This window comes from Sphaeramia orbicularis, chromosome 10, assembly GCF_902148855.1.
Source record: "Sphaeramia orbicularis chromosome 10, fSphaOr1.1, whole genome shotgun sequence".
In the NCBI taxonomy this organism is placed as follows: Eukaryota; Metazoa; Chordata; class Actinopteri; order Kurtiformes; family Apogonidae; genus Sphaeramia; species Sphaeramia orbicularis.
Genome location: NC_043966.1, coordinates 37,112,425 through 37,173,616, shown reverse-complemented (window position 1 = coordinate 37,173,616; position 61,192 = coordinate 37,112,425). Strand labels below are relative to the sequence as shown.

Genomic DNA, 61,192 nt, shown 5'->3' with positions numbered 1-61,192 from the left:
TTTCTACTGCAGTCCTTTTGCGTTTGTGTGTTTTGTATTATCAGTTTTATTTCTATTTGGAGGCCTATGTCATCTTACAGAATTATGTCGCATTGACAGTCCTCAAAAAGTTATAGAAAGTCATAGTTATTGAAATAACCTGAAAATCCTGAATCATTAGATAACAGTATTTAGGGTCTGATGAAGATTCAGTGTAGCTGAAAGGTGATGTTCTGGTAGGTGAAAAAGCATTCTTATTCTTATTATCACTCAGGCTGGTTCAAAATGATTTTACATTGTGCATATTTATTGACAATTGACCACTCATTACTTGCTAGCGTTTTGCTTTTTTTTCTGTTTGCATGTTCAACTTACAGAATTATGTCACATTTACATCTCTGACAGCTCCCTTCCCCAAACAGTAATATAATAGTAATAGAAAACTAACTTGTCATTATGATAATGGAAACCTGAGCAGTTCCAACTCACCATTTATTTTATTTTTACTTACATATAAAAACAAATCTAAATCTGGAAATAGCTTAACAATGACACAATCGCACACATATGCACGCACACACACACGCACGCACACACACACACACACACACACACACACACACACACACACACTTAATAAGCAATATCAACAATGTTTTTAATATCTTTTTATTTTATTAGATAGAGCAGATATAAATATATGTAAACATTCAAACACTTACAGCATATCTAAAAGAAACAAAAGTCACAAGGTTATTGAAATAACAAATGGCAGTGTATGTTTTCCAGAGGGACCCTCACATGGTCAGTGTTAATGCCATGGTTCAGAAATGAGAAAAATTATTAAAGTATTGCATAATCTGTCTAATGCTTTGCATTTTGGGCTGCTGCTGCCTAATTCTGTACATCTGATGCTAACTTCTCTAACTGTTTCTCTGTAGTGTATACTATCAGCAATAGAAAAAATAAAAATAATGACATGGAAGTTTTTAAAACATGTAATCTGACTTTTTAAAGTAGTGATTTGTATGTAGTAGTAAAAGGGGTGAAACCAAATTACTATAGTGTTATTAAGGAGGATTTAGGAATTACACAACTGAGAGGTTTGGACCTTACTCTGTAAAGTGAACACTTTTCCTATGACTTGATGCACAAACAAAAGTGAACTGAAAGCAGCTGGTAATTCCAACAAGGAGATCATAGTGATTTCTACTAAATTAGGAAATAAAGACAAAGCCACAGACCACAAAACATTTCCTATTTTGAAAACAGACAGAGTTTTAGTTACACACCCAGATAAAGTCTTTGTATTGATCTGTTGACATGTTTGAGGATCATCAGACAAACCGTTGAACCATTTTCGGCTCTAAGTTTGTGTGCTTCCATGTCTGTGACCTCCCTCCTCCAGCTATCGACTGGACAAAGTCAACGGTGGGCGGGACCACGGTGTGTCACAGCGATGATCTTGAGTTCCCATTGGCTCCTGTCTGCACACACGTCACAATCATGATTAGAATTGATGATCGGACGTTCTGATTTCATTGTCTAGCAAAGGGGACTGGTGAAGAAATCTGCTGAATTTGAACGTTCGTCTGATTTTGACATCAAAAATGGTAAGTACGAAAGTGATTTCACTTTTCGCTTAGTAGTACTCCGTTACGTTTTTGTTCCTACCCGTGTGGAGCTCGGGTCAGCGGGAATGACCATGCCAGGGTCGGGAAATCACAGATTTGAAGGAAAAGTTTAGCAGCAGCTATCCATTGGGAAAGCTATGCTAATGCTAGCTAGCGTTCGGCTGGCTCGGATATGGCCGCTCGGGCCTACAGGCTAACGTAAGCTGTCTGTATAGCCATGTTGGTGGTGGAGGCGCTTACCCGGTTTGTTTACTGTCTGGCTCTCAGTTGTAAAGTTATGACATGTGCTTCCTGTGTAGTAATTGTATTTCTTAATCCTCAGACTGCTGCTTCGGTTGCGTACTTATCTGACGTGCCCACAATTTATTCGCTAATTCTCTCCGTAATATTTCCATGTTTACTGTAGCCATGCGCAGTCAGCCTTCCAAAATAAACCTGCTGAATGCTTATTGGTCGCACAGTATTCCCCTATGTGATATTTTCCGAGCTATTTAAACCACAGTTAGCCCCTTTTTTAAAACTCTGTGTTACTTAAGATTATTCCAAAAGTAGTTCTATTTATACTGTGTTGTACTTTTTTCCTGTCGCTCTGCCAGCACAAAGCAAAACGTAAACAAACATTTTGTATGATACTCATTATTTCATTCTTATTATCATTATTTACTGTGTTAGTGTTATTAGTTAGTGTTACGCATAAAATAACAGACCAAGAACAAGTTATAGTGGTGTTATTGCACAGAACTCCCTTTAATTACTTCCATGTCAAGTTATAGTAAAAATGTTCAGTTTTGAAGCCAGCTCCACGTCAGTCTTAGCAAATTTGCACATATATTTTCATTTTAACGCAAAATTACACAGTATTACACATATTTGCATTAGTGGTATTGGTTAACAAACATTGCTTCACATTATGTTGACAATTTTTAGATTTGTTTTCGGTGTAATTGTAAGTTTGATCTATAGTTGATCTATGGCTGTCAGTATGTTTTCAGTGGTTTCAACTGATGCCATTTATCAGAATGATACTGCAAAAAATATGCTTTTGCCAGTTGAGTACAGCATGATGATGACTGATGGATTTCAGTCTCACTTGCTTTAACACTTTTTTTCAAATTTTCATGTATCCTTTGTGATAAAGCATTTGGTTTATCTTCAGCTACATAACCTGTCAGCGTGCCATGGGGACTGAGACAGGATGAGTGCAAACAAAACTGTGCTTACCTAGAAGTATGGAGGTTTTGCTGTGATCTGCATGGCTGCCCCGTTCCCATCCAGCAACAGAATGGATGCATGGCCACAGAGGCGTGGCCTGCAGACTGTGAGTATATGAACTGTTACATTTGGGTTTTGGTAAAATAGTTATGAATTACTTTCTGAATTGATAACTTAATGTGTTTTGGTCCACAGTGAATGTTGTATATCTTTACTGATACCAAATGTTTACATAACATTAAGTTTTTGGCTTTTTTTAAAAATCTTGTAGATGAACCTGCGGTCAGTTTTTACAGCTGAACAGCAGAGGATCCTGGAACGTTACTATGAGAATGGGATGACCAATCAGAGCAAGGCTTGCTTCCAGCTAATACTGCAGTGTGCTCAGGAGGCCAAACTGGACTTCAGTGTGGTCCGGGTAGGCCTATACAATACGCTTGTGTTTGTGCGTATGACTGAGCAATGTATGGTCATGTACTGTAATTGTGCGGCGACTGGGGAGAGTAATTGAGACAGTGAATCTGTGTTTTTATTTTTTCTAGTGCAGACTCATGTATTCCAGTCTTGTTCTCACTGTGCAGAATCAGCCCTTCTAGTGTTAATGCTTAATGTTGTTTTTAGTGATGTTACTGAGCTTGTCGCTGCTCTCTCTGCAGACATGGGTTGGCAACAAAAGACGTAAGATCGCCTCCAAGGTAGATCAGAATGGAGGCATGTCTCATTCCTTATCCAGTCATGGCCTTGCTGGAGGACTACTCTCCAATCACACGTTAGCTGGAGGGGCATTGTCCAATCATGGTCTGGCGGCAGGAGTTCTGCTTCCTACCGATGTGGCTGCAGCACGGAACATCCAGAACCGTGTCCACCTTCTCCCTCCGTCTTCGTCCTTCCCGTCTTTATCCTCAACTTCTTCTTCTCCTTCCTCATCATCCTCACTCAGCAGTGGCAGCAGTAACAATAACAACAACAATAATGATGTCATACTAACCGGGATCTACTCTCTCAACTCCGTCCCTCGCCCCAGACCGAGAACCACAGCCCCCCCATCACAGTCAGACTCTGAGCTTTCCGGACACACGTCTTCGTCTCTGATTAACCAGGCCTTGCAAAGTAAGAACAGCTCCAGCTCCTCACCTCTTCAGTCCAAACTGGTGTCGCTCTCTCAGAATCTGCCGAGTCTCACATCTGCCTCAGGGCCTGTAGTCTACACTGCAGTCAGGAAGGGAGGTTTATCCCTTGGGGAGGCAGGGGTAAGTGCAGGAGCAGGGATCGTACCTCACAGCTGGACTAGGCAGTACGGTACAGCGCAGACTCACCCTTGGTCTTCCTCCTCGTCTTCATCCTCCCAGTCGCAGGCTCAGCTTCAGCCCAGACCTCACTCCAACCCCCAACCTCAACCAGCTGCTCCTCAGAAGCCTCGGGTCTCCCTTCCACCCCAAGCCTCCGGTCCTTCCTCTGATCACACGCCTCGTATCCAGCAGGTCTTCACCTTGTCTGAAAGAAGCGAGGGTGACAGATTTCGGCCTGGTCCAGCAACTGCTCAAAGAAGTCAGGAAAGTCAAAGGCCGGTGCTCCAACCTCTGGATGCCAGTCATAATTTCTCCATTGCCATGGAAACTGGGAATGAAGAAGATGAATGGCAGAGGGAAGAGGAATTGGCAAACATGGCTGCTCAGACACATATCCACAGAGAGCAGATACCAACCAGCCCAAGCAGGGCTGAGTTTTCTGGGGTGAGAGGAAGCCACACACCCCCTATGACTAACTCCAGACCCACAATGCTTCACAGTAACTCTACTCTTCAGGGCAGCTATTCCCTCACAGCACAGACCTCACTCACAGCGGAATCCAGCTCACAGGTGAGTTTCTAGTGTTTTTAACAATGTCCCTCAAGGTGAAATGAAACCTGACTGTGCATGTTTTTATGTTCAGACTTCAGTCAGTGTGTCTGCTGCCCCCTGGGTTATCAGCAACTCCAGAAAGAGAACAGTAAGTACTGCTTCGTCAAACTTAACACAAGATATTAAACTTCTAATCCTCTACCACATTCAAGCATACCAGATTTAGAAACATTCCCTGACATTTTCTAATAGGTTTTACAGGAAGAGGTGCAGCAAACTCAGTGTGAGCTAGCGTACACCCTTTGTACATGTTGTGTGTTTAGCCAGAGGTTTGTGTTTTCAGCTGCAGGATCGGACCCAGTTCAGTGATGGGGATCTCATCCAACTGAAGCGCTACTGGGACCGAGGCATGACGAGCTTGGGCTCAGTCTGCAAGGAAAAGATCACTGCTGCAGCAAACCAGCTCAATGTGGACACTGAAATAGTCAAGGTAAATAATGTTGGGGTTTGTTTCTTTATTTCAGCCGCATTTAACTTTGTCTGGCCACTTGACTACAGGCAGTGGTTCCCAGTCAGAGGTCAGTGTGCACCAGGAGCTACTTCTGCAGTTTCGTGGTGTACTAATAAAGTAGATTTTATAAAAATTTAGCAATGTAGAAGGAAAAACTACAGCCGGATTACAAACTGATCATGCTCATCTTTCGTGAATGCACAATTACTTATAAACTGACCATGAATTTTATCAGTTGAAATCCTTAACACCACACATTGAAGTTTACACTTGAGTGTATATAAAATCAACTTAGCTTAACCTGAGTAGTAGTAGTAGTAGTAGTGGTAGTAGTGGTAGTAGTGGTAGTTGTAGTATTAGGCAAGGCAAGGCAAATTTATTTGTATAGCACAATTCATACACAGAGCAATTCACAGTGCTTTACAAAAGTGGAAAAGAGACAGATTAAAAACACACAATTACAATTAAAACATAATCAGTAAAACATAAATAATTATCAATTAAAATAAAGTAAAAGAGAAGAGTGCAGATAGAACCCTTTCAGTTGTTATATGCACAGTTGAACAAAGCCGTTTTCAGCCTGGACTTAAACATTGTCAGAGTAGAGGCCTGTCTAGTAGTAGTAGTAGTACTGATAGTAGTGATAGTAGTGGGAGTAGGAGTAGTTGTTATCTAAATAAGGCATCTAAATGTTTCAACTTGCAAACTTAAAGGAACAGAATATTCATAACGAGTTAAAAGTGTAAGCTAACATCAACAAGAATGATCTAAATCTGTGTATAAACAACAAATGGTAGCCAATTATAATAAGTTATAGGCGTTTGGAAGATATAACAATAATAGACACTTGTCCATAATTATTAGTGTTAAACAGTTCCCTTATTCTTCATATTAGAAGAATTTATCAGATCAGGAAATGGTTGCTTGAGCTTATCTGACTGTTCTTGTGTTCAAGAAAGGCGGAAACCGCTGTGTGTAACATGTAGAGGAAGGAAACCTACTTGACTCTCACAAACTTACAAATGAGATTAACTTTTGTAGGTCAAATAACTTTTTTTACTTTGTTGCAAAAACTTGTGGAAAAGTCATGCAGTTATGTATCAGGGCCACGGTCGGTATGCTGATGGACTAAATATAGTCCCTCAGCCCTGACACACGAACGACCTACTGCCATCTCACTTACTATTTATTGCGAGAAACAAAATCTTAGCCTACAGAGAGATGCAGTGTGCAGCTGTGATTCTACAAATGATCCACTATGTAGACATTAGGACACATTGAATCCAGGTGTTTGGTTGTTAACAGAGGGCTGGCCTACAGGAAGGTAATAACAAAGGTCATAATATAATTTCATGTTGCCATAAATATCATTGCAATACATGTTTTCATTTTGTCATTAGGGTTTGCCTTTGTGTTTTTCATCATGAGAAGTGTTTTAAATGTTCTGCCTCTGGATTTCTGAAGTATTTGTCATGTTTTGACTGTAAATAATTAGCCTGGCCAGCCATCCATCTTTCTCAATGAGAAATCTGTCTGGAATCATGGGGCTTGAATCCAAATATGAAGGCGGGACTAACAGGCACCGAGTAAACCAATCACAGATAAGATGGAAGTTACACTTTTGTCAGAGAAACTTGAGAATATACGGTGTAATCTGTAATTCAGTCCTTATTTTTGAATCAAGTAAACAACCGACAATGGTTGTAAAGAGATTTGCGGACTTGGAACTGACTTTGACTCGTGACAAAAAGAAATTGGTGCGTATGACGCATTGCGAAACACCCGCCCCCCAAACTTGTGATTGGTTCGGTATAGAATAGATCGTGCATATTTCACAGTGACTGGCTCAATTCCAGACTGTTTTGTCAGTATTGAATACACTGAGAAAACCGGATGGCTGGTCAGGCTAGTAAATAATCACTTTAAACCACAAGTACCCATCTGGTTTCTTCAACTCTCACTCAGGAAGAAAATCAGCCTGTAAACTCAAATCAGGTATTGATCTGACATTTATTGTAATAATTTTTGATAACAATTGACATGAACATTTTTTTATCATGATAATATTTCAAATCAATATACAGTAGACCGTATAGAGTATGTTTATAAATGATACTGAAACCTGTGCTACAAACTAATTTAGATGAATATATATCAGTTTCATTATTTTTTTTTTAAATTAGAATGTGTCTCCACTTGATTTTTACCCTTGTGTATCGGGCTTTCTGTTTGGCAGACATGGATCAGTAATAGACGGAGGAAGTACCGTCTTATGGGTATTGAAATCCCTCCACCTAAAGGGGGACCTGCTGTATTCGCAACCTCATCCCCAGGAAATGTGTCTCCGGTGGCCTTTAGCCCAGACGAGGAGCGGCTCAGAACACCAGAACCCGGAGATGACTTGAACGACGGGGGGTCTCTCTGCCTGTCTGAAGGTGCTACAAACACACCAACATACATACAGTAATCAGTACTCACAAAAGAGTTGGACTCAAGTATTCATGCAGCACTCTGTCTTCTAGATGGCACCATTGACTCACAAAACAGAGAAGGGGAGGATGAAGCGGATGTGTCGGCTGCTGCGCTGGCTAATAATGTGGTAATTCATTATTTTTATGTTACAGTAGAAGCTCATTAAAGGTGTGCACTAAGGGTTAGTCACTAGAGAGGATGTGTTAATACTTAGACCTATTAAAAGACCTCCAGCAGCAAAACTATACTTCATCAATGACATAACACCATTACGTTTTTTTAATCATGTCTGCTCATTTCTCAGGTCTTGCATTTATTTGTAATGTATATGAACATATTATATGCAGTTGCAAGGAAAAAGTTCATGCAACCTTTCAGATGTCCTGTTTTTGCATAAATATGACTGAAAATGTGAAGAGATTAAGTACTAAGTCATTTAACTACTAAAACTATTTAAAGGGGTCATATTTTGCTAAACCTACTTTTATTAGTCTTTGCTACATTTATTCATGTTTTTGGGGGCCATAACAGTTCAAAAAGTTTGAATTTGAACCCTAAAGGTGCTGCAAAGCTATGTTTATATTCATTCCGGCAAAAATCGAGTGGATTTCTACAACACATTTTAATTCCTGCTTAATTTGTTACGTTTTATAACTAGTTATGTCACGACATTTGCACATATAAGGTCAAGACTTCCGACGAACATTTCTGAGAGTACGCCATAATTGTTTGTCAGCAGCAGCAGTTGTAGTAAAAACTGAAAATATGTCCAAACTTCGCGCCGATTACCTAAAATGTTCAGTTGTCGGTAGTATTAACGAACACAAGTGGTTGAACGGGACAGAAAGCATCATCAACAACCTGGAGGGGGGACATGAAGTGGCTGATTTTCATTTAAAGGGCCAGCACTCAAAATGACCTTTCTGTTGTCATTAGTCAGAAATAGGGTTAAAGATGGACCTGTGGAGTTGAATTAATGAAGAATTCAGACCCAAGCATAGCATTTACAGTTTATGTGGACCACAGGGAAATGTTTTGAAATGCATAATTCCATATAAAAAGCAAAATATCACTCCTTTAAAGAATGCATCAGTGTGAAAAATGCTAAAGAAAAATTATTCATTCTTTATCTGGGTGGCAAACGTGTAGACCTCTACATCCAGCAGGCCTTACCTTGGTTATAGATGACAAATCTTGGGACTGATCTTAGTAACACAGGCTAGTGGAAGTGTGTGGATGAGTCCAAAGTAGATCTTTGGCCTTAAACATCTTACATTAGAACCATGTCTGTCAGCGAAACATGGTGGAAGCAGTTGCAAGTTGGGACTTGTTGCATCGACACCAGATTGATTTGCTAGAATTGATCACACAATATGGTGTCCAGTGTATTCATCTGTTAAGTAAACCTCAACAGACAGTGGACAGTGCAACCGAACAAGAACCCTAAGCACCCAATGGTTAAAGTAGAAGAAATTTAATGTTTTTGGAGCAGCAGAACGAAAGTATTCACATTAATCCTACTGAAATTCTGTATTGGAACCTGTCAAGGATACGGTTGGAAATGTTCTGTAAGGTATGAACCAAAGTCCCTTCAACATAAAAACACTGAGGTGAAGTAATTGTCAAAAAAGTTATTGAAGGCATAGTTTGACACAGGACTGAATGGATTCTCACTATAAATATGTGCTTTAGAGATGTGTTTGTCTTTGGGATCCCTTTCTGTAATTTTAGGACTTGTGAAAATCTGATCATGTTTAAGGTCATATTTATTCAATAAAAGAGTCTAGAGAAGAGGTTTACACAGGTTATTGTATCTTCTGTGTGAGGTTGTTGCTTATTTAGATTTCCATACTGACCTAAAGCAGATAAAAATGACTGTAACAATAATATTTGCGCTCTATTCTCTTTTGAGCTCTACATCTGTTATGTAAGGATAATGTGATCTTACATTGTGTTCCTGACAGAAGATCGAAGTAATTGATGAGGACGAGGAAGACGATGACGATGGTGAAATGGTGGCGTCAGACCTAGAACAAATGCATAGCCTGCTGGAATTCAAGGTGAACACAGACACACTATGACTCTTAACCAACCATCAACTTTTGGCTGCAGTTTATCATTTTCTTAAACTGATTGGTTCATGCTAGTCTGTGTTTTGTGTACGAGTGCCAAGAATTCCTATCTGTGAAATGCTAAATGACATTCAAAGATGTCAAGCTCTGGATTAACTTGAGTGTTTTGCTCCTTTTTGGATTTTGAACTGTTTCAGCATGAAGAAGTGCAGTTCCTAGAGACGGAGCTAGAGAACCAAAAACAGAAATACCAGGAGCTCGCCAGCTTCACAAAGAACCTGCTCATAGCTCTGAGGAATAATGACCTGGGGAAACAGCAGGTACATGTGCGGTTACGTTTACGTTCTTTTGAATATGTTTACATGCACACAAAATTCCAGTATTATTTCATTCATGACAGTGTTGTGAAATGAACAGGTGTCATATAAAATGCATATTCAGTTCTAAATGAATTTTGATACAGTTTTCCAGACCTTGAAAAGTTTGGAATTTTGTGTGAAAGTCTTACTAAAGTATGGAAAGAAGTGTCTTTCATAGTGGAAATTTTGGAGTATTCTCAAAGGCACATAATCTTGAAAGATAAGAATTACATGAGGAAAGCATAAAAAAAATAGATAGGATTTCACTAACCAGTCAGTACTGGGCGAGTGAAACTTGTTTGTGTGGTATCCATGCAGTTTTGTGATTTTCATATGTTCTGAAAACATTTCTGGCAGTAAAACTGAATTAACAGCAAATTATGTATTCATTCATTTATTAATGTATCATAAACTTTTCTAATACACACAACAGGTATAATCTCTACAAAAAAGTAGGCACGCAAGTATAGAAGTACATAAAGTCAAGGTCTTGGGGGAAAAAAATAGCAGTTTTGAAAAAGTCTGGAATTTTTATTTGGATAAAGAGCAAGCACCCTGATTTAACCATTCCTAAAGGATTTTCAACAGGTATTTAATGCTATTCGTTGTATTTTGTGTTTTTCATTGAAAATCAGATATTTTCTTAATTTAATGACCATATAGATGTTCATGCAAGCTTAGAGTAATTCCAAAGGTTATTATATTAAAACAGAAAAACTAGAACAAAAGTAATGTTTTGAGTTAAATATATCCTCACCTGAACATAAAAAACAAGCTTCTACAACCACTGTCATTTGTTAAACTCCATGGGTTTTACTGGTGAGTCAGTCTTGTAGAGGATGACAGTATTTCCACGTTCACTACAGAGACTGATCATCCAAATGTGTCGTACCTGATGACGATGAAAAGCTGAGAAACTGTATTTTACCTGAAGGTAGTAAACATTTTAGATTAGTCGATGCTTTTGGTCAGTAGTGGATGTTTAAGTCTTTGAGAGTTAATGAATACAACATTTTCCGACCAAAATGTATTGGATACACTGACATTATTCCAGTTTTATGAAGATTATTTGGACATTTATACAGCTTTTGAAATATGTATCTCATTTACAGATTTTACTGCTGGTTGTGACACAGGGCGCCTGTTAAGCTTCAGCTGGTTCAGTAAAGATGGGGTCAGAAGGAAAAACATACCTACTTGTAAACATTATAAAAGTGGATATTAAATAGATGTGGGATAGGTGCAAATATTGAAAAGGTGACATTTTCAAGAAGGCATTTAAAGGAGTTGGAGAGGAAAACCACAAGTGCATATCAACAGGGATGAAAGAAGAAAATTCATGTTCATTCAGAATTCAGTTTTTTTCAGAACTGGTGCAAAAACTAGATGTTTTGTGCATGAAAACATAGGCAGTGACTTCTATTGAAATTGAATTGAAAATTAAATGCAACGCATTTTTAGAAGTTTCTGAGTCTATGTTCCATTGTGTGTATTGTATTAGGAACTCATGGCCAGTCTACCTCAGCCTTCAGACCAGGACTGGGACATGACCGTGGACAGAGGAGCCCAGCCCGCTGCCACGTCAGCAGACGCATCTTCCAACCACAGCAGATCCCCGACGGACGAGCTCCCGGCGGCCCCAGAAGACGACGACCAAGTCCCACTGGTCACCACAAACAAAGACGGTTCAACAACTGAAGTTACTGAACCCTCTGCATCAGAGGAGGAACTGCAAGAAGCAGACGCAGATCAAAACTGACTCATGTTCATCTGCTCACACACTCACTCATAAGGATGTCCTCACACTCCGCACAGAAACCGGTGAAAAGAACCCACATGTACACAAACACAGATTAACTCATTCTCCACGCCCAGTGCCTGTGGATTAATGCTTCACGATGACTGTTGGGCTGTCAATGCCTTTTTTACTGCATATCATTCGCCTTGCTCTGGTTCAGTCCAGGGAGAACAATAAACGACCTCTAAGTTACCTCCTGTTTGTGGCTGTGGGTGTTTTCTTTAATGAGTACAGGTGGGTTTGATGCAAGAAAGTGCACAAAGCAAGTTTACACCTATTTGTAACGCATTGTTTTGTCCAGAAAACAGTGTTTCCAATGGTGTGTACTGTATGTGTTTGGACTATTCTGTGCTTTTGTATGGGAGAGAGAGAGTCAGAGCTGGAGGGAAAGTGGATGAGCCTTAAGCCTCTTATTTCCCCTTGGATAGGGATGGACAGGCTTATGAAACAGTGGCTTTAAAACATTCAACTTACACACTTAAGATCAGAGGCTTAAAGTCATGGTGGGCTGTTGTTTTCCACCAGAGGAGTAAGTTTTGCTCAGTTTTTTTGTCTTGCGTCAAACAAAACCCCTCAGCTGTGTTAAAAAGCAGCGACTATTTCTGTCGCCAGCAAATGGCCCGTCACCCGGATGCATGTATGTCACAGACTATGACCTCCCCCTCCTTTCAGTCCCATTTCATCCCCTCCCCACGCCACCACCAACACCACTACCACGTCCTGTGCCTCCTCTCTATCTTCAGATCCGTTGCTTTGCTTTGGACGGGGGAAATCCTTAACTGAGTTGCGTCATAAATACGTCAATAAACTCTCATTCACTGACGATCAGGTACCACGGTAGCCGCCATATTCGCATCTATGGCAGGGTTGCGGTGCTGTCGGTGAGCGTATGGTCCAGTCATCAACATCTGCTATTCCGGCACCAGTCCCCCCGATCCCATCCCGGTAGCGATCCGCAGCGGAACAGCTTGCGACTGATCGTCAAAGCAGAAGAGCCGGACTTCTACATAGGGGAAGATATGCAACGTGGAGCGGGGGTCTAGGTGGACTACGATGCCTTAGACTTAGTGGAAACCTGGCACAAGATGGAGGTAAACAGCGTTAGTAGTGAGGTGAGTTGATAATTGCGTGTGTTGCGTGTTCATTTGCTTCAGATTGTTTTCGGTCGGTGGTGTCCCGCTAACTTAGCTTGGCCGGAGAGGCTGTGGAGAGCAGAAATTCACGTCACGACCTGCAGCGCACCGTGATGCATGCTAACACGCTAGCTAATGCTAACAGCTGGTTAGATGTTTATTTTTGTTGCACTACCAAGGTTTATTACTTAAATTGCCTGCCCGGACTTCTGCTGCAGCCCCTTAAACCGCATGGAGGTTAGGCTCTAAGTCTAATGTCACATGGCCTCTTCTCCTCCTTTGTTGTTATTTACACTTTTCAAGAGGAGTTTGCTTCATAGCTAGCATAGCGTATGTAGCATTAGCATTAGCTTGCTAGCTGACAGCTTGCTGACTTTAAACTTAGAGACAAGTTGTTGCTTAAACTGCAGTGTCTTATAAATGAAAAGCAGAAATGTTCCTATATGTAAATGCATTACATAAATCTCATATTCAGCCGTGTTGAATTTATTCTAGGTAGAATATTGGCTAGTTTCTTTTAGGTTAGGTATAGTCGGGGGCTTGCACATCAGCACTTTAAGAGCATTTACTGACAGTGTTATTAGCGCAAAGCTTCGTCTTATAAACTGCGTATTAACAAACGCGTTTTCCCGAATAACTGTCAGTATTTTGAGGTGAACTTGTTGTTAAAGTGACCGGTACAAGCCCTCTCCGTCAGGCTAAAAATAGCAAGCAAGGTAGCTAATCGTAGTCAAAGTAAACGCATATGTGTTAATTATAGATGAAGTTGGTGTCTTCACACACACCACATGAAGATACCTTGCCAAGACTTGAACCAGTGCTGCTTTGAGATCAGAAAGGTTGAGTTTGCTTGTGCATGGGCCCTTTTGGAGATTATTTTTTAATGTTTAGGTAAGTCAGGCTGATATCTTAAACCTCTATCTCTGGGATTCTTTCCACTCTTGCCTCCACACTATGTCTCTGAAGTGACAGCACATAAACTGTTTTAACTATGGTGAAGTCTGAGTTACAAGCTTTTTTGGAGTGATTGTTTTAGGTAATTGTGCTTTAGGAGTCTTCTGTTGAAAGACCTTGGTGTGTATTGATGGTATTGTGTGCTCTAGATATTACAATATTCATATAAGGTTTAATTTCTTGCCACGAATAAGAAATGTAACCTGCTGTTTACTGTTTACTGTTTCCTATCGCTGTTAAAGCTGCCAAGGGAACAGATGTAGAGAAGTAAACACAAAGCTTAGCTACTTAAAGTGGAGTAGTAGCCTTGGATGGCATTATGAGGAAACTGCAGAGCAGAATGGTTTAGTATATGACAGTCAGGCATCTTTTGAAATGGCTGAAAAAGACTGGTTGGTTGTGCTGCAAGTGTAGGTTGCACTCTGTTACAAACCGTGATGAGCCACAGTAAAGGTGGGAGTGAAAATGTATGTGTGAATAATGACACAAGCACTGCCCTGGCTTTGGGTAGCCTAGATGTTCTGCAGCACAGATGGATCAGGGCTTACATTTTGCTGCACCAGTAAATTGCTTTAAAGTTTTACATCTGAGGTCATTTGGATGTTATTGTTATTGTGTAGATCTGAGATATTTGGAGCATGGTTTGCTGGCCTCTGTTTTGTGGATGTACGTGAGTGTATGCTGGTGGCTCCACCCACTGAGTGGGCTTGCGTAGCGCTATGACTCATCCCCCCTCTTCAGAGGCTTGATGGAATTCAACACACACAAACACACTGGTCCGAATACATCATGCAGGCTAAGCTTTAGTACTGAGCTCAAACATGCAGAGCTGGATAATATTATAGTGCACTTTACTGTCTGCTATACTTGCAAATGCTTGCAGATATCTGCCAGATAATAAAATCAGTGTGTGAATGTTCAGATAAACATGAGAGGCATCAAACAGCCTCATAAATGTTACTCAGAGGTGTGTGTCTCTGTGGTAATTTAGAAAAGCATCCTGACATTAACATCAGCCAGAAGCACTAAAAGAACTGGGTCCTAGTTATTTCTCAAGAGGCTGAATGCTGGCTGCAGCCCCTGCAAACATCAGACTCTCGGAGCCAGTCAGACATGTTGTTTTTGCTCTGGCTGGGGATTAAGCTAGAATGCTAATAATGAGGGGCTTTATAGGGGCAGGATGAGAACTGGACAGCTGGATGGGCTTAGAGTATGGACTCCATACTGTTTGACAACAAATCGAGCTGAGTTGGAAAAGTGAGGGCGCACTGTTCTTGCATGTGACTCATCGGTTTCATCTGTTGAATCTTCCATCATACATGTGGGCGTGCAGCGGCTGCAGTCACAGTCCTGTTGATTAGATGCGCAAGCTTTGTTAAAGTGCTTAGTGGTGCTGACTCCTCTGATGAAAGTGTTGTTTTGATGCAGGTCAATGGACATCAGATCATGGATGAGCCCATGGAGGAGGGAGAGTCTTTCACGCACTGTGTAAGTACCAAAAACTGCCTTTGATTCTGAAGTGTTTGTGTACTCACTGTGACATAAATGCATCCTTGTGTGTGGTTGTTTCACACTCATACTCTGTGTGTAGGATGAGGGGACATATAAGGAGATTCCTATCACCCACCATGTGAAAGAGGGCTGCGAGAAAGCTGATCCATCTCAGTTTGAACTGCTCAAAGTCCTTGGCCAGGGCTCTTTTGGCAAGGTGAGAAAATGCATTACACCAAATCAAATGGTTTCATCTCTGTGTTCACAGGCATTTACATAATTCCAAAATCTCTCCTTGTACTCCCAGGTGTTCCTTGTCAGGAAGATTTTGGGTCCAGATGCTGGTCAGTTATATGCAATGAAAGTTCTAAAAAAGGCATCTTTGAAAGGTAACACAGTTTTGTTTTTACTCAACCTTTGCATGAAACATTGTTCAGTATGTTCTTTTTCATGATTAACATGATTCTCCCATCCTTTTTTGTGTTTTCAGTCAGGGACAGAGTTCGCACTAAGATGGAGAGAGACATTTTAGTGGAAGTCAATCATCCCTTCATAGTGAAATTGCACTACGGTAAGATAATGGGGAATAGAATGAAAGTGATGGGATATATGATCATAAGTATTTCTGCCCTGTTTAGGCCTTGCCCACACTAATGCGGGTATTTTGCTCAACAGACACTTTCCTCTTATTGACACTCAAATGTCGCTTAGGGCACTCAGAGTAAAGTGCCCTCCACAAAACTCTGATTTATGTTTATACTCAGTGACATATTGAAGTTTGCACAAAACATTGATTCACTCATGCCCATTATTTCATTGTATAATAAACACATGCCTGAAACAACAACAGTGGATATGTACAAGTTTACATTTGGTTTGTACTATAGCTGACATCGACACACAAAAGCTTCAGTGTCTACAGTTTTGCTTTATTGCAAAGAAAATCAGCTCACTATGCATGCGTATTATGTGCTTCTTTGGTCTTAAACATGTCATTGATTTAGACTTCACTGATGCCTGCTGGCCTGGAATGCTTATTACAGCATTTTTAATGGATTATACATACACACTTTATATCTAAATTTTTTAAAAATATATTACATTTTTACATTTATATTTAATGGAAGACGTAAATATCCATCTGTATTAGTGTGAAATAGATGCTTCAGGATGAATTTCAAATTAATTGGTAATGTTCTAAGTATTTTATTGGAAAATTTTGTATTATTCCATGCTTTAACAATTAACATGGTGTTGAGAAACCCAAAGACAAATGATTTATTCAAATCAAAATCAAATCAAAGTTTATTTATATAGCACTTTACAACAACATAGCGAAGCCCAAAGTGCTTTACATCAAAAAGCATAATTAAATTATAAGATAAAAAACAGTATTTAGTTACTTGCAGGTAATACACTGTTAGATAATATGAATTTAAAGGGATTATATGTAATATTTCTATTTTAAAATTAAAGCCTCATAACATTATCATTAGAGTGTTTAGAATACAGAGCTATAAAGTGATGTCAAAGATGCCAGTGGATTGGATTGCAGAGATATGAACTGAATTTATTTACGCTGATGGCCCGAGGGATTTATGTGACCACTAGAGGGAGTGGGGAGTCACTCTACCGGTCTCCCATGGTGACGAAAACTGAAGCCACAGGGTCTTTGAGCAATTCTTCTGACAGTGACAAGATGGATGAGAACTGCTAAGAAATAACTTTGGAAGAAAGTGATGAAGTGATAAAAGTGGAAGCACTGTTGTTGTTTTCTCCTCTGAACACAGATATAAATGAAAAGAATGGAGTTTGATGATGAAATCACCGCATTTCTTTTACACAAGAGTATGAAGCTTATGAAGGTATAAAGCTATGATGGGGTTTCTTTGCTAAATTGCCTGTTTGTTGATCCACGGTACAGACTAAACTGTGATAGTTCTGACCTTTTTTTGAGGATTCCAAACAGATCTTTAGTGCAGCTATTGACAAAACAAACTGTAAAGAAAACAGAGGTGATTTATAGTTTTACTGTGACTGTTTTCTGTGTAAAAACAGAGCTATAATGTAAACTATCAGCAGATGGAGCACTTGAAGATTATAAGGCACTGTTATTGGTAACAGTTTTTGGTTGTGGAGGGAAACTTGATGATATGAGTATCATAATACAATTCAGATTTTTGTAAAGAATGGACTATATTCAGTGAGTGATATAGTCTGTGGATGCATAGTATTGATCTGTTGGTGGTTTTGATAGTTTTAAGTGTGTTCTGGTTTGAGAATGTCCCTGACTGATAAGATTTTGGAATATGAACACTACATAAAGCCCCTAGAAACAGAAATTTTCAAAGTAGTGCAGGGCTTGTGACAGTTATTGTATTAAGGTTTTAAAACCGATGCAGCTGCATATGCCAACATTTAACCCAAACATTGAAGTTTTCCTGTTCTGTCTGAATACAATGACCTTGGTGGTAAATCTCTGACTTGTTCCCTTCCCTCCTCAGCCTTTCAGACAGAAGGGAAACTGTATTTAATACTGGACTTTCTCAGGGGAGGGGATGTATTCACTCGCTTATCCAAAGAGGTAAGATGACATTCTGTTTCCTTACATCTCATTACCCTTTTTCATTACTGTTTTAATTCCCAAGTGTTGTTAAAAAAATGTCAAAATCAGCTCCTCACATGCTGGGATGTTTGTTTTTTTTTTAATTTCTTTAATAAACCCTAAGGCATTGTTAAGATGACAGCTACAAATGCACAGGTGCAAATTGAGTATGCAAGCCTTGTGTGTGTGTGTGTGTGTGTGTGTGTGTGTGTGTATGTGTGTATGTGTGTGTGTGTGTGTGTGTTATTTTAAAGGAGAATAAGTACTGCCAAGTCATTAGTCACTTCTGCTTTTGCCTTTTTTTATTTCAAATTCAAATCATGACTTGAAATCCTCACGGAGCGCTTTTCTTAGCATCTTTATTCGCTTTTAGATCATCAGTAGCCTGTCAGTTACAGGCTCAGATCGGTTTCTTTCTTCTGCTTTCTGGGGGCTCAAACAATGTCTGATTGTTCTCTAGATAGACCTTGTGTTGAAGGCATGTCTGAGAACCAAAGCGATTGCTGCTGGCAATGTCAAATCAACAGCTTGCTGAATTGTGTAATCTATTTGAGATGTTGGTACTGTGACAATAATAATACTCTGTTTTCTCTGTTTGTGGTTACTGAAGGTTTTGGGTTTTTTTGTTTAAATTGTTTCTTTTGTTTTTTTTTTTTCTGCTGCTGAATTTCTCTTCTTCTTCGTCTGAGTTCAGAGAGTAAATTTGTCCAGTTCTTATCAGGTTATGTTTACAGAGGAAGATGTGAAATTCTACCTTGCAGAGCTGGCCCTGGCCCTCGACCATCTGCACAACCTGGGCATAGTTTACAGAGATCTCAAGCCAGAGAAGTATGAACCTTCTCCTTTTCACCTCTGACCTTTCACACTTTATCTCCAAATTATAACTACAGCACGCACATCATTCCCCATTGATGAAAAGACCAGCATGGCTCCAGTTTTCTTTTAGTTCCTGTGTAGACATCTGCTTAGATTTATAGTTTAATTGCCGTGTTGGATTGTTCACACTGTTTATTTCCATTATATTAATTTCTAATGAGAGATGAAAATTGTTTAAGGTTTTATCATAAGCTGTTCATAAGACTACAGACATTTTGTGGCTTAAATAATGTCACTTGCTGTGGCCAGAGACATGTCCATTGTGGTTATAAAATGCTTCAACAGTAACATTAGCAAGATATACTGACAGTCAATGAAAACGCATCACCAAATTTTATTTAAAATATTGCCATATTATACGGCATAGTATGATGTGTTTGCATTCATTAAGACTTAACACAATAGTCTCAGCGCTCCAACCAGTGGATTTCATGTTTCAATGATTTTGTTTTTATCAAAAGTCAAAGCATGCCATTGTTTAGATTTGTTATTGGGTTAGAAAGTAAGGATTGTTTTTGTCTTTACATGTTCTTTATGTAAAGCCAAACCCAAACACAGTGTATACCAGGGCTGTCAGACCAGAGGTTGCGTTAACTGGAAATATTCTGCCATTGACGGATTTTTTGTAAGGATGACAGAAAATTCTGAAGGCTGGCCGTCATTTTGACAGATTAAAGTACTGAGGGTAATCTACCAAAAAAAAAATTTCACACAGCACTGTGAACAGAACCTGCTCGCAGGATCATATGTCTGCCTCTTAACAAGACACCAAACAGTCCATAACCCTATCCTACCTGTATGTAACCTGTATATATGGAACCCTACAGTGCTACCATTCACAGCTACGCGGAATACAAGACTGTTACTTCTGTTAAATGACTCACTGTAAGTTCACCTGTAGTACACCCCGTCCAGTTGATGAGTGTGCATATTAATCATTCAGTCATTGTCAAGTTTTGTCTCGTTGTTTAGCTGACTTTAGCCAAAATTAGATGCTACTTTACTAGTGCAAACTGTCAAGACAACCAAATCTCCTCAGTTATTTTTAAAAAGCCCAGTAAATGTGATGGCATTGATAAATATGGTGAAAAAAGAGAGACTGATGCGGTGGAGGATGAAGGACAAGCAAGTAATTCGCCAGTTCTTATGCCATTTGGCGTGCTATTTGTACGCATTTTCTACCTTTCGTGTTCTTCAACACTGTTTGATGGTGTGTCAATTTACACCAAGATCTCCGATTCACACAACTATAACCATAACTGTAACCCTCAGTGCGTGGTGTTTGACGCGGTGTGAACATACACGTGGAAAGCTTATAATGCGTACAGATAACACACCAATTAAAAGTGGCGTGTATATTTATGCGATTCATGATATCATGTTGGTTTATCAGCCAGCAGTAACTATAGTTGCTGCGTCATTGAGATGTTTTTGAACTTTAAATACTCCTAAATATGTCTCATTATCATTAAAAAAATGAATTTGAAATGAGGAATAATAATGTGTTATGACGGAATTGTTACAATCCTTTCTGTCAAAATGATGGACAATAAAAATGTCTAGTGCAACCTCTGTGTCAGACATGCGGCCCACAGATCAAAACTGCCCCGCTAAAGGGTCCAATTCAGCCTGCGGGAGGAATTTACAAAGTGTAAAAATTATACTGAAGATATAAACAGTCAAGGATGTCAAACTCATTTTAAATCAGGTTCCACATACAAACCAATGGGATCTCAAGTAAAATAATAATATAATAACCTATAAATAATCACTGTAAATTTTCTTTTTGGTTTAATGTGGAAAAACTAATATTACATTATAATTATAGATAATGACAACTTATGTTTCTCTTTGTTTTAGTGCAAAAAACCCCAACCCATTAAATTATGAAAATATCTACATTAACAAACTGTCCTATAACAATAAAATGTGAATATCCTGAACAAATATGAACAATATGAAATGTCTTCAGAAAACTGAGTACACTTTTAACAATATTCTGCCTATTACTAAATGTTTTGTACCTTTTTGTAGATCCGATCCGTAATGCACATGTATAAATGATAAGTTGAGGCATAATATTCTTAAAATTTAACTTATTTTTCTTAGGATCTTTGGAAATGTCAGGGTTTTTTTTGGCTATTCACATCTTTTTTTATTTGGATAGTTTATAAATGTAAATATTTTCATAATTTAATGTAATTTTCTTGTGCTAAAACAAAGAGAAAAATTTGGAGTGGTCATTATTTATAGGTTATTATGTTATTATTTTACTGGTCCGGTCCATTTGAGATCAAATTGGGCTGAATGTCACTCCTGAAGTAAATGAGTTTGACATCCTTTGTGTAAAGTACGCTGAAAGTTATAACTGCTGTGCCTAATACATGAGCCGCTTTAGTTATAATCAACTCACAGTTGTCAGATTAGTCCATTGTCACCAGGCCACGACCTCTGTGGATGATGGGCAGCGTCTAAGGTCTTTCTATTTTTTCAGCGGGCATGTAGTAAAATATTGAATCTTCAAGGTGATGCGGTTTCATTGGCTGCCGGTGTATTTTGTATTGTGGACCTGATAAGATAACTGGCCTCCTGCTGTTTCTGCCTCATTGACACAAACCATTTGAAGCTCATCTCTGTGAAAACCCTGTCTTTCAGCATCTTACTTGATGAAGCTGGTCACATAAAGTTAACAGGTTTGTTTCTAACTCAATGCTAAGTCGATGCTGTCATGTAATGTGTGGATTTGACTGTTAACATTTGTTTCCCTTGACTCATTGTGTGCAGACTTTGGCTTGAGTAAAGAGTCAGTAGATGCTGATAAGAAGGCTTATTCGTTCTGTGGTACGGTGGAGTATATGGCCCCTGAGGTGGTCAACAGGAGAGGACACACACAGAGTGCAGACTGGTGGTCTTTGGGAGTACTCATGGTACACACTCTCTACTTGCAGTTGCTCATCTAATGTCTAAATTCGAAGAAAAGATCTCATACTTATGGTTTTTGTTTGTTTGGTTTTTTTTCTGATTGTGTGTTGGCAGTTTGAGATGCTAACGGGGACGTTACCATTCCAAGGGAAAGACCGCAATGAGACCATGAACATGATTTTAAAGTGAGTCTTTATTTGAATATGGATGTTATCGATGGTTAATTTGTGCTGTTCCCACTGTTTCTCTCGTCGTCTCTTCTCATCTGTTGCCTTCGGCTTCTCCTGCCATCTAGAGCTAAGTTGGGGATGCCCCAGTTCCTCAGTTTGGAGGCCCAGAGTTTGCTGAGAATGCTGTTTAAACGTAACCCAGCTAACAGACTAGGTAGGTGTGTCACAGCTGATTGTGTGTGCATGTGTGTATGTAGGACTGGGTATCAATGAAAAGCTTTAGTTTTCATCTGTTCACTTTAAACCAGAAAAATTAACCTTTTTTTTTTTTTTTTACCATGGTTTGAAGTATGTCTTTTGTTGTAAGATCAATCAATATAAGTAAGAAACAAAATTGAGGTCTGGACAGTGTATTATATATACATTGCTCTTTGGCTTCATGTCCAAACTTTCCTCTTCCACTAATACTGATTCTTGTTCATCGTTAATGTTCATTGATTCTCATGAAGCAAATTTCAGTTCAGCTTTTAGAGACATACTCTTGAAAAGTAAAAATAATTAATTTGGAGTACATTTATATGCCCTGTATGTGGCACAGGTTACTGTATGAAACCTAAGTAATATTTTTGGGCTGATTTTGAGTCATGAGTTCACTATTATAATGGTTTTCTGTCAGTTAAGCAGAAAAAATACTGAAGCAAGTTCATGAAAATGAATGTTTTTTAAAGCTGAATCATTAAACTGAGTATAATCAAACTTTTTGGCTTCTAACAATATATAAAAGTAATATTTTAGGAAAATTTCTGTGCATGCAGGATTCTGTGATTTGTTATTATATAGATATAGATGTTATCTATTAGATATAGATATTGTATAGATAAACCAGGAATTTTGTCTGTTTGTCTATCTGAGATTTTTGTCCATCCCATTTCTCGGGCACTATTCGAATTCTTTTCAAATTTCACACACCTGTTCCTTATCACTAGGAGACGTGTATTTAAATGAATTTCAATTTTGGGATTTTTTAAATACGCTTTTGCAAATTTCAACTCGTCCAACCAGTTTCTCGGATATTATTCACGCAATTCTTTTCAGATTTCACATACATGGTCTTTACATGTGCCCTTCTCTCAATTTTAACATTTTGTTTTTTACCAATTTTTGAAAAGTTTTTAAAAAGCCTTGGTAGCCAGGGTATCGGTGAGCAGGAAGGGCAAAGCGTTATATGACCGGGCAGGGGTATTAGTGAGCTCTACTTACTTTTTCACTTGTTTGAATTATTTTGCTTTACAAAAAACTCAACAGTGATTAAAAATAGTTTTTATTCATTTTACCAGTTTACCTGAGTCACGACACATTTGGCTGCGGTGTCTAGATAATTACATCGAAGTAATGTTTTCATCTAACAATAATGATGGAGAGCCATTAAATAGCAGTATTTTCTAGATCTCAGTACAGGCAGATGTAATAGTACTGAAATATAAAACCAAACAACCTGGCATTTTTAGAACCTCTATAGCCACCTTTACCAAACGTCTGTCATGTCACCAATTTGCAGAGTAAAATGCATAACTTTTCTTTTATAGTTATGTGTTTGGTATATGAGCATTAGGATTGTTTGTTTCTTTTGATTGTTAGTCGGTGATCAGTGTGTTAGTGGCTACAGCCAGTACTATCATTACTAATATTACATAATATTACCTACTAATATTAAACCAAAGTGCGGATAGTTACTGATGTTGGCTTCTAAGCCGGTCTGTACTGAAAGCTGACATTAGCAGATTTTACTGCTAGAAAAAAACAGTCTATCTAAATATTTTATTTCATATATTTTATTGACTTCCTGTAAATCCTTGAAAGTCACATAAATTACATTTCATATTGACACACGTGCCAAGAAGTAGCATTTTTGCACATGCATTAAACATATTCGGTTTCTAGTTTGGGTTTGGTCGTAACAGCAGCATTTACTGAACATTGTTTGGACGGTTAGAGTCATAATAAAATTGTTGATGCCATGGCAGTTAATTGAGACCCTGGTAAACCCCGAATTTCTCTTCGAGGTTTTGGGCTGTAAAAGTTTGGGAACTCCTGACTATATTATCTAAAAAATTCAGTTGTGTTATCGTAGTACTGATGCCCAGCCCTTTGTGTATGTGTGTACCATATGTCAACCTGTTGAATAAATGAACATGAGGCAGGTTTAACCTCGCATGCTGCCACTTGCTTGGCTTGAGTTGACATTTTTGGAGTCCACTTCAATCACATGCTGAAAACCACTGAGACATGGAGGAAAAAAGTGTGAATGTGTTGATCCTTTGAAAACAATGAAAGTGAACATGCCAGGTTAACTGAGCCAAAGGGATGTGTGTCTTTAGGGGCCGGGCCAGACGGAGTGGAGGAGATCAAACGGCACGCTTTTTTCTCGACCATCGACTGGAATGTGAGTGTACACACACACACACACACACACACACATATACATACTGTACGCCTCTTGGTAGCATTTCACAGCACATGTAACTCTCCAACTTCTGCTGAGGATTCACACCTAACAAACGGTTGGCTCTGTGACCACTGGCCACCAATCTTGGCCACGCCATCGCTGTGTGTATGTGTGTGTGTCTGGGCAGAGGGCCAGTCCTGACTGTGTGAGTGTTTAAGAGCCAGCAGGATGCTATTGGCTTGACCATGTTGTCGAGGGGTGGGAGGGGGTTAATCTGGGATGGGGACTGGGTTTCCTTTCCACATATGTTCACACACTACCAAACAGGCTGTGGTAGCGTTTCAACATGAATGTGTGTTTTCCTCAGAAACTGTACAGGAGAGAGCTGCAGCCGCCTTTCAAGCCGGCAGCAGGTAAACCGGATGACACGTTCTGCTTCGACCCTGAGTTCACTGCTAAAACTCCTAAAGGTAAATATACACCTACACATGCACGCACACGTGTTCCACTCACATGTTTGTGAGCCTCGAAGCAACAGCCAGTCTTTGCAGCCATGGAAACTGCAACTGAGCACTGACTACAACTGCAACAAGCAGCTCCAAAAAATTTAGTGGGTGTTGGTATGTTGATCCGTCTACATGATGAATTGTCTTTGTATTTTAGACTCCCCAGGTATCCCTCCCAGTGCAAACGCCCACCAGCTCTTTAAAGGCTTCAGTTTTGTTGCTCCAACCCCCATGGACGAGAACAAGAGCTCACCGCTGCTCAGCATACTCCCTATAGTTCAGGTGAACACACATCTTCACAATATGCAGAGGTTAATTATTACCATATTAACTTACAAATACAGAGAGAGTTCTCTGCTTCTGCTTTTGTAAGAAGCATAGTTGCTGGCCACAGTTAACACTAAGTAATAATTTCATTGTTATCTGGAGCAGGTTATTGCCATTTTCAACATGATTCTGTTTGTAGAAGTCTACAGAGGTTTTATTTACAGGCAGCACCTTCATAAAAGCTGATCCAAAGCTGTGTTAAAGGAGGCAACTATACACCTAAAATAAGTCTAAATGTGGTTTGATGATTATTATCAAAACATTTTGTAGTTTAACTGTTTTAAATACACCTTTAACGGTCTTTTGGCTTCACTGCCTGAAAATATAAAAGAATATTTTTGTCTACATGGTGAACGGTGGTTCCCTATTTTATTTGCATGGGAGACAACTAAAGTGCAACTAGCTCAACACAGCTTCACTGATCCATTAGTTCTGCTCATCTGGACTACAAAAAAACATTTCTAACTGTAATAATTATGTTACACAGACATATTATAGTGATTAATATTGTTAGAATATTTTTATATAAATCAGCTAGTTAGATTAGTTTACTATTTCAGCTGTTTGCTTAGGCATACTGTTTGATTATTTATGGGTTTTTTTTACACTTTCAGCATTCTGTTAATCTCCTTTCAATATTTGCCATTTTTTAGCAATGAAACAATAGTAATGCATTACATTAAGATAAATGTCTGTTTCTTTGCATGACATTATTTTGCCATCCTTGGATTTTTTTCCATCTTATGTATGTGGTTTTATATACAGCTTGAGAAATAATTATTAAAAATGTAGAAGTCATAAAAAAACAACAGCTGTCACAAGCCAACAGGGTTTTGTTGCGTGCAAATGTGATGCAAAATAAAATAATTTTTCTTCTACATGTGAGACCGTATGACAAAAAACCCAAAACCCAATTTTCTCATTAAAAAGTAAGACCAGTGGTCTAGAAACAGTAAATACACCAAGAAAAGTATGTTTTTATCTTTCAAGGTGAACAACTTTGGTATTTTTATAGAAAATCGCAATTGGTCTAATAATTATTTCTGAGGTTTTGGAGTATAAATAGTTCTATATACAGTGTGTTTCACCTGCAAAGGTTCTCCCTTGGGTACATATAATGTAGCCCTGGTTGGGAATCATTGAACATGACAGCAGAGACTACAAAATAAAGTATAGCTGCAATTATCTTTAAATGGTTTTTCTGTGCTGCCGCAGACCCACACACAAGCTCAGCACTGCTCTTCCCACATTCACTGGTACACATTTTATGTTCTATTTTAGCTGCATTCCTTGCTCACTCACCAGCAGAATTTTGTTAATTTGATCATATTTCTGCCTTTTACTCAATAAAGAAAAGCTTTTGTGTCAGCTTGACCAACAAAGATAAAGTAACACCTGAACGTTGACTCTGGCATATTTGTGCGGTGATATTGTGATGCTGGAACGTCACATTAGACTAAAGTGTAGAAATGGCCTGCGAAGAACAACCTGCTGCTTTACTGGTGGGTGTTTATATTTGTACAGTACACCTAACAGGATGTAATAGTTTGGTTGTGTTTCCTTTCCAGATGCATGGAGGCTCAGCCAAGTTCTCTGATCTGTACGAGCTGCAGGAGGACATCGGGGTTGGCTCTTACTCCATTTGTAAACGCTGTGTACACCGAGTCTCTGCCATGGACTACGCTGTGAAGGTAACCACACGCTGCATGAACACACAAAGATGATTTCTCAGACTAAAATGAAGAGTTCAACTTGAACGCATATGAAAAAAAAAATTGGTAGCACTGCTGAACACTCTGTCCCGAAACCTTAGTAACACAATTAAACAAGCTTGTTTTTCTTTGTGCAACGCCATTCGTTTTCATCATCACCCCGCTGCTTACTCACACACTTACTCACAGTTACACCTGTGAAAAGCTCACCACACTCATTTATTGGCAGAGGAGTCAGACTGGAGCTGTTGGAGCCAAACTCATGTAAGCAGGGAGCCATGAGAGATGAGCAAACTCTACCCACTGATTTCTCTATCAGTTAAAAACACCAACTTCTCATATTAAGGGCAGCAGTGACCTGAAGTGTAGGAGTGTGTGGTATGATGATTGTTAACTACACACAGATTATTGCACTGTAATTGTGTTACATTGGCACGAAGGTAGGGTACTGTAAAATACACACAAAGTCCTAGTCTATACTCATTCAGATATTCTCCCCAAAACAATTCCGTCGTCATGACCTTCATATTACAAAACATTTCCCCACAGACACACAAACTGCAAACACTAACACACAAACACTAACCCTGTCCTTAGCAGATGTACACAGTGTCATCTGTATAAAGAAAAGCAGTTATGTCAAGTTAAAGGAGTGATATTTTGCTTTATTTTTATGGAATTATGCATTTTAAAACATTCCCTGTGGTCTACATAAACTGTAAAAGCTATGCTTGGGTGTGAATTCTTCATTAATTCAACTCCACAGGTCCATCTTCAGCCCTATTTCTGAGTAATGACACCAGAAAGGTTGTTTTGAGCGCTGGCCCTTTAAATGCAAATGAACACTTCACGCCCCAGCCCTCCAGGTTGTTGACTGTGCTGCTCTGTCCCGTTCAATTAACAACTGAACATTTTAGGTAATCGGCTCAAAGTTTGGACATATTTTCAGTATGGACTACAACTGCTGCTGCTGATAAACAATTATAGCATACTCAGAGAAATGTTCATCAGAAGTCTTGACCTTATATGTGCAAATGTCATGATGTAACTAGTTGTAGACGTAACAAATTAAGCAGGAATTAAAACAGGTTGTAGAAATCCACTTGATTTTTGCCAAAATCCTACCCTACTATAATGCACATTCTGTGTCCGTCCATCCGTCCGGCATCCTGTGCAGCGTCCGATCAATGTTGCACTACAGGAGGGCGTTATCGTACAATAGCACCATGGGTACAATGCTGCTAGTGAATATTAAGATAGCTTTGCAGCACCTGGAGGGTTCAAATTCAAACTTTTTGAACTATTAGAGTCCAAATACACAAATGAATGTACCAAAGACTAATAAAAGTGAGTTGAGCAAAAAATGACCCCTTCAAGTTGTAAACTTATTGAATCAGTAGCTAATGTTGTTGCTGCTGATGTTTCTAGTAAATGTTTGTTTCACAAAGCAACAGTGAGACTGCACAAATGTGATCCAATGTCATCGTTGTATATACCCACACAGATACACATAAACAATCACCCTAAACTGCACTGGACTAGTATAACCTTAGGATGTATAGGGATTTATAAATGAACCCTGTGTGTGTATGTGTGTGTGTGTGTTTCTTAAAGCACATTGTCAGGATCACCAAAGTCTGCTTTTTACATTAATTTACTGACTTTTGTCCCCAGGTCAGATACTAAACAGGGTTCCTGTAGGGTCTTAAAAAGTCTTAAAAGTCTTGAATTTACAAATCTGCATTTAATACCTTAAAAAAGTTGGTATACATATATATTTGATATGGTAGGTCTTTAAATTATGTTGCCATAAACTTGTTGGCTGTATTGTGTTTAAATGTGTTTGGGAAAGCTGCAAAAAAAAGTCACGTTAGTTGACTCAGTTCCACCCATTCCAGCCTGACCGTTTATATTGAAATAGGAACCAATTATTGCTAACTTTGCAGCCCCCGGTGAGAAATGACTCATAGCGTTGGAGTAAATCAATACATTTTCATAAATTCTGAGTCACAAATTTTTGCCAATATGGCCATGAAATAGGCTGTGAAATGGACATTAAATTCTGTTCTAAGTAGTCTTAAAATGGTCCTAAAAAGTCATAAATTTAATTTGTACAAACCTGCAGGAACCCTGATTAAGGCTCACTGTTATTTGACCAGCATTAAAATAAATATAGTCTGTTCCTTCCTGTATATTGTCAGCGTGTCCTCCTCCTCATCATCATTTTGAGAATATTCATGCTCTTTCATGATATGTGCCGCCAGAATTCAGATAAAATATGCTATTAAACATTCATTTATAATGACTAGTGCATAGTTTTATCCTTCTCCATTGATAGAATTGAGGCAGAATAAATGTACAGAGGAAATGAAAAGTGTTTTAAATGACTTCAAATCACAGAGATAGGGTTGGTTATTTGTGGTGGAATTTTTAACCTCATAAATTGCAGACATAGAAGATCCACACAGCATTAGAATCACAGTTGACCTTCACCATGAGTAGAAATTACCGGAGGTCCACCAGTAGGGTTGGACCTGTACAAAGAAGATGCCATTTATGTGTGTGGATTAAAGGGTGAAACATAGAGGAAAAAGGCCAAGCAATGTATCCATGTTAGTGTGGACAACGATGTGGGTCCAGAACCACTAGAAACCAGACTGAACAGAGGAACTAACCTTTACTCACTAGATCTCGGGACTATGGGTTTGAAATACTTACAAAACAAGAGTTAGGTTTGTCATAGCTTAGAGGAAACTGTAGCCAGTGGCTCTTTTTCTTAAAGGGTTTCTAGACTTTGACATAAACCTTGTGGAAACTTTGTCATCCTGTTTAATGTGGTCAGTGCTGCTGACCGTACAGCAGAGGGCAGCACTAGTACACACCATAACATTATTATGGTACAGCAACTTCACTGGGCTTTGTCTGGGCTTTCCATTATTTTCAATCAATCAAAATTGTATGTATATAGTGCCACATCATAACAAAAGTTGTCTCATGACACTTTACATTTAGAGCTGGTCTAAACCAGACTCTTAAGCCAATTTGCAGACACCAACAGAATCCTCCAGGTGTAAACACTTGGTGACAGTGGAAGGAAAAACTTCCTTTAAACAGGCAGAAACCTGGAGCAGACCTCAGTTCTGAAGGATGGATGTCTGACATGACCAGTTGGGGTTAAAGAGGTCATATTTTTGCTAAACCCATTTGTATTAGTCTTTGGTTTATTTATTTGTGTATTTGGACCCTAATTGTTCAAAAAGTTTGAATTTGAACCCACCGGGTGTTGCAAAGTTATCTTTATATTCATTTTGTCAAAAATAAAGTGGATTTCTATTAGGGCTGCACAATATTGGAAAAAAATGACATTGGAATTTTTTTTAACCATGTGATATATATATTGCGATCTGTAAAACTACTCAGGAGGATATAATAGCTGTGTGGCGCCGATGTAAATGGTCAGACAAATTAGTTGTGTTTCCTCTTGTGTCGACACAGAACACGTTTCAATATCATCCTTCTTGTAGCCGAAATAATTCCAGATAACTGACATGGCTTTTCTTTTTGGCACCAAGTCTTCATTTACGGGGATTTTCTAGTTTGCTGCTCATTTTTCTATGTTGTTACCAGCAATTCACCCCAAACTGATTAAGAACGATTGTGATTGGTGGATCGCTGTGTGGAGTGTGTGTCACATACCCTTGAAATTAGATGAGAACATGTTGAGTTCATTTGCCTCCTACATTACAGGACCTGCGATGTGACTATTGCGCACACATGCATTGTGATGTCAATGCTCAAACGATATATTGTGCAGCTCTAATTTCTATAACCTGTTTTAATGCCTTCTCAATTTGTTACATCTATAACTAGTTACATCACTACATTTGCACATATAAGGTCAAGACTTCTGATGAACATTTCTCTGAATACACCAAAATTGTGCGTCAGCAGTAGTGGTTGTAGTCCATACTGAAAATATGTTCAAAATTTGAGTCGATTACCTAAAACGTTCAGTTGTAGGTTGTATTAGCGAACAAAAGTGGTTGAATGGGACAGAGCAGCACGGTCAACAACCTGGAGGGGGTGGGGTGTGAAGTGGCTCATTTGCATTTAAAGGGCCAGTGCTCAAAACGACCTTTCCGGTGTCATTACTCAGTAATAGGGTTGAAGATGAGCCTGTGGAGTTGAATTAATGAAGAATTCAGACCCAAGCATAGCATTTACAGTTTATGTAGACCACAGGGAAATGTTTTAAAATGCATAATTTCATTTAAAAAAGCAAAATATCACTCCATTAAAGAGAGAGGGTTAAAGGAAGTGACAGAGAGATGGGGGGGGGGGGGATACATGGATGCACAGCAAACTGAAGTATAACTGTTAAAAACTAGAACTGCTGTTACTACTATAACTACCAATAACTAGTGCAAGTACACAAAACTGTTAATACTACTACTCCAAATACAAGCACTAACAGTGGATATACTACTGCTACAGCTGTTAGTACCAATAATAGATTTAGCTTGTGTTTTGTTGATGTGTTTTGACTAATCCAGGACAGCCTCTTTTCTAACACTAGTCACTATCTGTGCTTCATGTTTTCTTAGATTATAGACAAAAGTAAGCGGGACCCATCTGAAGAGATTGAAATCCTGATGCGATACGGGCAGCATCCGAACATCATCACTCTGAAAGACGTAGGTAGCATTTTTGTTTATGTAATGAGCGTGAAGGCTATAAGTTTTTGCATGCATACCCACCGATGGTGTCTCTGCGTCTTCATGTGATCCAGGTGTACGATGAGGGCAGGTATGTTTACGTGGTAACGGAGCTGATGAAGGGAGGAGAGCTGCTGGACAAAATCCTCCGGCAGAAGTTTTTCTCGGAGAGGGAGGCCAGCGCCGTGCTCTTCACCATCACCAAGACTGTCGACTACCTCCACTGCCAAGGGGTGAGAAGCCTCATCTGGACCCACATGGGGGGGCATTGCCCCCCTCAGCGGTTCACAGTTAATCTGGTCCTGCTCTAATTTTGCTCCAATCAAAGTAAACAGCCACATAAAATATTGTGTGTCTCAGAGTTGAGCCTCAGTATTCACCTGGTGTTGTATTTCCAGTAATGGAGGGTTTTTTTTCACTGCACTGATTTTGACATTTGACATATTACAGCTTAAAACATGCAGGTGTATTTAGACTCAGTGACAATGGCAGCATCTCATGTTTATAAGCATAACTGTCAGATGTGGATGGACGTTAAGTAAGCTCACACTTCCTGATGATGAGTTTTCCTGTGTCCAACAATCTTATTCTAAACAAAAAGCTGGTATTTTGTTGCTCTTGTTTTTACCAAAATAATTTATTAAAATAGTCAGCCTAGGTTCCACCCCTTTTAGTGGGACCTAATTTCAGAAAAAAATGTAAGTCAACAGCAAGAGGAAAAAAAAAATCTTGATTATGTTTGTATTAAGCGACCATTCACACACGATTTAAAATGCAAGTATAAACTTATTCATAAATTATAAAATACAGTCCTGTACAAAAGTCTTGGGCCAACGTTAGGTTTGTTGGTTAAGTTCTAATGACCACACATTTCTGCATTAAGATCCAATCTGATATATGTAAAGTATGAACAGCATTAAAAACAAGTTTCAGGGGAAAATCAAACCAAAGTGTTAGTAGTATTCAGTGTGACCCTTTGCACTTAACTTGTCTTTAACACTTTTGTTCAGAAAATATGAGATGTAATGCATTATTTTTGTGATGTTTTATACCAGGTTTCCTTCAACACATGTCAGATGTTTCTGTTTGTGCTGCTTCTCACCATGGGGTCAGAGGTCACACTAAATACAGACTTTAACCTTTACAGGTTTTTTGTTTATCTTTTAAGGCTGGGCAGATATTGTCTGTATACTGTTGTTTCTGAAGAAAAGAGAATACGAAATAAATATGTATACTCGTTTCAACCCTGCAAAAACAACCTAACACTTTTGCACAGTACTGTAAATATATGTTTTTTTGTTCATTTTGGTTCAGGAAACTGAAAATTTGACTGAAGTGTATTTTCATCTTGAACCACAGTTCTGCTTTTTTCAGTGTTTTAGGGGAACCATCATAAAACCATCTGATATTGGCGGAAGTTAAAAATTAAACCTTCCAAAGTTTCCTTGTGAAGGGGGAGCTGATACACTCTGGCATGTAAACATGGCGCTCTGTCATCCTCACCTGTTTCTTCCTCCACAGGTGGTCCACAGAGACCTGAAGCCCAGTAACATCCTGTACATGGACGACTCGGGGAATCCTGACTCCATCAGAATCTGTGATTTTGGTTTTGCCAAGCAGCTTCGAGGGGGAAACGGCCTGCTCCTCACTCCCTGTTACACCGCCAACTTTGTGGCACCAGAGGTGAGACAGAGTAAAATTATCCTTTAGCCTAACCTTGAACGTCTGATGCAGAAACATGGAGCAGAGATGTATTTTAGTCCCAGCGAAGGAGAGGCTCTGTAACAGTTTGTCATTCTCTGTTTGTGTCTGTCTAGGTACTAATGCGGCAAGGTTATGATGCAGCCTGTGATATATGGAGTCTGGGAGTCCTACTCTATACGATGCTGGCGGGGTGAGACGACACTCAGGGACAGTTATTGGGGAGTTTTGACTAAATGGGACTGTGGTGATGAATCGGTGGAGTGTCCGGCTCTTTATCTCATCGGCCATGAGCTATTGTTGAAGGCGTCATCTGCGTCATCTTTGTTAACAATTTCTTCAAACATTATCCTTTACTTATGATGGTCCATATTTCACTGGTTCATAACAGGAAAATGATTACAGATGTCAATATAGTTACTTTGAGCACTGATAGGAATATATATGTACTTTCATTTGGGTCCATGACCTTTGACCTTGAGGGGTCAAACTCAAGGTCACCAGTGTCTACATTTCAGCAATTGTCTTCTCAGAAACTACTGGTCAGCGTCATTTCAAATATTATATTTTGCTTCCTTGGGACAATGTGTACAAAGCTTGTTCACATTTTTTCGAAATTTCTGTTTTTTTAATTTTTGAAATATTTTTAATGTGCCTTTACTTATAATGGTCCATATTTTGATGGTTTGTAACATGGAAATGGATACAGATATCAATATAGTTACTACTGAGCACTGATAGGAAGTCATGTATGGACTTTCATTTGGGACCATGACCTTTGACCTTGAGTGACCTTGAAGGGTACAACTCAAGGTCACGAATGTCTACATTTCAACAATATTCCTCTCTAAAACTACTGGTTGAATTCAATTCATTGTTTTTATGTAGCTCTCTTAAGACAATGTCAACAAATTTTGTTCACAGTTTTGAGAAATTTTGATTTTTGAATATTTGATGGATTTTTGAAACATTAAAAATTTGCCTTTACTTATAGTAGTCTATATTTTAATGGGTTATAATATGGAAATGATTACAGATATCAATATAGTTACTATTGAGCACTAATAGGAAGTCATACATGAACTTTCATTTAATTAGTTGAGTTCTCCAGTGACAGTACCACCCACTTCTATTGGGAGATTGATCTGCATCCAGACCACAGGACTCAAGACAGAACCTGACAACCTGACAAATTCAACTTGGTATTGATTCTTGATAGAACATGCCGATGAGATACAGGGATATTGGTCCTATTTTTACCTTTGTTCTTTCTAAAGCAACTATAATCATCACTCTGAAGTCGATGGCACAACCACAGTTTCATCTAGTTGTAGTCAAATGTCTTCTTCCATCACAGTGACAGTAAGATCGACAATAAAATCTAATGTGAAGTTTAGGGTCATTTTGCCTTTTTCTCTTAACCTCTTTTTTACTTTCAGGTACACGCCGTTTGCTAATGGGCCAAATGACACACCAGAGGAGATTTTACTTCGAATAGGGTCTGGAAAGTTCTCTTTGACTGGTGGCAACTGGGATACTGTATCAGACACCTCAAAGGTACACACACTGACACATGGTACATCTTTGTATTTTCAATAGATTTTGTTTTAACTAAACTTCAGAATATGTTGGTTACACCCGCATGTATAATGTTCTATAGTTCAGCTTGGTCCTTAGTTTTGAACTTATTTCTGTTCCATTCTGATTCAGTGATAAGTCGTATAGTGATGCTGTAGAACAGAGACATGTTTCCCTAATGTGTTATAATGTTAATAGTTTTGGTTTATGAGTTTTTTGTCTTGGGTTAAGAATAGTAAATAATCACACTGGAAAGGGAAATCACAATTAGTCCTCATTAGACCTGTGTGACTCCTGTGTTCCAGGACCTGCTGTCCCATATGCTCCATGTAGACCCTCACCAGCGATACACAGCAGAGCAGGTTCTAAAACATTCCTGGATAACCTGCAGAGATACGTTACCACACTTCCAGCTCACACGCCACGACGCACCGCATCTGGTCAAGGTGAGCACACAAACACAAAAACACAGAGTTGCGGTCACTTCAGTCAACATGATGATATGAACTTATTGTAGGAAAAGACAGCCGGAAAAATTTAACATAAACAGTTGAGCCTGAATGCTGGATATTACAATGTATCTTTAATTAGTACTAGATCCAACACAGCAGATGTGGTGGTCCTGATTTATATGGCTTATCCAGGTTGGTTTCCGTCCCACTTATAATACTATAAGGATGGGGAGGGGGGACAGGGCAGTGCGGTCCGTGCCACGCGTACCCTCTGTGAGGTACACGCGGAAGTGAAAGTTAACGCTCACTTACCTTTTCCCTACCTCCTGAATCATCACAGACTTTCATTTAAGCCTGGCCTATTATATATTATACATATGTATAATAAGTGCGACAGTGGTGGGTTTTTTTTGGTATGAAACGTGTGGTGTGGTGGCAAGGATTTTAAAACCTTACCAGCAGAAACACTGGTATCTTGACTGTATTTAAAGACCTAAAGCTATTCCTACAACTAACATTTCTAAGTGTATCGTTTTCTTAAAACAAACTGGTGATTCACTGCTTTCACACAGCATCACTTGCCTTTCTGTTTTTGGTTTGTGTTACATCAGACATCTCAAACATTCCACAAAACTGTACAAAAGAAATCATGCACACCAGGCTATGGAGGATACAGTTTTGTTTGTCATCACTCAAATTCTGCACAGATTGAGTGATGACAACACAATATCGGTGAGGTGAAATTATAAGAAACTCAATAAACAGGACAGGACAGTATCCACATAGGCTTAGGTCAGAGTTTCCATTCTGCCCCGAGTTTTCTCTCCTCAGTTGATGTTGCGTCCCCTGCAGATTTGCAGCAGGGTTATCTGGGCAGTAACTGGCCCTCACCTGCTTCTCTTAATCTCGTGTAGCAGTACAAGTGTGTCTTGTCTTGATGCAGTTGTGCAGAGAGAGGCCGAACTCCTCGTTGTTTCAGATAGAATCTAAAGCTGCGATCACAGGTGAGAGGGTCAGAACAAAGATCAACAGCCAAGTGGGAGTTTCACTTTGTAGATCAAGTCTCCATTCAAAGCAAACACAACAGTCTCAACACTTCTTTGTATCATCCTCAGCACATTTATACTGTAAAACCTTCCTTGGTTTTATCATAGATCATTTCGTAGCATGATCTAACAGATAAAGAAAGGAGATGGAGTAGACTCTTACCTCTGGAGTTAAGAGAAAAACATATATACTTGTGTTTCTTTGAATTGGATATTGCCTGTTTCTAACCCACAAGTCCTGTAGGATGGACCACCTTTCCACCCCCAGACAGTACAAATGATGTGAGAAACCATAGATGGCATCATCACACCGCTTACATTACCATATTATTACCACATTCCCTGCTTTGATGCTCCTGAGAGTGGACAGTCATCGTGTTTGTCATCATTAGTTTCATTCCTGATCTGGTCTGGATCCTCTTACTGCTTGGTTTTTCATTTTACATTTTTTTTCCCCTTAGAAAGTATATTAGCTGTAATTCATAAAATTGCTGCATATAGTAGATTTGGAAAATCACTGAGCTGAAAGTCATGTTCCTTTTCTTCCTTCAGTTTGGTATAATAATGAGTTAACGTTAGCTTTATTTTGAAAGTGTTTTTTTTCTCCATTTAAGGTCGTGTGTAGGACTTTAGGGGGATTCAATGGCAGAAATTGAGTATAATATACATAAATATCTTTTCAATAGTGTATAATCACATAAAAACAAGGATCATTGGTGTTTTCATAACCTTAGAATGAGCTGTTTATATCTCCAGTAATGACGGTAATGTTTCTTCACCCCTGGTTTTTGATAATGATCATAACATGCTGGGAGCATTCTTTAGGAAATGAAGAATTTTCCTCATTTTGTTATTAAAACTGGGTGGCAGGTAGAAAGCTAGTCAAAGCTGACACAGACAGCTTTATAAAAAGTGGTTCTCAGTGTTCCTCGGTGGCTCACCTGGTAGAGTGAATCGCACACAGACCAAGGCTTTATTGCACTAAGATCGATTCCAACCTGAGGACTCTACTCTCTCTTACCCATCATGTCTGTCTCTACTCACTTAATCCACAGGTGTCAAACTTATTTTAGTTCAGGGGCCACTTTCAGCCCAATGTGGTCTCAACTGGGCCAGACCAGTAAAATAATAACAGTGAAAAAGTGAAATTACACCATGAAAATGTTTGCATCTACAAAGTTTCCTTAAAAATGTTAGTAACGTGAATGACCTCAAATGTCTTAAGAAACATATATGCAATTTTAACAAAGTTCTGCCTCTGTTTATCATTTTCACATGTACAGTACAACTCACTGATCACAGTGGATCTACAAATACACATAACATTTAGTAACAGGCAGAATATTGGTCAAATTGCACTTATTTTTCTAACAACATTTCATGTTATTCATATATGTTTGACTTATTCACATTTTTTGTGGATAGGATAGTTTGTAAATATAAACATTTTCATGTAATTTTGCTTTTTTACACTAAAACAGAAAAATTTGGAGTTGTTATTATGATAGCATTTTACTGGTCTGACCCACTTGAGATCACATTGGTCTGTATGTGGAACCTGAACTAAAATGATTTTAACATCCTTGATTGTTAATATTTTCAGTGTAATTTTTGCATTTCACAAATTCATTTCAGTGGCTGGATTGGACCCTTTGGCGGGCCAGTTTTGGCCCATTGGCAGCATGTTTGACACCTGTGACTTAATCAATCAAATAAAAGCAAAATTAATCTTAAAAGATAAATGTTAAAGGGGTCATATTTTGCTAAACCCACTTTTATGAGAATTTGGTACATTTATTTGTGTATTTGGACCCTAGTAGTTCAGTGAATTTGAACCCTCCAGGTGCTGCAAAGTTATCTTTATATTCATTTTGGCAAAAATCAAGTGGATTTCTACAACCCGGTTGTAGTCCATACTGAAAATATGTCCAAACTCCGAGCTGAGTACTTAAAATGTTCAGTTGTTGGTTGAACAGGACAGAGCAGCACAGTCAACAACCTGGGTGGGGTGTGGAGTGGCTCATGTGCATTTAAAGGGCCAGCGCTCAAAACAACTTTTCTGGTGTCATCAGTCAGAAATAGGGTTGAAGATGGACCTGTGGAGTTGAATTAATGAAGAACTCAGACCCAGGGATAGTATTTACAGTTTATGTAGACCACAGGGAAATCTCTTAAAATGCATAATTCCATTTTAAATAAATAAATAAATAAATGTATTTCTCATTTACAGGGCTGGTAGAATTATATAATATAGATAAACTTTGGGCATGTGTCATGTCATGAGCTGATTGTTAAGCACACCATTCACTTCTACACATTTAAATACATTCAGTACAATAATCTAACTTTTCAGCATTTTTTATACTTTATTTTTATTTGTTTTTTCAACAGACAATACAACACAGAAACTAGGAAACTAGGGTCCTTAGGAATTGTGAAAGTCATAATCCTCTCAATTATTTCAAAAAGCCTTTCCCAGAAAGACTTCAATTTTCTACATGTCCAGAAATTATGAGTGATTAGCACTTGCTTGCCCACACTGTCTCCAACAATATTGTTGATGTCCCTTTACTTTAGTAGTGATATGTGGTGTAATAAAAACTTTTCAACGTTTTCAACTTCTACATCACACATCTGAAATGTTATTGTCCAGTTTCAGTCACTGCAGGTGTGTGTATGTGTCTTACTTTTTCAGCAAAACCGTCATTTGTCAAAATTTAAAAGCACAACAGTTGGATGTTTACACACTAAATATTGTTAAATGAAGACTAGATTCTATCCACTGAAACACTAAAGGCTTTTTTTTTTTTTTTGAAACAATTAAAGAAGTGTTGCATTTGTAGAGAGTACACTGTTTTTTGTTTTTTTTAAGTTTCCTCCTAAACAGAACCATTTCTTATTAAACAGTGGATGTTAGAACTAAAGGCCTGCCTCTAATTCAAGCCGTCCTCACATAAAGGCCTGGTACCTTCTGCAGCTCTGACAAATAAAGGCCCTGAACACTGTTAGAGGAAGGATTTACATGATTACAGCGAACACGTATGTCATTCCAATTTACAACCAAGTGTGTGTGCTGTTGGTTTTCAGGGAGCCATGGCTGCCACCTATTCAGCACTGAGCCAGAAGACGAGTCAGCCGGTGTTGGAGCCCGTGGCGGCGTCCAGTCTAGCGCAGCGACGCAGCATGAAGAAGCTCACCTCAACAGACATGTAGTAACGCACCGCTCGCCCACCAATGTTGACCTCATTCTCAGTCAGGACTCCCATACGCCAACAGAGATGCGTGCACACAGACCCCCGTTCTGGCCAGTCGCACTTCTGTCTCCCTTTTTAATCTATTTATTTGACGCACCCTGCATTCACACACTCAACACACACACACACACACACTGGACGAGGTTGCATTGCAAAAAAGAAGAAGTCAGCTCAAGATGAAGATGGAAACCTCACATATCTGTTACTGCTGGGGAGACAGACTTGTATTTATTTCCACAGCTTTCATATGCACTTGCCCTCCTCGCCTTTCATTTGTTCTTCCTCTTGTGGGGAAGAAACGCACCAGCTGATGTTTTCCTTCACTGTGATTGGCTGATTCAAAGCTGCTTCGATAAACTGTGCCCCCCCACTGCTCTTCATCTGCGCTCCGCCATCCTCCTCCTCCTCAGTTCTCTCCCTGTCCCTGTTTGCTTTCACTCTCTGAACTTCTTTCCTTCAAAGTGAAGTAATGGTTTATGTGTGAGAGTGCTGGAAAGATGATATTGACTGAGGGAGAAAGTCCGACTGTTTTCCTTTCTGAGGCTAGTGAATAGAAAAATACACAATCCTGCTCGTGGCAGATTAAAGAATCCCTCAAGTTCAGAATCTTCTACCAGCACTTTTGTTAACATAAATGCATGCGTGGACACAAATCTGTATTGCTCTTCCCTTAAAATTTACCATCTGACTCATGTTCATTTGTGATGCTAACCGTGTATCAAGAGGTAACATTAGCTGCAAACAGACATAAGGTAACAGCTTAAAGGTGGAAAAAAAGATAACAGAAATTAAACTTAAAATGTTGATGAAGAGCATGTGGGGGAGCTGTAGGGATTTCTCTGGGGGGAATGGGACGCACCCCATCGAACCAGAGAGGCTGAATTAAAAAAAAAAAAAAAAAAAAAAAAACTAAAAGATTTCCATGGATATCTCTTCAAAAAGACATTGTGGAAATTGTATGATATTGTATTTATTTCATTTGATTTTTAAGATTCTATTTTTCTTTCAAGTTCTGTATATATTGACATTAAAGATCATTATTGACATGCATCCACTGTGGTCGGCACTACTTTTTTCCAACACAAAAGTCAACCAGGCTTTTTTTTTTTTTTTTTTTTTCTTTCCCTTTGAAGGTTTCATACCAGCACAGAAAAGCTGCATTCTTTTAAAATACTTCACATACAAGGAGGGCTGACCGGGGCCCCTGGGGACCCCAAGAATAAACCACTGCAAGAAACAACCAAGATGTCAACATGTCTTCTCAAAACATGAATGATCTGATTAATGTCATCTAAAAAATGTTGTTTAATAAAAGTTTGTGTTAATACAGTTAATTTGCAAACTGTTAAATGAAAATATAGGTTTTTATGGAATTTAATGTTTGTTCCACACTTTGCTATATTTTTAAGGTCAATATAAAGTCAATAAGTAACTAAGTTAAAACTACACAGGCAGACTTGGATACTTTGAATATAAAAGCTATAATTAACTGATAGGAAAATGCATTGACTGAATAAAACATCTGAGACATGAAAATCTCTCCTTCTTCCTACACTGTCAAAAACCACTAAAGACTGACTTACTTGGGCAAAATCATACAATTCTGAAGACTTCTTAAAGTAGGACTAATCACCACACAGAGTGAACATGGTGTGAAGTTGAGGAAAATAAAATAGTTAAAATGAATAAAGGAGAGAAAGTCAAAAGGTTCTCAGACAAATACCAAAGACAAAGTCTGTGTCAATGACAGCCCCAGAAATTCTACAAAGAAAGAATCCACCAATGGAAACAGATAGCAAAAGTGTTTTATTATTGATTATTATTGAGTGATTTATTATTTTGACAAACTTTTTATTACGTTTGTATGAGAACTTCGTGACTCTCCCTCGTAGTAGCTGTTGCTCAGTTGTATATCCAGCTGCTATCATACAGTAATAATACTCATCTGGAGGTTTTCCTGACCTCCCCTGAAAAAAGGTGGAGCTAGTATTGGCTCTCCTAAAATCAGTTTTCTTATAGGTTTGGGTTTCATAAAATATTTTACTATCAGTGTAAAATATGTATTCGCCTACACCTAATGAAACTTGATACGTAATATGAGGTCATTCAGCCTCATCTCACATTTGAGATATTTGGTGAAAACAGAACAAGACACATTTATATTCAAAAAATAGTATACGGCTAAAATTCAATGCAAAATCAATATAAGTGAATCCCCAAAGGAACTTTGTGTTGGTAAATGCAAGTTATGCAGATTTACAGGATTTCAGTTCTGTTTAACATGTTGATGGTCATATGAACTGTGTTTTCAGGTCAAAAATGTCCAATTTCATCACAATTAATGCTATATTTTCATGTCACAAATGGCCAAGTTATATTTTAACTGAATTTACCTGAAAAACAAATATTCTATTCTTTTAGATTCCCCAATTTAAGAAGATTATATCCTACATATCACATGTTTTATTTTTACAGGTTACAATATGGAGTATGGTGCTGATCCATCCTGCTTATGTTACGCCAAAACATACATGAAGAATGTCACACGTCACTTTTTAAATCAACAGTTTTCTAATAATAAGTATTTTTATAAAGAAATAACAATTCTATATTGTTATTTACTCTTTAGTATGATGATAAACTATACAATAAATAATTCTGATCCTAGTTTTTGCACAGGGATCATTTGTGGAAACGGTGACATGGCTGCCGAGCATCAGTATGATGGGATCTGGAACAACCATGTCACATCCGTCCACTGCCACATTTTGTGTTTTTTGTCAGCTGTTATTGTTTTAGATCCACAATACTAACATTTATGAATAAGAGGGTAATTAGCAATAGTAAGTATGTAAGTTTATTACTAATAAAGTACTGGTACTGACCAGATCATCATGGGTAATGTCACGTCTGTCCACCAGCAAAAGTTTTCACATACACGTGCTATTCCAAATCTAATATTTCTGAAAATATAGCTTCCACTGTCAAATAATATCAGTAGTCTGTGCACAAATGGATGAGCATTATTTCAACACAGTTCTATGCATTTCTTACAACTTTTTTATTTTGACAAAATGGCCACTCATTTGACCCCCTAAGTAATTTCAGCCGTATAACAAATTGTCATTTTTTTTTTTACAAGTTTTTTTTTTGTTTGTTTGTTTTACATTTACCTATTATTTTATTCACATATTCCACTACTTCTGTGAAGATAAGACTTTGGTAAATCTATTTCAAGCACCTAAACTCTTCATCCATGTGAGTGAAGATGTAATTTCACAAGAGATTTGAACATTTTCACAAATCTGACTTCAAACTTTCAGGATTTGGGCTGAATTATCTGGATCTACAAGGGACTGGGACAAAAATGTACCCCCATTTACATAAAGTTTGCACACAGAGATTGTCCTGGACATTTTGGTGTCAAACACTTGGGTATTGTGTTATTTATAAGTACTTTAAGAGGTGAATTTAACAAAGTAGTCTATGTACAAATTGAGAAAATACCCTTACACCTCTGAGAGTTAAAGCCTAGGTTTTGACATTTTGGGCATCACCATCTTTTTGGAGACTTAAGTGCCCATATTTGGACAAGAGGGTAGAACTGGAATGAAACTCACCAAGCTAATGCTAACTCAGTGAGAGCACAAACCACACTTACTGACAACCATGTTAGCAGATAATCATCTCAGCAAGAGACACCATGTAATCCAATACAAATGAATGCTAACACGAGCTAATGTAGCTTCATGACAGAATCCTCTGACAGCCTTGTTAAGTGTAATTTCTGTTCCACAGCTGCAGGGTTTGGTGAAATACAGTCACCTGTGAACAGTTTAGCAGCTACCTGTAGAGTCAATGGGCTGAGGATGCTTTCTGTGGTTTCGCCATGGCAACAAAGTGAGAATGTTTTAGGAGGGGTTGGTCAAATGGTGACGTGAAGAGGGCACAGTTTGTCCTGTCTGTTACCGGGTCACACCACCGTTACTCCAATGAAATGCAAATGACTGAAAAAGTAGGGCGGGGCGTATCAATCTAAATATCAATAGTATTGATGCCAAGGTGAGTATCGGTATCGAATCGATACTAGTGTGATGAAATCAATACTTCTTTTGCAGTTTCTCTTCTATATGTCCAGCAAATTACTCGAATTTCCTCACAGAGTTCATGCCAGCCCAGCTTCTCTCCAAGTCTGTCTGTACAAACATCACACCTTCTCTCTCTCTCTCTCTCTCTCTCACTCCCACTCTGCCGCAGAGCAGAGTCAGAGCACTGACTGAGAACAGCCTGTGATGGTGGAGAGAAAGAGAAGCGCTGTGTGGAGCTTATTCACTGCAGCTGACAGGGAAACTGCCACATGTGCAAAAAAGTCATTTGCCACCGTGGTAAGACCACATATTTAAAAGGAGAATCATTTCATTATTTTTGTACTGTTAAATTGTTTTATATTGTAGTTAGTTAATAAAAAAACCTAAAATCTTTGTCCTATGTTTAATCATAATCTACTGACTAAAGACAAAATCACAAAATGATTCAATGATCATGACATTTCAATTAAAAAATATCGGTATCAGTGATACTAGCCCTGTATTTATTTGGTATCGGATTGATACCAAAATTTCCAGTATGACCCACCCTTACGAAAGAGAACATACTCGATTCTGTTGTGAATATCAACATTTTTAAACAGGGTCGACTGGAACTGAGTCTCTATTGGAGTCGCCCTCAAGTGGGCGTTAAAGGAACTGCAGTGTGTGGTGTGTCCCATGTTAGCTTCATCTTTCAGCTCTAGAGGTTAACTCTAGGTTTGTCACTATGAGGGATCACTTTAACTCTACAGTTACATTATCTATTGATTTTATTGAAAAGGAAGTATTGATTATTGCAGCTTTAAACCGGAGTCTTTTTGTCAGTAGGTTATATACTATTGAGATAAGAGAGAAAATCAACATTTAGCTTAACCGCACCATTAAGGGAACACCTTCCACACTGGAGTTACACTGGAGCCAAGGTCAAGTTTATTTATATTCACATTTAAGACAACACAACCTAAACAAAGCACTGTATAAAGGTGTAAGTAAAAATACATATGGTAGTAAATATGAATAAGTTATACTAAAACTGACAAAAACACATACGAAACAAGTGGTGCCAGGCACTACAAACCCCGCCCCTCACAGGTATTGTAGCTTATTTTGGCATCGATCCAGCTGATGTCATCATGTCTATGTGTGTGCTGATGTCAGCATGTCAACTGCCTCTATATATGTGCCAAGTTTGAAGTAAAGTGTAACAAAATTGATGTTTTGTAGACATTTGAAATTTCACCCATTGTAAGTAAATGGGAGGGGGAAAAATTTTTTAAATTCTTAAAATTGAACTTTTACCTACTTTTCCCAAAATGTAATGACATCTATTCTGGGTCGCTGGCAATTTATAAACCCAAGTTGGTATGAATTCAACCAATAGTTTTGCTGCTAGGGTTTTAACAAACAAACTGAGCCAAAAACAATACCCCTAGCTTCCCCTTTGGGGGGCGGGGTAATACTAGGATAAATAGGATAAGAACATCTGAAACACAACCAGTAGATCAAACTCCTGTTGGCATTAATGATGCAAAGTGTGTTAGCCACCACTAGGTGGTAATACTGTCCAGTCCATGAGTCCATGTAAGACTGAACAGTTGAACACACAGTGTCCCTTCTGTGGGTCTGTGTCCAACCCACATCAGCCTGCTTTAGTCCTGTACGTCCAACCCCCCCGGTCCCCTGAGAATGCCTTCGCCCCACAACCACTGGTGTGTAAAAAAAGAATTGTGTACATGTGTGTATTTGAGTGTGTGTCAGAGCTGTCAAGTGCAGACAGCAGAGGATGGAGATCCAGGCAGTGAAGCAGATGGATGGAGGCATGAGGACTGATCCCACCAGTGAACACACACAAACACACACACACTGGCCTATGGACCAGCTGTTGTCCTTTTGCAGTAACGGTCTGAGCTGACTCCATGTCCTCCTCCTCCTCCTGCTCCTCCTCCTCCCCTCTCCTGGATTAGGTGCATTTTGTAGTCAGGCTGGGAGCTGAGAGGTAAACAGTGGGGCTAATTGCTTTGACATACTGCTCTTTGTTTTGGCCTCCTGGTGCTAATCAAGTACTCAGTTAATAAGTCTGCCTGGCAAGGAAGCACAACTGTGTTTAGGCTGGAGGAAGTAAAAATAGGGACAGAGGTTCCTAATGCTGACCGCTGCTCTATAATGAAGTGCTGCAGTCATATATTTTGCCTTTGCTCGTCATCCTGAGTTTCCCACAGTGCTTTGAGGCAGGGTAGCGCCCCGCTCAGGTGTGAATCTATTTATCCTCATTAACAAGCGTCTCCCCAAAGTCAGCCAATTAACACGCTGCTCCTAATGAAGCCATTAGCTGTCAGATGAGGTAGAGGCAGTGCTTGTCATCGGTCCACTGTGTGTATGTATGCATGTGCCCGCATGCGTATGTGTGTCTCCACTCTTGCTGCTAATAAAAGCAAGAGAATTAATGGAGTGAGTGTGTGTGATAATGAGTTAATGTGGAACAAGCAGGACGAGCAGTGATCAGCCCTCTGTCTCAAATGAAGATATCAGACACAGTGATTTACTCTCTCTCAGTGCCATAAACAGGCCTTCCTGCTCTCACATATACCCACCACTGTTTGTGTGTACGTCTGAGTGTGTGTGTGTGTGTGTGTGTGTGTGTGTGTGTGTGCTTAATAGACATGCTGGCAGGGTAAGTGGGATGACAAAAGCTCCTTTTCTAAATACAGCCATGCTACTTAGCTCTTTTTGCAATGAGACCTCTTAATTGCAGGTGTAGAGCCATGCATGACCACCTAACATTAGATCAAAGTTTGCAGGAGTGTCAGCCTGAAAATAACAAACTATAGATGTCACTTAGTGCTCATTTGTTTCTTAATGGAGCTATCACGCTGCACAACCTTAATATAGTTTTAATTGTCAAACTAATTGCACCAACATGCCACAACCTCAATAGGGAAGAATGAGAAGATCACAGACGCAGCTGTTCTAATGACACTATTTTTACCATTAAATGTTTGTCAGCGACTGAAAAAGGCGACTGAACTCATTTTCAGAGCTCACACTGATCTAAATAAATAAGGAAGATCAAACTCTAAAAAGTTGCTGTTGACATTTTCCCCGAGGCAAAACAATTATTCTGCGCTCGATTTTTCCATTCAGAGCGATTACTGTAAAGTTTCATATTGGTTTCTAGTCCTTTTCTTACATCACCCACCCTGCCCCCACACCCTGAAATTATACCGAGGCTGCTCAGAGGAGACCAGAACTGAGGATATGAAATCAATTTGCAGTTACACAATTAATCATATTTCAGATTCCTCTTTTTTCTTATTCAACCCTTCCCTCTTCGCTTTCTTCTCTCCTCTCTCCAGTTACAGCCACCTTATTGTTAGACCTGATCCTGAGCATGTTTTCTAATATATTCATTATCAAACACTGGGTTGTGACCCACAGGTGGGTCACGGCAGATTTTATTGGGGTCTCGGAATAAACTTTTGCACATTTTTGATAATACTGAGTCCATGTATACGCCTAGTTGGGTATTTATAGAAAGTGTTTTTTCCAATAATAACATTGTACACCAGATCATTTTCAGAAAGGTTTTTATCCACACAAATCTGCATAAATATGCTAAAGAGCGCTATCATGGGGCTCATTTTAGGATAAACAAAGATGTTCAGGACCCTAAAACTCAACACAAGCATGAAAATTTAATTTTTTCTTTAAATCTAGCGACGTAAACCAGAGTTTTCATGTGGATGAAAGGCAAAAACACATAAGAAATTACACGTCTGATAACTGTCCTCATAACATTGAATCTAGTATGAACTTTCTGATTGTTTGTGAAAAATAGTGCCACTTAACGACACATAAATACATTTAATTGATCTAATTTCTAAAGTGCTTAACATGTATACACCTCTAAAATGGATGGTTTGCCTATTACAGATAATATGTTTTTAAAAAGCTGATGTCGAACTTTATTTTAAGCCCAAAGTTCAATTTTTCACAATTAATTGGTCTGTCTGAAACTATTTTTATATATCACTAGTGATCTCTTGGTGACTTTTTCTGTCAAGTGAGCCTGTCTGATTGTATTTTTAAACATGAGCACAAAAAAAAAACACACAAAAAGTGAGGAATCAGTGCTCAAAACCCTCCTTCAACAAGTGTGAAAAAGCCAGAAGAATGTGTTTTTATATCATTCAAAACATGCAATTTGTGGTGGAAATTTTTCAAAAACAGCGATCCAAATGCTGCGATTTGTGTCACCGTAAAGTAAATTATATCCTCACTGATTCTCCCAGGGTGAAGAAAAATCCAGAAAAAGAACCTCGAAACCACAGAACATCACTATTGGAAAGTCTTACTGTGTGTTGCTCTATGTATATCTGATTTTAGACCATAATATGCTTCTTATATGTGAATACACTTCTTTCCTTAACGTGTGATAAATAACATTGTTCTTCTTTCTGCTCCTTTTCATAATGTGGACATTTTGCTGATATATAAAAGAAACTTTCCCTTTTCTCTGTTTTTCTTTTAGTCCTTTATTTTATGAATGAAATAAATAAACTAAATGTAACCAATATCCAGTAATATAGTAAAATACTCCTCAGTAGTTAACCTTCATTAATATTTTGAACTATATTTCAAAAGAAAATCTGTCATTTAAATAACTATATGCATTTTATCAGATATGTTTCTCTAACTTTAACCAAACAGTAATTTTAATAACATATGCATATGCATATAAAGTGTGTAAAATGTTCCATAATGACTTGACAAAAGTATGGAATTGCACATACTGTATACAACATGACAAGTATGTGTTGGTAGTGAGATTTTCACACATGGGAGGAAATGTTAGATAGAGAATATTGCAAACTTCAAACAGCAGATGAAACAAAACTGGGAACAAAAGTCTGTTAATTCTTTTGGTGGAGTTAAAACAGGCTTGTGTCTGAGTGTGAATCCTCTCATGTGGGCCTGTGTTTCATTGTTTTCTGTTTTCTCTCTATGGTTTCTACATCAGCCCTGTGCTTTTCCCTCTGTCTAATTAAAGAAAAATGCAACGTCCTCTCACTGACCTCCTACGGTGCCAGTTTGCCGGTTTTCATTGCAAACACATCACAAACTGTATTATTTGCTGCTTTTTCCAAACATTTGCGTCACCCTTCTTCTCTTTAATCCTGCACCTTTGATGCACGTTTTCTCCATTTGACCTATAGAAAAGTTTGGATGGAAAATAACACTGTTAATAATAATAGCTTTGGAAATCAATTTATTTAAAAGACTTTGGTGACCATTTTTCCACACTTTTGACTTTTACCCGAGCCTTTGAAAACAGGATGCAGAGTGGATTCAAAGCACAACAGAAGGTTTGAGATGAGGAAAGGTGATGTGAGTCAGCTGGTCCCATTATCCCCCTGCCAGTAAACAACTCATCCACCAAACTGGTACCACAAAACACATCGCTTTTGCTGTCCTCATGTCTGGTGATTATCCCGCAGTTACTCAGAATCTGATTCAGAGGCTCAATTTTCTGCCTCTGAGTGCGTTATTTGGAAAGTTAGGTCATCCAACCCCATGCATTTAAGGAGAAAATAATCACTTACTGCTCATTATTCAGTACCTGTGAAAACACACTCTCATCTCACGCCTATACGTTATTTGCATCCTCCTAACTAACAGGCAGACACACTGTTCTAAAGCTGCCTATCCCAAACTTCAGTCAGAAACATACCAGTGCTATGATATGTGAAGTCATTCTACTAAATCAAAAGGAGAACAGTCATCTGTTTGTGTCTTTTGCTTTTTGACTTTTTGTGAAAGTGAAAATAAAAAAGCATTTGAAATGTAAAGGAGATTTGTTTTGTTATTGGAAGGTGAAAATCCCCAAGGCTAAAAATGAACAAATTGGACAGACATCTTAGTATTAGGTCAAGTTAAAAGAATTTTCCTTGAGCAATTGCAGACTTTGTTTTGACAGAAAACTCAGACACGTTTTTGTCTGTTAGCGTTTGCATTTTTGTTTCTTGCTTCTTTTCGTTGATGATGAGCGTGTTGCTATCTGGCTAACATGCTTTGATTTTCTGCTTCTTGCCTCTAAGTCAATAACTGTTATTGTATTGCTAAAGAATTAACATGACTTATTATTTAATGTTAGCATTTGAATTGCTTTTTTAACATGTTTTTAGTTGATGACTAGTATGACTAACTAGCAAACATTATTTGTCCTTAGTTATCAGTGTTTGCATTAAATGTCTGTTTCTTGCAATTTCTAGTTGGTAGCTATTAGCTAATGTGTTGCTAATGAGCTAGACTTGCCTGTGTTAGCATTGTTTGTTTGTTTTTGTTTTTTTATTCTTTTTTTCCCCTTTAGTTAATAAACAGTGTGCTGCAGGCTTGCAAACATGCTTTGTCCCTGCTTCTCAGATGAAAACTCGTGTATTTGATTTGCTTTTTGTGTCTTTTTGTTTTTGGCTAATAAATTACCATGACTTTTCATTACTTGACAGTGTTAGCTTTTAAATTGCTATTTTATGTTTTTGTTGATTTTTTTTAACTAGTGTTTCGCTAACCAGCTAACATGATTTATCTGTGTTAGCATTTGAATTTTTTTTTTTTTTTCCAGTTATTTATAGTATAGTGTATGTTACTACCTATCTACAATATTTTTTCTTTAGCCTACTTGTTAGCGTTAGCATTTGATTCATCACTTTTGTGACTTTACAGCAGTGACTTTTAATGTGTTGCCTTGACTTGTTGGTCATTTTCAGCATTAGAACTTGAATTTTTCTTTTTTTAAATGAGTTTTAAATGGTGACTAGTGTGTTGCTGACTCGGTAACTTGACTTAAAAGTTAACAGTGACTCTTTATATTACTTATAATCAGCTGTCACCATTGACATTCCAACAATCTATCCCTAACTTAGAGGTTTGTACTTATGTGGTTTAGACTTCAATAAAATGCATTATATAACATTTTGATGGTGGAGACAGTACAAAACAGAGATTATGGAACAATTCACATCAAAAGATTATTATTTTTTTGATTAGAATTTGCAATTAACAATATAAATGAAGTTGAACTGAATTGTGCAGTTTGTAAGTTTAGGTCCTGAAAACCAAATGTCCCTGCTTGGTCTCACCCTGAAAAAGTTTGGGACCCCCAGATCTAAAGAGACGGTGCATTTGGCAGTCCATCAGGTTTTTAAGGACCCTAACAGTGCTGAATTGGTGCGAGGTGGTGGAGGCTCAAGGATACTGCAGCGCTGCTCTGGACCTTGGCTTGTTCTGCTTGTTTGCTCTACTGCTTTTCCTCCATCAGAGTCTTTCTTTTTTTCTTTTTCTTCTTCTTCTCCTTCAGAAATTAGGGATTATTTCAAACTAAAATAGATGGATGGAATCAATCAGCCATGGTTTTACTTTTCTTCTACATATATAGCCACCCCCTTCACCTCCACCCTCACACCCTTTTCTCCCCCTTTCCCCCTCTCTCTCTCTCACTCTCTCTGTCTCCCCCACCCCCTCTCAGGACTGCAGACTGAGGAGATGCATAAATTCAGACGCATTAGTATTCCAGTCAGGCTCTCCATTTCAAGGCAAGGCCTAGCACCCTTCCGCCTCTCTCCTCTCCTTCTCCTCTCTCTACCTCTCCACCAGCTCTATTTTGGAGTCGTTTAAGCAGAGCTGCATCTATAGACCTACTTATTTCCAATCCATCCCCAAATTATTTTTAGGCATTATGATTTTTAGGAAAATAACTCCATTTTGTCCTTGCATGGCCAATTATGCGCAGCTGTAGTCTTTGAAATGAGATTCATCTGCTTCTGATTGTGTGTGTCTGAGTGTATATATGTATATGAGTGTGTATTCGTGTGTGTGTGTGTGTGTGTCATTGTGTTCTGCTGTCAGGCCCAGCGGCCCAGGCGATAAATCACGCATGTCTGATTGAGGAGGGCAGAGGGCCCGGACAATAACATTTCAGTGGAACCAGTGTGGAGAGCCTCTCAGTTTGCTGTGATCCGTATAGAACCTGCATTTCAAGACCTGCATCCAAGGTCCCAGCGCTGAACCACTGGACGGATATTTTACAGCTGTTAGTGACATTCAAACACTTGGAAAGGCAACCCTTTTCTTTTCTTTTTTTTTTTCTCTGACATGACATTGAAGCTGAGTGAAGGTTATGGTGCTTAAGCTGTGCTGTGTTCATTGTATACAACAAATCTTTTTTTTTTTTCTTTACATACTACAGAATCAATGAAAGTTTTGCTTGTAGCACTGCACCTTCATATCAAGAAAAAAATGTCCATTGTATATTTTAATTATTGCTCTAAATATAATAATAATAATAATAATAATAATAATAATAATAATAATAATAATTTAAACCTAAGATGAATTTCGTTTTGGACAGTAAACAGTTGTAGCAAGAAATTGTTTATTACAACATACATAGTTTATTTCAAAACATAATACAAGCTTTATACTGAAAATAAATAATTACTTGAGCTGTCATCGAAATTTGGAATAAAACCGCCGAAACAGTTAAATCTTACTGAAAATATTGTTTTGTTTTGTTTTTTACATTGCTAATTAAGTGCATGAATAACTAAGAGCATTTGTTTAAATTAATGACTTCAAAAGGGTAATATATAAAACTGTACAATATTCGAAAAAATACTTAAGAAATAAACCAATAACAGGAGTATTTAAGATTATAAAATTTTGATACTGAACGTACAATAAAATTATAGGCAGGTGTATAGCGTCGTCAACCCCTCTTTCTATTTCACGGCTCTGTTTTTTTCAGAGTCCACACAGTTTATATGGTCGAAGATGATTGAAAACAGAAAAGAAATAATAATAATAATAAAAAAAAAATGAATTTATAAATAACTGTAACCGTATGTGACTTCATAAGCTACAGGCCATAAGGGAGGAAATTAATTTAGAAGAAACAAAAATCGAAAAATAAAAATAAAACATCCTCCAAGTGCTATTATGTTGGTATCAATACCTCTACACGTGGAATGAGGGCCTATTTGCATATGCAGGAAAAAAAATAATTACAGATTTGCTACGAGTATGTTACAAAATAATGAATGTAAATATGTTGAGAACTAAAGCGTTGTAAGCCCGAGGGAAGCATGAGGTGAAGTGTAAAATGGCCTCTGGTGTCCAAACACCGGCGCGACAAATCAATTAACAAAAGTGATAGAGCCACTGTTATTATTATTGTTTCACTCCACTGGTCGCACAACAGAAGCAAATAAGCAAAGTGTGTGAGAGAAGCCCAAACACTGGCAAAACAAATGAAAACAAAACACCAGTCCCAGTTGGGTTCCTAACAGTATTTTAGAGCTGATGCGTAATGGTGACACAAACCAAAAGGCGCTGGCAGGTTATTAGGCACATTTTGTATTTATATCCTTGATGTAGAAAACGGGCTCCAAAGGTGATCTGAGATGTGATAATGCCCTCACGACAGTCAGAAAATGACGAAGGCTGAACAGGTATCTCTGTTATTGTTATTGTTTCAGTGCTGGAGGCATCTGGATGAGTCTTTCACGGGACAAGCGCGCGGGGGGCCCGGTAGCCTATTAAGGTGCCACCCGCGCGCGCCTCTGTAAGCTCGTGAGTCTCTCTCTCTCTCTCTTTTTTTTTTTTCCTTTTTTTCTTTTTTTGTAACTGCCGGGGATTTCTCTCCCGGTGCTTCGGTCAGAGATCGTGACACGACGAGGCGTCTCCCGCGCTCCCGCCGTGAGAATACGGTCCCTCGTGCGGCGGCGGCTCCCCCGGCGGCGTCATGCGCTTCTCCTTTTGCCTGCGGTTACAGAACCACACGCGCACCACCTCCTTCTCCAGCTGCAGCGAGTCCGCGAGCGAGGTGATCTCCTGCGCCGAGGGTTTGGGACACTTGAGAAAGTGCGTCTCCAGAACCCCCTTGACGCTGACCTCGATGGACGTCCTCTTCTTCCTCTTCCTCCCCTGAGCTGCTATCTTGTCTATACTGCTCGAGCTGCCTGTGGACGAGTCCGCCTCCTCCAGCCACTTATTGAGCAGCGGCTTAAGTTTGCACATGTTTTTAAAGCTCAGCTGCAGAGCCTCGAACCTGCAGATGGTGGTTTGGGAAAACACGTTACCGTACAGCGTGCCCAGTGCCAAACCCACGTCCGCCTGCGTGAAGCCCAGCTTGATTCTGCGCTGTTTAAACTGCTTGGCAAAATGCTCCAGCTCGTCCGAAGTCGGCGTCTCCTCGTCTGAGTGGTCGTGGCAGTGGTGCCCGCCGAGGTCGCTGTGCTCGGGGCTGAGCGTGTCCCTGAGGCCCGGGTGCATGCCTTGGCCCTGCGGGTTGGGTGGGGGTGTGAGCCCACCGTGGTCCAGCATGCCGTTGACAGAGAAGCCGGTCTGGGAGTAGATGTTGATCTGTTGTCCGCTGGTGATGGAGGAGTTGTGGGACACCGGAGTTCCCCACGCTCCAGGGTGGTTGCCATGGGTGTTGTGATGAGGGGAGTGATGCGCTACGTGCGGGGAGCGGTGATGGATGATGCCGAGCTGGAGGTCCTCTCGGCCCGGTTTGACGTCCTGCTGCTCCATGGAGGCCGACCAGGGGCTGCCCTCCGACAGACTGCTCGCCCACTGGTGCCCGAGTGGGTGTCCGTTGCTCTGGACGCTCTGCAGGTAGTCACTTTGGAGGAGTTTCTGGTGTCCTCTGTAGGGGCTAGCAGGCTGCATGGCCTGGCTGTCCGGGTGGATCATGGGGCTGGAGGTGAGCAGGGTGTAGGGGCTGGAGGCAGCTGTGGCCATGCTGGCTGCTGAACCCCACTAGTGCTACTGAAGGGAGGGAGCAGCTCAGCCTCTGACATCTCCCTCTCTCTGGAGTCTCGGCATCAGCTCGGCAGTGACTGACAGCCTCCGCGGCCACTCACAACGCGGCGGAGCAGCGGTGACGACGCGCGCCGACCAATAACGGCGCGCGCATCCGAACCTCCGCCTCTGTTCGCGGGGCCGCGGGGAGGAAAGGGTTACAGGCAGTCGAACCGGAAGTGAGTCGGAGTGCTGGTCCAGTGGGTCTGGCTGTGGAATGATGTGCGCGTGGAGCGCAGTTCCTGTTTATTAATTAAAGTTTCCAACTGATTTACGCACGAGTTTATTGCTGCTCCTGTCACCCTTGAGCGCGTGCGAAGGAGGAGATTAAAGCGCAATGGCATTTGTTAAACGTGCCAGCACTTAATTTAGAGGGATACAATCAAAGCAGGAGCAGTTCTCACTGCTAATTATTAACTTTTACAGAATATTTCCTAAGGTGTTTATAGAATGACACGTCTCTAGATAGAGACCCGGGAGTATTTTACGCACGAGCAACCTTACATAAATATTCATTCCCTCTGAACAGACAAAATAATAAATGGCATGGTTTTAAGTGTGTAATTTTAACTGTTTCATATAAAACATTTTACAAGAAGTTTCACATTTTTCTGACAGACTAAACTCATGTTTTGCTGCTCAGGAAAGCCTGTTTATTACTTCAGACCCCTTGTACATTTGTTCAAAGGTGTAAATGCGGCCTCAGTCATTGTTCCAGTCTTTAAGAATCTCGTCAGGTCCTCTCAGAATTGAAAAAAGCTCTATCTGCATATCTAAGAGCTAACTTAGCTGCGTAATTATATTTGCCATTAGAAGACCGCGTCCCGGACTCCTTATTGGTTTGAAATTCCATTAAATATATTGCTCCAGCTCCCAGGTTAAGCTTGATTTAAATTTGCATACATTTTCATACATTTAGGAGAAATAAAAGAAGGCTGCAGCCACCAGAAAGTCATTAAAGAGCGCTGAGCCGAGGAGCTGCTGTGGAGAGACGACAGGAGAAGAGGCCGGAGCAGGTGAGCTGACCGCGGGGCTGGGTGCGCCGGACGCGGGGCCGCTGGGCTGGGAGGAGGAGGGGGGGCTGGCGGTGGACCGGGCCTCGGGATCCGGGGGGGATGACAGGACTGCTGCCTGTTATTCTCAGCAGTGTAGCCTATGGGCCTATAGATAGGAAATAATTCATGGGATGTATAGGATTGTTGTTTTGCTGTAATTCCCGTGTGGTGTAATGTGTAAATTCTTCATCTTTGAAACTCCAGCGAAAGCAGCTTCATATTTGATGTGAATGACAGTGTTGTTCCAGTGGCCTAGTTTGTTGAACTCGATTATTGATTCGTTGGAGTCTCTGTGGTATGAAATGCAAGATAATATGTTAAAATTAAGCAAATTGGTCTCATATTGGCAGCGGTTTTACAATTCCTGTTTTTAACCAAGCTTCCTATTAAACGACATAAGGAAAAAAAAAGCACCTTTAAAACTCTGTCTGATGAGGCTGTGAAGTACATATTTTCGGACCATAAAATGTGCTCAGATGAATCCACACTGCGCCTACAACAGTTAAAAAAAAGAGTCTAATATTTTTTATATCTTGTTAGAAAAATAAAGTGTGCATTTTTTGGAGGGCGGGGGGGCTAAATCAGACAGGAGAGGGACTTGGAGAGGGGGTTGTATTGCTCTCGATAGTCTAAGTTTCTAAGTGTAACAGATGCTTCTCTAGAAACGCTCCTTGTGCCGATTCCTTTTATTCGCATCAACATTTTTCTGCCGTCGAGCGCGTTTCCATAGCGAGGCGAATAAAAGGCAAATCCCCGCTCCGCGCCTCCAATAAAGAGCCCATTCACAGATAACCCGAGCCAGCCCTGCTACACTTACACAGCCTTCTCTCCTACCAAGGTGCACTTTACTGAGAAATAACATCTAGAAAAAAACAAAAACAAAAAAAAACATCACCAATCATTTCAGTCATTTTCACAGTTTACGGTTCTTTATCGTATTTGTTTTACAGCTTGTCTGTGTGTATTTATGGACTCCTGTTAATAATAAAGCCATATTTTCACAGGTTATTTACACAGGCAATAGGATAAACAGAGATTAGTAAACTATGACCTCTAACAGCAGGTTCTCTTTATTTAATTTTTCGTAGCCTTTTTATTTTTTTTTATTTTATTTTATTATATTATTATTTTTATTATTATTATTATTTTTTTTTTAAACAAAAAATGTTTTCACGTTTAAACCTCTAACTGTATTACTTTGGATGATGAATAAATGTACACATATAATTATTTTTGAGAAGTATTTTTTAATGACATAATGGTCGTGAATGCAACATTTCTCAGTCACCTTGAAAACACAAATACCCGTGAAGGCGTCAGTTTTGACTTAATTCTGCCATGTCAAACAACAAAACGGACACAAGTACTTCAAATAAAATTATTATTTAATCGAAACTTTCTGCCAGAAGTAACATGATCATATTTAGGCCTATTCAATTTTAGTAGCTTTATTACTTTTATTTATTAGAAATTACTTGATTGCGTTTTCGTGCGCAACCCTCATTACGCATCTCGTGTTTTGTTTTCTTTCTTGCATTTCCCTAACGTTAATTCAATATCCTTATTTTTCCATGATGGCTGAGCTGTCTGGTGTCCGTGTTTAGTGCCGCAGCCTTTATGGATAAATCAGATTCAGTCTGGTATTGAGACAGCTCTGGGCCTCAGGGCGGGACCTGTCACTTGGTGTCATGACCCCTCTGAAGCCTAAATCTCTGCTTGTGTGTGAGCCAAAATATGGCCCCGAGTTAAACATTTTACAACCGGAGCCGCTTAAACTGAGTTCCATCTCTGCCCCTGCACATTTATCTATATATTTATGCCTTTTTAGGTGTTTATTCATTGAAAAGGCGGTGCGTTTGGGGCCTGCTTGGAAAACAGACTAAATAGAAAAATATGCAGGATTTTTATAAGTGGTGAATTTATCCAGGATGGTTTTAGGTTTTTGATGATCTGCTGCAGCCACAAAGCATCTCCTTAGTCTCCTTGTCACCTCTGGGTGTAAACTCAGTTGTTCTTATATCCTTAACATCTGCGACACACACTTCCCATGCTCCCAGACGCTCCAATCGATATTCCCATTAGCCCAAGACGTCGCTAATAAAGGACAGTGACACCGCGTTTACGCAAGAAAAAAATACACAAAATAATAAACGCAACTGATCTCATGACAGGCTGTTTGTGTGCAAGATATACCCAAACATACACATCTGTTTCAGCCTCGGCACATTATTTTTGTCCTACTAAAGCGCAGTTTTTATGTCCAGCTGTCAGTCACTCACCTCCTGTCTTGTGTGTGTGTGTGTGTGTGTGTGTGTGTGTGTGTGTGTGTGTGTGTGTGTGTGTGTGTGTCCATCAGGGTTATAGGACGAGGAAATACATCGGTCACACCAGATGATTGAATGTATATGAAGCTAAAGTTCATCCCCTGAGAGTCCACAAGTGTAAATGTACATTCATAAAACATGAACGAGGACCAGTGCGTTGGTTTTGGTTGAGGAGTTTGTGTGAACGTGTGTGTGTGTGTGAGTGAGTGTGTGTGTACTGGAAATTAATTTCAGACATGCATTGAAAGAGTTTCCGCCTTTCAACAAGTCTCACATGAAGCCCTAAGATTTTTTTTTTTTTTTTAGTTTAGTAAATTGCATTTCATTCGAATTTGATGCTGGTTTTTCCCCTCAGTGCTCAGATTTGATAGAAGTGAGTCCATGACTGAAATGTGTCCGTAAACGCATCACAAGAGGACAGAAAATATTGGATTTATTTTGGATTTTCAGGCCATTTAGACTGCGGTATTTCAACTCTCATTTTTATTGCGGGTAATAACTATTTTTTCCCCCCAACTTTTCTTTTTCTTAAAGGGAAATTAAAAGCCTCCTCAGCCTCTTTACTGCTTTTTATACTGATTTCAATCATCACAGAAATGATGAAGATGCACCTAAAATGGAAACAATCGGAAATCCATTGGAAAAATAGGTTTTACACCAAACATGATCATGTTTTCAACATGGCGCATTCTATACACATATAACGCAATAATGAGACAAAGTTTAAATGCAGCTTTATATTGTCAGTGCAAAAAAAGCAAAAGCAAAAATATGTCATTAGATGAACCAAAATTAACGTAAACGTGGATATTGGCAATGCGTAAAAGCATTTTGACGCACTGCAACCTTTGCGCAAAGAATTGGTTCAGTTAGTTTTCCGTTTGTTTTCGTTTGATTCAAAGCGTCATAAATTGTAATGAAATGTCTCAGGCTTTTCCTCATAATCTGAGCATTCCCTGTATGTGTGTTTGTGTGTGTGCCATCCTCTGAACATTAGTATTCCACCTCACATGCAAATTCCAGCGTAAAATTATTTTGGTTTCTGGTTAATTAGAAAATGAATTCAGTCAAAACAGCACACAAGCCCGAGGTCAGAGAGTTTGTCAGTTCCTCTTCTTTATTTATTCATTTTTTTATTTATTTACTCCTGAAAATGTGGAAACAACCCCCCCACCCCCACCCCACACACACACACACACCACACACACACACACACACACACACACACACACACACACACCACCCCCTACCCTTCCCCTTCCTCTCTATACACTAGGAGAACAAACACTCAACACAATTGTTCAATAATATTTTGTATTATCTGTTAGAATTTGAGACACCTGAACGAAAATGAAACTGTTTGTCCCTCTTGCTTCCACTCAAACAAAGGCAGTGTTTGTCAGAGAGATTATTCACTATTTGTGTGTGTGTGTGTGTTTGTGTTACAGGTGCTGTTTGCAGAGAGGCTAGTATATTGTCACCGGGTCAGTGAAGGAGCCACGGTTGGTAAAAATCTACATAAAATTACCATCTGTTAAACTTCAAGCTGCTCAAACACAACACACACACACACACACACACATATGTACAGACACACACACACACACACACACACACACACATATACACATATATACACATAGTGACTATCCTGAGCAGAGATGAGTGAAGTAGTTTAAAGAGAGTATAGAAATGTAATGCAGGCTCTTCAGCTCCACTCCAGCTCCACTTCCACACCTTCTTCTTCTACTCTTCTGCACTAAGAGCAGAGAGGAGCTGGAGGTTGAGGCCTCTGCTGGCACCACAGAGGAAGAAGAGAACAGACCCGGGATCAGAATGAGTATGAGGACTTCCTGAAACCCACTCCCCTTTCTTCATTTTTGTCTTGAGTTCGTGAAAAGCCCGGGTGAATTTCATGTAGAAAATCAGGAAGTTCTCTGCTACCACAGCTTAACAACCAACTAACATACTTTCCCCCTGTGGCCCGCAAAGCCCCCCCCCCCCCCCCCCCCCCCCACTCCACTCTAGCGCACCCCACCCAAGCCCATATCCACACACACATACACATCCCTCTGAAGGAGCAGGCGGAGCCGGCAGTTGCACATCTGCATTTCAAACACAGACTCTCTGGGATTCATTATTAATTAGCCTGCTGAGCCCTGGAGGACTGGTGATGCTGCCGTCACACACACACACACACACACACGCACGCACACGCACGCACGCACGCACACACACACACACACACACACACACCCTGACCCTTTTGCCCCCTCTGCTCTACAGTTAGAGAGTCCTCACCAGAATACTGAGCTGAACAGGAGCACTGCATCCCCTCCCTCCAATCACATCCCTTCCCCTGATTCCTGTCTTAATATATGGTAAAGGATGATGAATTACGGGAGTAGATGGTTTTATTAGACTGTAACTGTGTTCAAAGCGTCATATTCCATTCAGCTGTTCAGCTAAATGACATGAGTCAACCTGTGTGAGCAGGCCTGAGGAGCTGTACCATTCTTGCATCATATAAATAAACCCTACAAAACTTCCCTCTGCCTTTATTTGCCTTATTAAAAAAAAAAAACGGTTGTGTTTCACTTAAGAATTGCCTCTAATTGTGTGTGTTTGCATGCATGTGTGAGTCTGTGTTTTAACCTCCAGAAGCGGTAGAGGCAGATCAGAAAGACACACAGTGATTATGCATGTGGAAATGTCTCCAGGGTCCAGAGAAAGAGAGAGACATCAAACACATTGCAGCGAGAACACTCTGTCCACAACACACGTCCCACCACTGCGCAAAAAGTTGGCTGCGCAGTTTACAAAAATAAACACAATAAGAAGAAACACTGCTACAGTTTCAGTTTCCTATTGTGCTTCTTGTGCTCATGGTTAGTACATTAGCATGCAGGGAGCCACGTTTGATGCAGCGTTCGTTCAAGAGCATCAGATCATGTGTGATTTTCATGACAGATTTGTGGCAGAGTGACACACTGGCTATAAATGTTGGAAACATAATATCTTAAAGCGACTCTAGAGACCTCTAAAAGGATCAAGATCTTCCTTTAACCTGTTAACATCCACTGCTGATAAACGGAGGCAGCT

General features: G+C 39.3%; 3 protein-coding genes across 6 annotated transcripts; 2 read left to right on the top strand and 1 right to left on the bottom strand.

Moving 5' to 3' along the window:
• Nucleotides 1–1,480: 1,480 nt before the first annotated feature.
• On the top strand, nt 1,481–12,071 carry hdx (highly divergent homeobox). Of its 4 annotated transcripts, none has more exons than XM_030145604.1 (12): nt 1,481–1,592; nt 2,770–2,931; nt 3,097–3,232; nt 3,636–4,684; nt 4,758–4,814; nt 5,010–5,156; nt 7,143–7,172; nt 7,414–7,612; nt 7,700–7,776; nt 9,614–9,709; nt 9,919–10,041; nt 11,582–12,071. In XM_030145604.1, exons 2-12 carry the CDS (start codon nt 2,866–2,868, stop codon nt 11,837–11,839), a joined length of 2,238 nt encoding a protein of 745 aa, XP_030001464.1. In that variant the 5' UTR covers nt 1,481–1,592; nt 2,770–2,865; the 3' UTR covers nt 11,840–12,071. The 4 variants fall into 4 exon arrangements, with proteins under 4 accessions (XP_030001464.1, XP_030001462.1, XP_030001461.1 ...); XM_030145602.1 differs by having other exon boundaries at nt 3,097–3,243; nt 3,482–4,684; nt 9,617–9,709; XM_030145601.1 differs by having other exon boundaries at nt 3,097–3,243; nt 3,482–4,684.
• A 491-nt stretch (nt 12,072–12,562) lies between these two features.
• On the top strand, nt 12,563–40,816 carry rps6kal (ribosomal protein S6 kinase a, like). Its single transcript, XM_030145398.1, has 22 exons — nt 12,563–12,990; nt 15,394–15,453; nt 15,557–15,673; nt 15,764–15,845; nt 15,947–16,027; nt 17,961–18,040; nt 18,783–18,889; nt 21,593–21,630; nt 21,722–21,864; nt 21,974–22,044; nt 22,155–22,243; nt 24,408–24,472; nt 24,843–24,945; nt 25,139–25,263; nt 26,877–26,999; nt 31,625–31,714; nt 31,810–31,968; nt 33,257–33,418; nt 33,553–33,629; nt 34,876–34,993; nt 35,320–35,460; nt 39,600–40,816. Exons 1-22 carry the CDS (start codon nt 12,964–12,966, stop codon nt 39,723–39,725), a joined length of 2,184 nt encoding a protein of 727 aa, XP_030001258.1. The 5' UTR covers nt 12,563–12,963; the 3' UTR covers nt 39,726–40,816.
• Nucleotides 40,817–53,562: 12,746 nt separating this feature from the next.
• Nucleotides 53,563–54,652, bottom strand: LOC115427042 (POU domain, class 3, transcription factor 4). The gene has a single exon (XM_030145399.1). It carries the CDS (start codon nt 54,649–54,651, stop codon nt 53,563–53,565), a length of 1,089 nt encoding a protein of 362 aa, XP_030001259.1. The 5' UTR covers nt 54,652.
• Nucleotides 54,653–61,192: the final 6,540 nt, after the last annotated feature.

Excerpts from the sequence above, each read along its gene's own strand:
- hdx (XM_030145601.1), top strand. The coding sequence starts at position 2,866 with ATGGCTGCCCCGTTCCCATCCAGCAACAGAATGGATGCATGGCCACAG. Across the intron at positions 4,685-4,757 it reads CAGCGGAATCCAGCTCACAG|ACTTCAGTCAGTGTGTCTGC; the intron begins GTGAGTTTCTAG and ends TTTTATGTTCAG. Across the intron at positions 9,710-9,918 it reads ATAGCCTGCTGGAATTCAAG|CATGAAGAAGTGCAGTTCCT; the intron begins GTGAACACAGAC and ends GAACTGTTTCAG.
- rps6kal (XM_030145398.1), top strand. The coding sequence starts at position 12,964 with ATGGAGGTAAACAGCGTTAGTAGTGAG. Across the intron at positions 15,454-15,556 it reads GAGAGTCTTTCACGCACTGT|GATGAGGGGACATATAAGGA; the intron begins GTAAGTACCAAA and ends CTCTGTGTGTAG. Across the intron at positions 21,631-21,721 it reads TGGTCACATAAAGTTAACAG|ACTTTGGCTTGAGTAAAGAG; the intron begins GTTTGTTTCTAA and ends CATTGTGTGCAG.
- LOC115427042 (XM_030145399.1), bottom strand. The coding sequence starts at position 54,651 with ATGGCCACAGCTGCCTCCAGCCCCTACACCCTGCTCACCTCCAGCCCC.